The 65,211-nt window shown below is 38.9% G+C and overlaps 5 protein-coding genes across 5 annotated transcripts; 2 read left to right on the top strand and 3 right to left on the bottom strand.

Annotated features, from left to right (window-relative positions):
• Positions 1-5,840: 5,840 nt before the first annotated feature.
• LOC138092419 (olfactory receptor 5J3-like) lies at positions 5,841-6,779 on the bottom strand. The gene has a single exon (XM_068988294.1). It carries the CDS (start codon positions 6,777-6,779, stop codon positions 5,841-5,843), a length of 939 nt encoding a protein of 312 aa, XP_068844395.1.
• Positions 6,780-14,865: 8,086 nt separating this feature from the next.
• Positions 14,866-15,804, bottom strand: LOC138093156 (olfactory receptor 5J3-like). The gene has a single exon (XM_068989266.1). The coding sequence runs from the start codon at positions 15,799-15,801 to the stop codon at positions 14,866-14,868; it is 936 nt and encodes a 311-aa protein (XP_068845367.1). The 5' UTR covers positions 15,802-15,804.
• Positions 15,805-38,236: 22,432 nt separating this feature from the next.
• On the bottom strand, positions 38,237-39,178 carry LOC138093160 (olfactory receptor 5J3-like). Its single transcript, XM_068989273.1, has one exon. The coding sequence runs from the start codon at positions 39,173-39,175 to the stop codon at positions 38,237-38,239; it is 939 nt and encodes a 312-aa protein (XP_068845374.1). The 5' UTR covers positions 39,176-39,178.
• A 16,857-nt stretch (positions 39,179-56,035) lies between these two features.
• Positions 56,036-56,986, top strand: LOC138093083 (olfactory receptor 8H1-like). The gene has a single exon (XM_068989178.1). It carries the CDS (start codon positions 56,036-56,038, stop codon positions 56,984-56,986), a length of 951 nt encoding a protein of 316 aa, XP_068845279.1.
• Positions 56,987-62,670: 5,684 nt separating this feature from the next.
• LOC138093018 (olfactory receptor 8H1-like) lies at positions 62,671-63,594 on the top strand. The gene has a single exon (XM_068989104.1). It carries the CDS (start codon positions 62,671-62,673, stop codon positions 63,592-63,594), a length of 924 nt encoding a protein of 307 aa, XP_068845205.1.
• The last annotated feature ends 1,617 nt before the right edge of the window (positions 63,595-65,211 follow it).

Below are 65,211 nucleotides of genomic sequence, written 5' to 3'. Positions count from 1 at the left end.
GACCTTGATGCATTTTAAAGAAATTGGTCAAATAATTTGAAGAATCTCTCTCAATTTAAGTTAGCCTGGTTTCTTCTCATGACTAACTTGAGATTATTCATTATGGGAAAAAGTACCAAAGGCCCATATATATGCTTTGTTCACATTATCAGAGGATACATTACATGGATAAATATTTCTAGTAATATTAAACTTGGTCACTTAGTTAAGGTAGTGTCTGCCTGAATTCTTTACTGCAAAAATACAATTCCTTACTCTGTAATTTACATAAATTAATATTTCTATGTAATTATATATATGCAATATTAACATTCTTACTTCAATTAATACCATTTACTATGTCTTTTATATAAATTCACATATATGTAAGAAAACAGACTATGTTAGGTTATTTTATTCATACTTTTTGGAATCCATCAATAAGCTACATCTGATGACTATCACAGTGGTGCTTTCATAGTAAATTTCCATTTCCCATATTCTGTCAACGTATTTTAACTGAAAATATCCTCTAAGGGAGAGTTGCTCTTATGTATTTATTTACACCAGCATGCACTTGTTTGTAAGTGTTTTGTCCTTTGACGTTGTTATCCAACACCGTCACCACTTATTTTGTTGTTCAAATTGTTCTAGCTTTGTTAGTGGGAACATCATTGCTCCTCTGCACGTTGCTGTTTGTGCATGCTTGTCATTTCTCTTTGTTTTATTTCTACTTCTTACACCCTGGAAGTGCAAGGGACTGCAGATTTATTTTATATTTTCCTGGGGGAAACGACCACTTTTCCAAGGACGCCTGTTATCTTTTATGAGAGTAGGGTGTTTGGAATCCAGGATATTTTATTTTCACTTGCATTTCATTTTCACGTGCGCATTTATATTGTTCCCTTAAGAATATATAACAAGTTTTTAACCTTTTTAATGTTTTTAAGTTTCAAGTCTTTCTAATCATAATTTTATAAATGAAGACTCTATGCTTTAGTTGTAGATGTTTAGAACTGGGAAACATAATTCTGAGTTTGTGTTCAGAAAAACCAGTTGCTAGCTTTATGACCATGTAAGCATTTCGTATCACTTTGATTCACAGTGTCCTTGTCTGCAAAGTGACAATAGTAGTACCCACCTTACATGTTTGTGAAAATTAAATTAAATTATAAAATATTCTGCATGATATTGAGATTTTTACCAGGTATTCAATCAATACCTGAGTGGCTATTGATATATTCAATCAGTTCCCTGGTGGCTCAGATGGTAAAGAATCTGCTTGCAATGTGGATGACTTGAGTTTCATCCCTGCATTGTGAAGATCCCCCGGAGGAGGACATGGCAGCCTACTCCAGTATTCTTGCCTGGAGAATCCCCAAGGACAGAGGAGAATGGCAGTCTACAGTCCATTGGGTCGCGAAGAATCAGACATGACTGAATGACTAAGCACACGTTCAACCAGCATCTGTCTTGCGTCCTTAATATGAATGCCTTGTACTAGTCTATCACAGCCGTGCGCCCACATTTAGTGAGCTGTTTCCTCTACTGTTTGACTTACACTAATCATGATGTTTTGTTGTTTATTTTATTCATTTTTTAAAAATTTTACTGGAGTATAATTGATGTACAATGTTGTGTTAGTTTCGTCTGTAGGTCGATATGGAACTACAAAATACATATAGGAAATTCTGTTCATGTAAAATGGTAGGAGGACTATATACTAATATATGAACATATGTGTGCTTGAACTCTACTTCTGAAATCTTGATTTTTTTTTATCTTGATCAACTTTTTAAGCCCATTGATCCTTTGTTTCCTCAACTATAAAAGCCATTAGTTCTTCTAGAGTTTAAAAAAGAAGAAAAATTGAGACCACTCTCTGCAACTGATTTTTTTAGGGGGTGCTTTGTATAGAAGCATGAATGTGTGGGTGTTTGTGTGATTATCATCTACTGGATCATTATTATTCAATCAAAACTGCAAATCATATTTTATAACTAAACAACCTGTAGAAGATGGTGTCAGTTTCTTATACAAGAAGTTAGAAGAGATTCAAAATAATAATTTGGGAATTGAAGGAATCCAAAGTGTACAGTGATATAAAATTATTGTATACTGGGCAGGTCATGGTGGAGAGGTCTGACAGAATGTGGCCCACTGGAGAAGGGAATGGCAAACCACTTCAGTATTCTTGCCTCGAGAACCCATGAACAGTATGAAAAGGCAAAATAATAGGATACTGAATGAGGAACTCCCCAGGTCAGTAGGTGCCCAATATGCTACTGGAGATCAGTGGAGAAATAACTCCAGAAAGATAGAAGGGATGGAGCCAAAGTAAAAACAATACCCGGCTGTGGATGTGACTGGTGATAGAAACAAAGTCCGATGCTGTAAAGAGCAATATTGCATACGAACCTGGAATGTCAGGTCCATGAATCAAGGCAAATTGGAAGTGGTCAAACAAGAGATGGCAAGGGTGAACATCGACATTCTAGGAATCAGCGAACTAAAATGGACTGGAATGGGTGAATTTAATCCAGATGACCATTATATCTACTACTGCAGGCAGGAATCCCTCAGAAGAATTGGAGTAGCCATCATGGTCAACAAAAGAGTCTGAAATGCAGTACTTGGATGCAATCTCCAAAACAACAGAAGGATCTCTGTTCGTTTCCAAGGCAAACCATTCAATATCACTGTAATCCAAGTCTATGCCCCAACCAGTAACACTGAAGAAGCTGAAGTTGAACGGTTCTATGAAGACCTACCAGACCTTTTAGAACTAACAACCAAAAAAGATATCCTTTTCATTATGGGGGACTGGAATGCTAAAGTAGGAAGTCAAGAAACACCTGGAGTAACAGGCAAATTTGGCCTTGGAATATGGAATGAAACAGGGCAAAGACTAATAGAGTTTTTCCAAGAAAATGCCCTGGTCATAGCAACACCCTCTCCCAACAACACAAGAGAAGACTCTACACATGGACATCACCAGATGGTCAACACCGAAATCAGATTGATTATATTCTGTGCAGCCAAAGATGGAGAAGCTCTACACAGTCAACAAAAACAAGACCAGGAGCTGACTGTGGCTCAGATCATGAACTCCTTATTACCAAATTCAGACTGAAATTGAAGAAAGTAGGGAAAACTGCTAAACTATTCAGGTACGACCTAAATCAAATCCCTTATGATTATACAGTGAAAGTGAGAAATAGATTTAAGGGCCTAGATCTGATAGATAGAGTGCCTGATGAACTATGGAATGAGGTTCATGACATTGTACAGGAGACAGGGATCAAGACCATCCCCATGGAAAAGAAATGCAAAAAAGCAAAATGGCTGTCTGGGGAGGCCTTACAAATAGCTGTGAAAAGAAGAGAAGTGAAAAGCAAAGGAGAAAAGGAAAGATAAGCATCTGAATGGAGAGTTCCGGAGAATAGCAAGAAGAGATAAGAAAGCCTTCTTCAGCGATCAATGCAAAGAAATAGAGGAAAAAGAACAGAATGAGAAAGACTAGAGATCTCTTTAAGAAAATTAGAGATACCAAGGGAACATTTCATGCAAAGATGGGCTCAATAAAGGAGAGAAATGGTCTGGACCTAACAGAAGCAGAAGACATTAAGAAGAGGTGGCAAGAATACACAGAAGAACTGTACAAAAAAGATCTTCACGACCTGGATTATCACGATGGTGTGATCACTCATCTAGAGCCAGATATCCTGGAATGTGAAGTCAAGTGGGCCTTAGAAAGCATCACTATGAACAAAGCTAGTGGATGTGATGAAATTCCAGTGGAGCTATTTCAAATCCTGAAAGATGATGCTGTGAAAGTGCTGCCCTCAATATGCCAGCAAATTTGGAAAACTCAGCAGTGGCCACAGGACTGGAAAAGGTCAGTTTTCATTCCAATCCCAAAGAAAGGCAATGCCAAAGAATGCTCAAACTACCAAACAATTGCTAGTAAAGTAATATTCAAAATTCTCCAAGACAGCCTTCAGCAATACGTGAACCGCAAACTTCCTGATGTTCAGGCTGGTTTTAGAAAAGGCAGAGGAATGAGAGATCAAATTGCAAACATCCACAGGATCATGGAAAAAGCAAGAGAGTTCCAGGAAAACATCTATTTCTGCTTGATTGACTATGCCAAAGCCTTTGGCTATGTGGATCACAATAAACTGTGGAAAATTCTGAAAGAGATGGGAATACAAGACCACCTGACCTGCCTCTTGAGAAACCTATATGCAGGTCAGGAAGCAACAGTTAGAACTGGACATGGAACAACAGACTGGTTCCAAATAGAAAAAGGAGTACGTCAAGACTGCATATTGTCACCCTGCTTATTTAACTTCTATGCAGAGTACATCATGAGAAATGCTGGACTGGAAGAAACACAAGCTGGAATCAAGATTGCCAGGAGAAATATCAATAACCTCAGATATACAGATGACACCACCCTTATGGCAGAAAGTAAAGAGGAACTAAAAAGCCTCTTGATGAAAGTGAAAGAGGAGAGTGAAAAAGTTGGCTGAAAGCTCAACATTCAGAAAACGAAGATCATGGCATCCGGCCCCATCACTTCATGGGAAATAGATGGGGAAACAGTGGAAACAGTGTCAGACTTTATTTTTTGGGGGCTCTAAAACCACTGCAGATGGTGACTGCAGCCATGAAATTAAAAGGTGCTTACTCCTTGGAAGAAAAGTTATGACCAACCTAGATAGCATAGTCAAAAGCAGAGACATTACTTTGCCGACTAAGGTCCGTCTAGTCAAGGCTATGGTTTTTCCAGTGGTCATGTGTGGATGTGAGAGTTGGACTGTGAAGAAGGCTGAGCGCCAAAGAATTGATGCTTTTGAACTGTGGTGTTGGAAAAGACTCTTGAGAGTCCCTGGGACTGCAAGGAGACCCAACCAGTCCATTCTGAAGGAGATCAGCCCTGGGATTTCTTTGGAAGGAATGATGCTAAAGCTGAAACTCCAGTACTTTGGCCACCTCATGCAAAGAGTTGACTCATTGGCAAATACTTTGATGCTGGGAGGGATTGGGGGCAGGAGGAGAAGGGGACAACAGAGGATGAGATGGCTGGATGGCATCAGTGACTCAATGGACGTGAGTCTGAGTGAACTCTGGGAGTTGTTGATGGACAGGGAGGCCTGGCATGCTGTGATTCATGGGGTCGCAAAGAGTCGGACACGAGTGGGTGACTAAACTGAACTTAACTGAACTGCAGATATTTTGGATTTAATGTAGAGAGACTTCTCAGAGCTTCCTTTATCTGACTGAAGGCAGAACTTCTGAGAGTGAGGCTGCCATAAATCCCCTCTCTTTGGGGCTGCTTTGTCTGCCAGGAAAAGACAGAGAAGCCCCCCTGCCTCTATCATAAATAAATGATGCCCCAGGATTTCTTATCTCCCATCTCTTCCCTTAGAAGCCCATTTGTTTTTCTCACAGAAGCCATTTCTCACTCTCCCTTCCCTCTATGTCAAATTATTGAACAAGTAAATTTTTTTGTACACTTTTATATACATATGAATAAACTTCATCTATTCTCCCATTAATCTACCTTTTGTCAATTTAATCCACAGTCCTTTAATTAATAAACTTAAGAAAGTAAAAGAAAAGGTTTCTTCCTTCATGACAGAAAGTATTGCATGTGTATGTACGTATATGCACACACATAAAATGTAATATAATGTATGAGCATCTGTTTCCAAATGCCAATGAAAAGTATCTTTGTTCATATGCTAATTTAAAACATCATCCTTCTTTTCTCCAAAATTCTCACACATATTTAATAATGTACCCATATGTAGCATCAACTAGTATTCTTAAAAGTTTCTGCCTGAAAATCATAGTCACTGAGCAAATATTTTTCTCATGATAATTCTTCTCATTGCTTCTTTGGCTTCTGTGTTCCTCATGCTGTATATCAGAAGATTTAGTACCGGCAGAAAAAGGGTATAGAACACAGACAAGATTTTGGCTTTCTCGTCTGGGTAGCTAGAGCTGGTCCCCAAATAAGTAAAAATCACTGTTCCATAGAAGAGACTCACTACCGTTAGGTGGGAGGCACATGTGGAGAAGGCTTTGTATCTGCCTCTCAAAGACCGTGTCTTCAGGACCGTAAGAAGGATTCCCAGATAGGAACTAACCACCATCAGAAAGGTAGCCACGGATGTGGTTCCAGAGAAAACAGTAAATAAAGCCTCACTGTAATTGGTGTCAGAACAGGCAAGTTGGAAAAGCAGTGGGATATCACAGAAATAGTGGTTAATGACATTGTGCCCACAGAAGGACAGACTGAGCAAACCAGACAGGTGGGTGAATGAGTTGGCACAACCCAGGAGATGGGAGGCAGTGATGAGGTGGATGCAGAAGGTGGGCGTCATGAGACCTTTATAGTGGAGAGGACGGCGGATGGCAAGGTAGCGATCATAGGCCATGGAGGCCAAGAGGAAGCATTCCGTGGTCAGGAACAAGCTGAGAAAGCAGCACTGGAGGAGGCAACCACGGTAGGAAATAACTTTCCGTCCTGCTACGTAGTTCACCAACAGCTTAGGAATGAAAACTGAGGAATAGCAGAAATCCAGGAAAGCCAACTGGCTAAGGAAAAAGTACTTGGGAGAGTGGAGCTGATCACTAGCCAGGATGATGGTGATAATCCAGACATTGCCCAGGACAGTGATGAGATAGATCAAGAGAAACATCACAAATAGAACTGTATTCAGTTCAGGGTTATCAGTCAGCCCCAGGAGGATGAATTCAGTTATCCCACTGACACTGCTGTCAGCCATTATGTGACTCCTCTAAGACTGATCTGCAGAGGGTAAGAGAAGAAAGAAAATAAACCAAGGAACAACTTGAATATATGAATTCCATTTGCTAGTAGCTTTAGAAAACTGCATGGTTTTAGTTAATAATAATAACCTGAAAGTGAAAGTGAAGTGTTAGGCACTCAGTCTTGTTCAGCTCTTTGTGGCCCCATGAACTGCAAACCTACCAGGCTCCTCTGTTCATGGAGTTCTGCAAGCAGGAATACCGGACTGTGTTGACACTGCTTTCTCCAGAGGACCCTCCTGACCCAGGGATGGAACCTGGGTCTCCTGCATTGTAGGCAGATTATTTACTGTCTGAGCAACCAGGGAAGCCTCAACAATAATAATAATAGTAATCTATAATAATCCAATTCTTTTAAGTATGAAAAATTTACCAGATATAAAACTTTATTTGGTACAAAGTGTCACCAGTGCGTATAATCTGGCAATATGCACCATAAAAGAACCTCTAGAGAAATTAAAGTCCTCATGAAGAGCCCTAAGAGGAGTCTTTAACAAAGGAAATTCAGGAGATAGATCCTGGATAACAGTATAGTCCAAATTCCAGACGTAGACAAGAATTTCATATTTTAAGAAAGTACATCTGTTAACAAAGAGAAAAAAAAATTCAGTATTTAACAGGTAAATTCTTGAGACATCTAGCAAAATTAATCTCTATAACAACTTTTTCACCTAGACAAAAGCATATGTTAAGCAATAAAAACAACAAATGAATAGAATATATATATATGCATATACATATGCAAGTATATAATATCACCTAATAAAATTAATGATTATTCATAAAAATGAAAAATGGCAATTATGGGCATCTAGAATATAGAAAGAAACAGATTTAAAAGTTGTCTATCCCAACATACCTTACTTGTTAAAACTCACTCACTGCAGGAAGTCATTCTTTGCTGCTCCAATAGATATTTATTATTTCATCCTGATTTCCCATTTTATTATCCAAAATGGCTTGAATTAGTCCATATCAGATTTTTTAAATTAAGATAGAAAACTTTCAATATTTTTTAACCCTGGCAGTCAAAAAGCCTCAAATCTAATTTCAAGTATAATGCATATGCTTTTGGCATATTTCATCCCATATCTGAATTTTTGCTGCTGCTGCTAAGTCACTTCAGTTGTGTCCAACTCTGTGTGACCCCATAGACGGCAGCCAACCAGGCTCCGCTGTCCCTGTGATTCTCCAGGCAAGAACACTGGAGTGAATTTTTACTCAGGTATAATAATCCAGGAATAGTTAGATCATTATTTTCTTTTAGGTTTTTATCATATAACTCAAAGTACATAAAAGTCAAGGTTCTTGTAAAGCAATTATCCTTCAATTAAAAATAAATAAATTTTTAAAAGCAAGGTTTTGTATTTAATATATTGGGGAAATACTTGATTAAACAATTTTTAAGGAAGGTTTTCTTTACTGCAGAACTTTTAGTAGTGCATTGCATATAACTATGCTTTGTGAGATCCAACAAATAAATCAACAAAGAAATAAATATAGAACATGTTTCACATCCAATTAACAGTTGAATATATTTTCACTAAAAATTAATGAATATGATGTTCCAAAAATCCATGCTTTGGAAATAATACTTCCTGGTATTGAATGAAGAATGAATGAGTTTGGATCTCTATGCCTTATTATCAATGCGGTGTAAAGTAAGCTATTTAATAACATTAGTGTGATGTAAGTCATTAAAAACAATTCAAATACTGTAAACCATGCTACAAATACCTTTGATTATGTCCATGTTACCAAAGCACAAAATGTAATAAAGAATGACTAGACACTTTTTATTACATTAAACTGTGGTTCCATATCTCTTAGCTTCATTTATAGCCCTTCCTCAGATGTAGTTATAAGAATTAAGTAAGAAAACATGTGAAAGCCATGTTGTATACCATAGGTACTCTCTGAAAGGTTGCTTTATATTCAAAGTAAAACTAATAGGGAAAATAGAGATAAGACTATCTGCTGACATACAGGACAAACAGCTTTTGGCTAAAGTCGGATCATTGCTGTACTGGGTTTCATTTTGTTAGCTTTGCCTTGACTAACTTTGTTTCTTAAAAAATCAATGTGTTTCTTTAATGATGAGTTTCTTATTTCATTGATTTCATATTTACTTTTTACTTGAGTATCAATTTCTCAGTCATGTCTGACTCTTTGCAACCCCATGGACTATAGCCCGCCAGGTTCTTCTGTCCATGAAATTCTCCAGACAGCAATACTGGGGTAGAATCCCCTTCTGCAGGCAATCTTTCTGACCCACGGATCAAACACAAGTCTCCCACATTACAGGCAAATTCTTTACTATCCGAGTCACCAAGGATCACTTAATAAACGGTAATTTTCCTCTATGCTGGCTTATAACAGCAGTTTTCTTTTGCTATAAATTCAGGTATACAAAATAAATTAATCTTCGAGTCTCAGGATAAGCTTTGGTAATAGGACCAAATAAATGACTGTTCTTTCCCTCAGCGTTAACAAAATTCAACAGTTTGCAATAATTAGTTTTAGTTCTTAAATAATTTCTTTGAATATATTATTTCTTTTAATTTATGTAGTTATGAGAAATTTTAAGCACAGCCACTTGAGGAAATATGGACTAAGCCCGCTGATTCTTTCAAGAGAGTTAGTTAACTTGTACTAAGTTCTATTTCCAGTGATCAGAATAGATTTGAGGCAGGTGATTTTTCTTCCTCTTCCATTCACAGCGTGTACCGAGAGTTGCTGTTTTTGAGAAGTGGAAAAGGCATTTATAATTCCTTTGTTAGAACCCATAAATGCAACACCTACCTGGTGCCAAAAGGAAGTCTGTTCCTTTCTCTTAGTTTCCTGACCTGTGTTTATATTTGGCTCTGGGCCTTTGGAGGATGTGATCACCGGGGATTCTGTGAACACTAAGTTTCATCAAAACGGCTAACAAGAGGCATGGGGAAAGTAAGATCCCAGCACTATCTTTCCAAATTACTGCAATTCATGGATTTGGCTTTTTCTCAGTCTTAGGAAAAATTGTTGTCTATGTTCTTGTCTAACTAATAGGAGGCTCTACATGGGAAAGTGCTTCCTTGGTGGTTCAGTGGGAAAAAAATCTGCCTGCAATACAGGAGACATGGGTCCTATCCTTGGGTGAGGAAGATCTTCTAGGGAAGGAAATGACAGCCCACTCCAGTATTCTTGCCTGGGAAATCCCACAGACAGAGGAGCCTGGTGGGCTACAGTCCTTGGTGTCACAAAAGAGTTGGACATGACTTAATAACTAAACAACAACAAGAAGGGAAAACCAAATTATCAAAAATGAACTCCATGGTGTTTATCGTTATGATGTACGTGGTCTAATTATATCTATTTGTGTGTGTGTGTGTGCGTGTGTGTGGTAAAGAATGCTAAGTTCCATTTTTTGATGACCACGTGTCCCTGTTGTGGTAGTTGATGTTCAGCTGCTAGCCATGTTCGACTCTTTGTGGCCCCATGGACTGTAGCCCTCCATGGGATTTCCTAGGCAAGAATACTGGAGTGGATTGTCATTTCCTTTTCTGAGGGATTTTCCTGACCCAGTGATTCTTGGCCAGTGGATTCTTGGCCTCTGAGTCGCAGGAAAATGAGCCATAGTGGCCCTGTGCTTGTGTGCATGCCAAGTCACTTCCACTGTATCCAGCTCCTTGCAACCCTATTGATTGTAGCCCTCCAGCCTCCTCTGTTCATGGGATTCTCCAGGCAAGAATATGAGAGTGGGTGGCCATGATCCTCTTCCAGGGGATCTTCATGACCTAGGGATTGAATCCATGTCCCTTACATCTCCTGCACTGGCAGGTGAGTTCTTTGCACTAGCACCACCTGGGAAGCCCAAAGAAACCTCAAATCTCAGAAACATAAATTGATTGCATTGACTTCAGAGTCTCCTAATAAGTATCAAAGATGACCACAATGCCACTTTGCCATGGCTAGTCCAGATGATGCCAGTAACTTATTTTTGTAAAGGTTTGGACCATTTCCAAACTGCAGACTCTAGGTTTACATGTATGAAATAAAATTAGCACATATTTGGTAGAGGTTCTCTGAGCACTGAAAGAAAATTATGTGATATAAACATCAGCTGAGCCATGATTTCTCTCAATATGGATATTAAACAGTGACCAGTTTTATGTATGAAGTGCAGGGCTTAGAGCTATAAGTGCTCATTCTCAATTTTTTTCCTGATAATTTACATGACAGTTGATAGAGTATTAACCAATATTTCATTGGTGAAGTCCTTATTGATTTCCCATTGACTAATTGCATTTGTCATTTAAAGACATTTAGAATGTGCTTAACTCGGTTTACTTACTTTCAGGATATATACTAATACATATATTTAGTTTGTTACTAATTTTTGTTATATTCCTAATTTTTCAATCTAATAATATTAACTACAAATCTGCAAAAAACTCTCCATTTGTCTGAGAATTCTAAGAGAGATTTATTTTCCTCACTTAAGCAGCCAGTTTATTTTTATAGTATAATATGGTAGCTCTTCACTGGAGAAGAGAATGGCAAACCACTTCAATATTCTTGCTTTGAGAACCCCATGAACAGTATGAAAAGGCAAAAAGAGGAGCTCCCCAAGTTGGTAGGTGTCCAATATGCTACTGGAGATCAGTGGGGAAATGACTCCAGAAAAAAGGAAGGGATGGAGCCAAAGCAAAAACAACACCCAGGTGTGGATGTGACTGGTGATAGAAGCAAGGTCAGATGCTGTAAAGAGCAATATGGTATAGGAACCTAGAATGTTAGGTCCATGAATCAAGGCAAAATGGAAGTGGTCAAACAGGAGATGGCAAGAGTGAACTCCTGCAGACAGTGACTGCAGCCATGAAATTAAAAGACACTTATTCCTTGAAAGGAAAGTTATGGCCAACCTAGACAGCATATTAAAAAGCAGAGGCTTTACTTTGCCAACAAATGTCTGTCTAGTAAATGTTATGGTTTTTTCAGTAGTCATGTATGGATGTGAGAGTTGGACTATAGAGAAAACTGAGCGCTGAAGAATTGATGCTTTTGAACTGTGGTGTTGGAGAAGATTCTTGAGAGTCCCTTGCACTGCAAAGAGATCCAACCAGTCCATCCTAAAGGAAATCAGTCCTAAATATTCACTGGAAGGACTGATGCTGAAGCTGAAATTCCAATACTTTGGCCACCTGATGCGAAGGGCTGACTCATTTGAAAAGACCCTGATGCTTTTCAAAAAGAGAGAGTGAAGGCGAAAGGAGAAGGGGATGACAGAGGATGAGACAGTTGGATGGCATCACTGACTCAATGGACATGAGTTTGATGAGACTCTGGGAGTTGGTGATGGACAGGGAGGCCTGGTGTGCTTCAGTCCATGGGGTCGCAAAGACTCAGACATGACTGAGTGACTGAACTGAACTGATAGGAGCAATTGGGCTACCCAGGTGGTAAAGAATCACCTGCCAGTGCAGGAGATGCAAGAAGGCAGATTCAGTGTAAGTCAGGAAGATCATCTGGAGGAGGAAATGGCAATCCGCTCCAGTATTCTTGCCTGGAGAATCCGTGGGCAGAGGAGCCTGGTGGGCTATAGTCCACAGCGTCGCAAAGAGTCAGGCACAACCGAAGCAAATTAGCACAGCACACAGAACATACTATAACAGGATTTAAAAAATAAAAATTTATTTTTTTTGAATTTAATAATCTTATCTGTAAACCATTCCTTGTGTTCTATACTCTAGGATACAAGATTTTGAATGTTCTTGAGAAATTGTGAAGAATTATATCAAATTAAGCTTGAATACTACCATTATTTTATTTTATTCTGAAAATTGCTTTCTTACAATTGCATTTACATGACATTTCCTACCAAAAAATTTTTTTAATGTAGCCATATAGGAGTCAATATCAAATAATATATTAAATGATTTTGGAAAATTGTCAAGGTCTGTACAAATGGGCTTCCCTGGTGGTTCAGACAGTAAAGCGTCTGCCTACAATGTGGGAAACCTGGGATCAATCCCTGGGTCAGGAAGATCTCCTGGAGAAGGAAATGGCAACCCACTCCAGTGTTCTTGCCTGGATAATCCCATGAGTGGAAGAGCCTGGTAGGCTACAGTCCATGGGATAGCAAAGAGTCGGACACGACTGAATGACTTCACTTTCATACAAATGTTATATGCTCCTTTGATAGTAGTCGTGGTGTTATCTCATTCTAAAAAGTAAACTTTCAAATGAATTTCTCTGCATGAATGGCTAATATAATAAGTATTTCAACTTGCTACGTTCTCAGGTAGTGGAAACATTTACATATTATTTTAATTGAAACTGAGAAAAAATTAAAAACATGATAATATTTATTGAACCTTCAGTTTTCTCACTGAACTGTTAGCCTACTTGCCACTAGTTATTTCAGTATTTAGAAAATTAAATGTGATTTTATTTATAAATGAAAGTGTTTTTAGAACACTGTTTCTGTTTTCCAGATACTCCAATTTATAGCAATTTAGGGAAAGGAGATCACTATGGGACAACCAGTATTTACAGGCCTGATTCTATCATTATGCATCTGTACACAAAATTTGGGGTTTTATTTTTTCTTATTTTGTAAAGTTTTTAACTGAGATTTTACATGTGCTGGGCTCACTTTCTCAGTCGTGTCCGATTTTGTGACTTCATGGATTATAGCCTACCTGGCTCCTCTGTCCATGGGGATTCTCCAGGCAAGAATCCTGGACTGGGTTGCCATTTCCTTCTCCAAGAATTAACATACACAGACACACAGAGAAGCCCATAAATTGTAAGTGAATAGATTTTAATAGAATGAACACACTCATGTAACTACCACACAGATCAAGAAACATAGCGTTACCAACAATCCTGAAGCCTCCCTCAAAATGGGAGAAAATATTTGCAAATGAAGCAATGACAAATAATTAATCTCCAAAATGTAAAAATAATTCGTATAGCTCAGCATGAAAAAAAAAAAAAAGCAATCAAAATATGGGTGGCAGACCTAAACAGGCATTTCTCCAAAGAAGACATACACATGTTCAACAAATATATGAAAAGATGCTCAATATCACTAATTGTTAGAGAAACGCAAACCAAAACTATGATGAGGTATCACCTCACACCAGTCAGAAAGGCCAAGATCAAAAAATGCAAATATAATTTGAGTCAGAAGGAATACAACTGGCTTCACCCATTTTCTCTCCCTAGAATTCACACCTTGTTTTCTCCTATCTAAACTACTGTCAGAGAATTTTTTGTTTAATGTATAAAGAAGATGTTGGAAGATCCTTAAAGGAAACGGGAATAAGTCTGATTATTAATGGCTCCTTAATTAACTTGACAGCACCCTTTCTAAACATTAAGCATACTTTTTCAGGATGTATTTTCTGTGAGTATTGGTGGCCCTTCTGTGTGAAATGGTAAAGAAACTGAGGCATCCTATCTTTCTCAGTTCCATGTGATTTAATAGTAATGGAAACCATGGCGAGAAAAAAAGGAATGGTCTAGACTAACCCCTGTGAGTGGAAAGGTAATCAAGAACCAAGTCCTCTTTCTGACTGTTTTTGCGTGTTTGCATTCATTTTGCAGAATATCGCACTATAAGTATTTCAGGCTAATTCCAGGAACATGTATCTGTCAGTGTTATTGGATAGTTCATATACCAATGCCTTTCGCTTTAAAATTATTTTGCTTTTTGTCTGTGCTCAACAGAGAAAATGAGTTGAGATACTCCATTACTTATGAATTTTATGTTTTTGTCTCTCTATTTGTGGGTGTGTCTGTGTGTCTGAATGTATATATTTATTTCTACCTAAAAACAGGAATAAAAATGTTAACAATTAACCAGAGATAGCTAAACTGGAAACTAATATGGCTTATTAGCTTAGTTTACACAGTAACCAGCCATATGTACTATGACATTCTATTCTTCCAAGCCTTTTCCTTCCATTGCAAAGCAGTTCATAATTTTAATAAATGCATATAAATATCATTATCCAAAGCACTCATTTGTCTACAAACAATTTGGCACATATGACATTAACAAGGAATATGCTTCATTTCTTTGGCCTTTTTCACAGCATCCTTCACTTCCTTGTTTCTTAAGGTATAAATTAATGGGTTTAACATAGGAACAACCAGGGTATAAAACACAGATACCACCTTTTCCTGTTCTAAGGAATACTGGGAGCTTGGTTGAATGTAGTTAAAGTTTACAGAGCCATAGAGTAGAGTCACAACTGTGAGATGTGACACACACGTGGAGAAGGCTTTGTGTCTGCCTGCTGCGGAGCGGATCCTCAGGATAGCGGCAACAATGAAGATGTAGGAGACCACCACAGTCATGAAAGTGATCACGGCAATAACACCAGAGAAGATTAAAAGCAGCAGCTCATTCATGGATGCGTCAGAACAGGACAGCTTCAACAGCGGGGGAAGGTCACAGAAGAAGTGCCTGATGACATTTGGCCCGCAGAAAGACAACTTCAGCAAGCCAATTGTGTGAGTCAACGAGTTGATTACCCCTCCTACACATGATGCAATGACCAGAACAACACAAACTATTCTTGTCATAGCCATGGTATAAAGTAAAGGGTTCACAATGGCCATATAGCGGTCATAAGCCATTGCTGCCAGCAAGAAAGCCTCAGCTGTAATGAGAGATGCGAATGAAAAGAACTGCACAATGCATGCAGAGAACGAGATTGTCTCCCGTTCAACAAAGTTCAGCAGCATTCTCGGTGCAAAGACTGACGAATAGCAGGCATCAGTGAGTGACAGGCAGCTGAGGAAATGATACATGGTCGTTTGGAGTTTGGGAGTTATTTGGATTACAAGGAACATTCCTAGATTCCCCACCAAGGAAACGGTATAGATGAGCAGGAACACCAGAAAGAGGACCACTTTCAGTTCAGCATGATCTGTCAGTCCCAAAAGGATAAACTCGGTCACCAGTGTAAAATTAGCATCAGCCATGGGTTTGTTTATTTTGGTAACTGTCAACAAATAAACTGAGAATGGTCATGCAGCATGATCAAGACTACTCGGAATCTCTAACTAGCAATATGACTTGAGTTACTGACTGCTCTGCTCTGGTAGTTTTAGCTATAAAATTAGGAAAAAATTTAACTAGAAATATCGAGTCTCTTCAAGCAGAAGAGACTATTTGCTTGTCTCATAGAAGATTCCAAGAATTGAAGCAGGAAAACATTAGAGTTTTAGCTTCAGGATACATTCAAAATGCTGTTCTTAGTGTGAAGAAAAAAACTTAAGTGAATTTCATTCTCTGTGTGTGTGAATTGCTCACTTGTCTCCTACTCTTTGTGACCTCATAGACTGTAGCCTTCCAGGTCCCTCTGTCCATGGGATTTTTCCAGGCAAAAATACAGAAGGGGGTAGGCTTTCTCCAGGGCATCTTCCCATGGATCAAACCCAGGTCTCCTGCATTGCAGGCAGATTCTTTACCATCTGAGTCACCAGGGAAGCTTCTAAAATAGGCAAAATCTAGATTATAAAACTTAATTACTTAAATTGGAAATTTAATCTGTGATACCACTGAAGTTCTCTTTTAAGAAATGATACAGGGATGTCCCTTAGAGTCTGGTGGTTAGGACTCCATGCTCCCATTGCAGGGGGGTGTAGGTTTGAGCTCTGATCAGGGAGCTAAGTCCCCCCAGTCAAAAACTGAGAGAAAAAAAAAAAGTTTTAAAAAATGATACAAATGAACTTATTTACAAAATAGAAATGGACTTACACACTTAGGAAACATACTTATGGTCTCCAAAGGGAAGGGGGATGGGGAGATATAAAGAGAAATTTGAGAGTAACATATGCACACGCTATAAATGAGATAGATAAAACCAGGACCTACTGAATTACACAGGGAACTACACTCATTATTTTATAGTAAGTTACATTGGAAAAGAATCTGAAACAAGTCAATATACATTATATGCAAAGAATTTATACCCATTATATACATACATATATATGTGTGTATATATATATACGGGGAGAGAGAGAGAGAATCACGTTGCCATACACCAGAAACTAACACAATATGGTAAATCAACTACACATCAACAACAACAAAAAAACAACTTACCTCAGATATAACTGTGGCTAATGTCATATCTATAAATATCTGAGCATAAACTGTATCATAGCCTTTAAACTTGTTTTCCCACTTATGGTTTCATGTTTAGTGTGTAGTCCACATTTTTTTTAACTTTGATTTGACAAAAGACAAGGTCCCAATATCAAAAATTCTGGGTTCATTCTTAGAAAATAGCCAGAAGTATTGGCTTTTGAGAATAATGTCCACTAGAAATTGAGAGAGAGGGTACTCTGAGCTGAAATGTGATAAATAGAACTTATAATTGGCCTTCTTTGGGAAAACTTCCATTTTTAAAAAAATTTATTGAAATAGTTGGCATGTTTAGGTGGTTCCGATTTTCCAAAATGACAAGCCATGCAACAATATACTCCTACATCCGTATGGCAGTGTGGAAAGTCTTATAGGATAAATGACATAAGAAGCAGGACTGTTACCGACCTACTTTGGATGGTTTGTATTAACAATGCATTTCTAATACAAAGGAAGATTTATGGCATTTGATATCCAATAGAAACACCATACTCAAGAGACTCAGGAAACAATCTTTATACTTTTCTAAGTAAAGCAAGTTTATAAAATAAAGCCAACCTATAAAACATACAGCTACTTCTCTGCAATATTTTTTTCATGATATTGCCACAGGTTTCTTAAAATATGCCATGTCTTTTCCACTTAACCGATACACATCTTCTGAGCACTTGGAAAGTCCAATAGAATAAAACCAACCTATAGAGCATATGGCTACTTCTTTGCAATATTTTTTTCATGATATTACAGCAAGTTTCTTAAAATATGTCATGTCTTTTCCAATGCACATTTATTATTTCTAAATATTGCCCACAAAATGGAACTATTTTTTCACATTTATTTAAAATGAAAACTTTGTAAATAAGTCAAGGTTACTAGTGTAAACTTGGCTCAGATGCTAAAACAATCTGCCTGCATTCTGCCTGGGTTCAGTCTCTGGGTTGGAAAGATCCCCTGGAGAAGGAAATGGCAACCCAATCCACTATTCTAGCCTGGGAAATTCCATATACAGAAGAGCCTGGAAGGACTACAGTCCACTGGGTGGCAAAGAGTCATATACCACTGAACAACTAACACACACACACACACACACACACACACACAGTAACTTTACTTCTACAGAATAAAGGATTAGGTTTTCTTGGATTTATCATCCTTTCACATGGGAGATGCTAGCCCTGTATTCAGTATGTAAAGCCCAATATTTCCTTATTTCCTATTATTTTCATAATCTCACAATATTGTTCTTCTATTATAATACTTTTATAGATCTAGAATATCTCTGGAGACAGGTGAACAGTCTTCATAAGATTACATAGTTATGATTTATATTGAAATTCATTCTTTAGACAATATTCCAAATTGAATCCAAACATTCATTTTTATTACTCCCAAAGAAGTTGCATGACAACTTTGAGGTTAATGTAGAGAAAGAGACTTAAGTGGCGGATATAGAAGGAGATGAGAGCCAAATTACACATCCCTCCTTCCCCTATACCTTGAAGTCTTTATCACATTAAAATATGAATGTGATTTTCTTCTTCGTCTTCTTCTTTGTATTTCAACTTATTCACAGAATGCATATATACCAAGTATCGCATGAATTTTACTTACCAGTGAGTGGAAGAAAAAAAAAAGGACAATAACTTAGCTCATTTATGAGCCTCATCACCACCCATTCTTGTGGCCTATTTTTCTATATTCCCCCCCAAACAAAAACAAGCACACAAAAGAGGTAAATCTGTTGGTTTGCAGTGATGCATGAGTTAAGTCAGTGGCAGAAGTTAACAGGTAGTAGATCTGAAATTTAAAATTTTTTAAATAAAAGAACAAAGAGCACAGAATCCATGCTGTCACTGCAAAAGCAAGATGAACAAAGAACAATCATATCAGAAAACAGATCTAGTTAAAGTTTTCATTTATATAATTACCTCAGTTCAAATGGGAATAGAGTCCCTGGAGTTCACCTTGTGATCAAAGGATAAAATAAATATTTTATTAAAAGTTCCTGTGTGTATCTTGAGGGATTTTGGAAACTCACAAGAATGCAATTTGCCCCTTAAGGCATTTCACTCCCTTACTTACATTGAATAAAGGAGATTTGCCACAAGTAAAGAGAAAAACCTGTGTGTGTGTGTGTGTGTGTGTGTGTGTGTGTCTGTGTGTGTGTGTATACAAACATACTAACAAAAGTCCATCTAGTCAAAACTTTGGTTTTTCCAGTAGTCATGTATGTATTGAGAGTTGGACTATAAAGAAAGTTGAGCACCAAAGAATTGATACTTTTGAACTGTGATATTGAAGAAGACCCTTGAGGGTCCCTTGGACTGTAATATATATATATATATATATAGATATATATATAGATATATATATATAGATATATATATATATAGATATATATATATTGCCATGAAATTAAAAGACACTTACTCCTTGGAAGAAAAGTTATGACCAACCTAGATAGCATATTCAAAAGCAGAGACATTACTTTGCCAACAAAAGTCCTTCTGGTCAAGGCTATGATTTTTCCTGTGGTCATGTATGGATGTGAGAGTTGGACTGTGAAGAAGGCTGAGCACCAAAGAATTGATGCTTTTGAACTGTGGTGTTAGAGAAGACTCTTGAGAGTCCCTTGGACTGCAAGGAGATCCAACCAGTCCATTCTGAAGAAGATGAGCCCTGGGATTTCCTTGGAGGGAATGATGCTAAAGCTGAAACTCCAGTACTTTGGCCACCTCATGCAAAGAGTTGACTCATTGGAAAAGACTCTGATGCTGGGAGGGATTGGGGGCAGGAGGAGAAGGGGACGACAGACGATGAGATGGCTGGATGGCATCACAGACTCGATGGACGTGAGTCTGAGTGAACTCTGGGAGTTGGTGATGGACAGAGAGGCCTGGCGTGCTGCGATTCATTGGGTCGCAAAAAGTCGGACACGACTGAGGGACTGAACTGATATATTTAATAAAAATGCAATCGATAGTGATCCCTGCTTGGTGCTTTAGGAAGAGGAGCTTTTCAGAATGTATTATCTGTGCCTGATGTTGGAAACACACACACACATACACACATATTCCAATAAACACACAAACAGAAGCAAAAGCAAACATCAGTGAGCTTTAAGGTAGCAGAACAAGACCTGATAATTTAAAAATGTATCCCTTTACTTCCTTGGATTGTAAGAATGTCATCAAGAAAATTACAGTTAAAACTACCACATTGTAAATGGCTTCCTTGCAAAGAGCCCAACCATTCATCCAATCTAGCCTGTGTTTGCTGATAAAAACTTGTGGGTTTTTGTCTTTATCTTAAAATGAATCGTGAGTGATTCTGGTAGCAGTATTTCAAATTATTCCATATATATATATATATATATATATATATATATATATATAACTATCCTTTATTATTTATTCTATAATCAATTACAAATTTTCAACCTAAATGCAAATTTCTTAAATGTCTGAATTAACAGCTGATGGGGCAAAAGTTAGGGGTGGGGATTAGTGGATATTCTAAGCTTAAGTTAGGCTAGAAGATGCTCCATTATTTGATGAGACCTAGAGGCAATGGCACCCCACACCAGTACTCTTGCCTGGAAAATCCCGCAGACGGAGGAGCCTGGAAGGCTTCAGTCCATGGGGTCGCTGAGGGTCGGACACGACTGAGCGACTTCACTTTCACTTTTCACTTTCATGCATTGGAGAAGGAAAGGCAGCCCACTCCAGTGTTCTTGCCTGGAGAAACCCAGGGATGGGGGACCCTGGTGGGCCGCCGTCTATGGGGTCGCACAGAGTTTGACATGACTGAAGTGACTTAGTAGCAGTAGCAGCAGAGCATTTTAAGTACGTGATGTGTTCTCTCTTTGCTTGTTTGTTTTTTTAATATATAATCCATTTTCAACCCACATATGACATATTTATATAAGAAATGCACAACTGACTCTTGAGTAATGTGTTGGGGTGCCAGTCCTCTTGGGCAGTTGAAAAATCCACGTATAACTGAGAATCTTCCCTCTGTTTTTATGTTTTTGTGGTTCATCCACTTCTACAAATTCAACTGAGAATCCTTTAGTAAAGTAGCAGCTACAACTGAAACACATTGCTGCATAAATGGACCACTGCAGACAGAAGATGAGGTATTTGGATGGTGTCACAACTCAGGGGTCATGAATTTGAGCAAGCTCTGGCAGTTGCTGATGGACAGGGAAGCCTGGTGTGCTGCAGTCTGGTTCAGTTCAGTTCAGTCACTCAGTCATGTCTGACTCTTTGTGGCCCCATGGACTGCAGCACACCAGGTTTACCGGTTCCTCACCAACTACCGGAGCCTCCTCAAATACATGTCCATTGAGTCAGTGATACCACATAATCAGTTCATCCTCTGTTGCCCCCCTCTCCTCCCGCCTTCAGTCTTTCCCAGCATCAGGGTCTTTTCCAAGGAGTCAGTTCTTCACATCACATGGCCAAAGTATTAGAGATTTTGCTTCAACATCAGTCCTTCAATGAGTATTCAGGACTGGTTTCCTTTAGGATGGACTGGGTGGATCTCCTTGGAGTCCAAGGGACTCTCAAGGGTTTCTCCAACACCGCAGTTCAAAAGCATCAATTCTTCACTACTCAGCTTTCTTCATAATCCAAACCTCACATTCATATATGACTACTCTAAAAATCATTGCTTTTACTAGATGGACCTTTGTTGGCAAAGTAATGTCTCTGCTTTTTAATATGCAGTCTAGGTTGGTCACAGCTTTACTTCCCAGGAGAAAACATCTTTTAATTTCATGGCTGCAGTCACCATCTGCAGTGAGTTTGGAGCCTCAAGAAATAATCTCTCACCATTTCCATTGATTCCCCATCTATTTGCCATGAAATGATGGGACCGGATGCCATGATCTTAGTTTTCTGAATGTTGAATTTTAAGCCAATGTTATGCCCAGAGTCTGAGTCCCCAAAACTGAGAGAATAAGACGTCCACAGCAATGCAAAAGCATAAAGGGGTTTATTACTAGCTCGAGCCAGGGCCCAGGTTTCATCCAGCTCAGTGGAATCTGACAAGGGCCCCAAGTTCCGAATCACATATACTTTTATATAGGCTGTTCTTTGTTTCTGTAACAGCATAGCTGATTGGTTAAACTGTACACACGCACGGGACTTTTAAACCTCGCATCCCTATCTGGATTGGCTCGGGTCTGGCACGGGCGGGGACGGGGTGGCTACAGGAATTTTTCTGATTGGTCTAGCTACACTGCCTGCGGGCCTGCCCCTTAGAGCCTGTTCTGGCTTCAGTTTGGTCCTAACATTACCCCTTGTCTTCAGCTACATAGAGGAATCTTCCTCTTTATTTTGGGGCAGGGCCTGATACTGTTGCCTCAGTACCATCAGTTGGACGGTATTGACGTGGTCTTTTATAAAGGCAACAAGCTTGGTTATTATGCATGGACCAAAAGTAATTATTAATAGTAGCACTATTAGAGGGCCCACCAGGGTAGAAATTAGCGTTGTTAACCACAGGGACTGTTGGAACCAGAACTCAAATTAATTTTGAGACATTTTTTTTCTTTTTTGATTTAGCCCTTTTTTTATCTTGGCCAGGGACTCCCTGATTATCCCTGAGTGATTTACATAAAAACAACGTTTTTTTTTCTTTAACATAGGCGCCCTAAGAGACTTCATACTCAAGATACTTTTTGGGAATTGGGGCGGAGGTCTCTTTCTTCTGTAATTTCTTCCTTCTGTGCATGGGTGTAGGCCTGCCTAGCAGAGCAGAAGTCTCTCTACCTGATCTAAGTTGGGGTTTTTCACATCTGAAACAGGTTTTACTCTTGTAGTTGCAGGAATTTAGTTGGTCCCTCTCAGAGATGAAATGGACAAGGGCCAAACAAGAGACCTAACAGGATGGTCATCTCTGGTCCCTGGAAACAGAAGGCAACATTTGGGGTGAGGGTTACAGGGTTTGTGACCCCTTCTGATTGGTTGGCGGTGAGGCAACAGAGCAGTGCCCCAAGAATCTTGTGTTTAGTCTGAAGTCTTTTACCTGGGTGGGGGCTCAAAGACATTGTTATGCATATTTCTTTGAGTAGGAATCAGGACTCTGTCTGGAGGCTGTACCAACCTTTGATAGTTTCTGTTTTTGTATCCCCTCCCTTCCCTGATTAACAATTGTTTGAATCTATGCTTTGGAATTCAGGGAAGGCCAAGGAGGCTGAACAAAGTCTATATCCTACAGATAAGAAATGGAGAACACAGAGCAGATCTGTATCCAGAGCCCCACAGAGTCCCGCTCAGGTTTAATTTTAGGGAACTAGGCAACTATGACTGTGATAACTTTCTGTCAAAATGGGGCATAGGACTGCCCCAGCTTTGAGTATAGATATTGAATTGGAAGTATTTCTGAGTTCCAAGTTTTAGATCTGAGTCTTGTATGATTAAAATCTTAATCTCATTTCTTTTTAGAATAGGTCTGAAACCCAGTCTGGACCTGGCACTTCAGGGAGACTTGTAGCTATGTAGCCAGTTGCCTAGTTTTATAAAAAGTAAGGTTACTAGCTTCCAGCAGACATTGTTTTGAAAATGGTGACATCCAAGCCTGACACGACTCAGAAAACTCAAGTGTTTAGCAACACAAGGTCTAATCTGAAAGTACACCCATAGCATCACCTAGTTATTTTCCAGGATATCTGAAATATAGCTACTTTATTTTGACTTTTAATTGTAAACTATTTTTTAAAAGCCAAAGCAGATTTTACCGTTAATGACAGTGTTTTTCTAGATATGAGAAGATGCAAGAATTGGGACTCATAAAATCTTTTCCTGAAAAGATCTAACTATCTGAAGTCCTGTTCTGCCAGTTTTTCCCAGAGCACAGAGTGCCTCATTCCTGATTTTCACCCTGAACTCCTTTCAGGGGTGTTGAAAGTCAGCAGTTGCAGCGGCCATGATTTAATCTTTGTAGATGCAGATGGCGAGCATCAGTCTTCAGTTGGCAGAGCCCCTTTTTGCTCATAAACTTGACCATGATTATGAGGGGGGCACTTCATGACCATTTTATCCCATGGTGCTGAGAGTGTCCATTTTCAGGTAAACAGGCCACTCAATGTGCTGTTACTGGACTAGGTCATGAACCAGTAAATTTTCTTGTTTCTTACCGGTCAGGGCACTCTGGCCAGTTGTCTGCGTCAGGAGACCAGGGACAAAAGGGTCCCAGTTGCGGCCGCTGGGTCTGGTCCATTGGCAGGCAAGCTGGCCCCTGAGTACCCCGAGTGGTCAGGATGTCAGTCTCGGTGAAGAAGAATCCCACCAGAGTCACCATTTGTTGCAGGAAGAGGGACCCTTTCTAGGGCCCGAAACTGGGCTCTTGCCTAACACTCGGAAATGAATTGTCCTAGGAGACATATGTGCTGACAAAGCAAGAGATTTTATTGGGAAAGGGCACCAGGGTGGAGAGCAGCAGGGTAAGGAAACCCAGGAGAACTTCTCTGCCACGTGGCTCACAATGTACAGGCGGTGTCTCCTTTAAAGCTTTCCCGAACTCTTCCGGTTGGTGGAGGCTTATTAGTTCCGTATTCTTTATCAGGATCTCCTGTCATAAAACAACTCATGCAAATGGTTACTATGGTGCCTGGCCAGGGTGGGGCGGTTTCAATCAGTGTGCTTCCCCTAACAATTCCCCCTGCAAGATGGGGTATATAGCGGCGCCGTTGGTTCAGTCTCCTTGAGATTCTTTGGGTTCTTTCTTACATGTGTCACCAACACCTGAAGGGTAGAAAATCCCCATTGAGGCCGAAAAGGTTTTACCCAAGGAGGGGGGTGGGGGGGAGCTTGGTCAGGGTGTCCGATCCACAGTCGGAAGGTGATATCTCGGACTTGATGTACAGTTCCCAAGTCAAAGGTGCCTTCTGAGGGCCAGCCTACATGGAAGGTTGGCCATTCTGTGCTGCAAAATGTTATTAATTTGTTCTTCTTCACCAGCACCGATAGATTCTGTGCTCTAGACTTAAAATCAGAAAAATGGTCAGAGTGGAAGTCTCTTGCCCCATGATTACAGGATAGAACACAGGAGACAAGACGAACACTCAGAGATCAGTGACAATGCCGGCACACACAAAGATGCGACGAACAGAGGAGACAAACCTCGGCCGAGAACACAGTGCTAGGTCTTCCTGGGCCCCTGAACCCTCCTATCCCTCTAGGTTATCTCACCAACAAGGCGTTCACAGAGCCAGCAGTCTTCCCAGCACGATGCAGGCCTTGGCCTTACGCTGGCTAAGACGACTAAATCGCCCCTGATTAAGCCTGACAAGAGCTCTCTTCTCACCAGAGCCAGCTGCCTTCCAGCGCATAAGCTGGGCCTCGGTCTTACACTGGCTAACCAAACTTAACACTGGTGTGCAGATAGCTTTCCTCCAAGTGAGGAAACCCCTTCTACCAAGAGAGTGTTATTCTTCCCAGTTAAAGGGATCCCGGATGAGCCCCCAAATGTTATGCCCAGAGTCCGTGTCCCCAAAACTGAGAGAATGAGACGTCCACAGCAATGCAAAAGCATAAAGGGGTTTATTACTAGCTCGAGCCAGGGCCCAGTTATCATCCAGCATAGTGGAATCCGACAAGGGCCCTGAGTTCTGAATCACATATACTTTTATACAGATGGTTCTTTGTTTCTGTAACAGCATAGCTGATTGGTTAAACCGTACGCATGCGTGGGACTTTTAAACCTCACATCCCTATCTGGATTGGCTCGAGTCTGGCGCGGGTGGGGAGGGGGTGGCTACAGGGATTTTTCTGATTGGTCTAGCTACACTGCCTGTGGGCCTGCCCCTTAGAACCTGTCCTGGCTCCAGTTTAGTCCTAACACCAACTTTTTCAAGCCTTAATCAGTTACTGTGTGAATATGCCCTTTGGGACATAGGGAAGCTCTAGGAGGATGAAAATTTTCTTTCTACAAATAAGAAACTGGGGGACAATGGTTTTGTATTTGAAAGGGCCCCAAGGTGTCCTCTGCATTTCAATTGCACTTTTCTTTGATAATCTTCAACCTTGTGGGGAACAAGTGATGGATAAGAAAAGAGATCCCATTTTGTATAGAGATGTTAACCATAAACTCAGCAGGGGAGCTCAGTTTTAAGAGGACCTGGTTTTAACATGACAAAATAAATGGTGAGTCCACTAAAAAAGATGTACAACTTGAGAGTTTTGTTAAGTTCTATTTGGGGCAAAATTAGGACTGCAGCCAGGAGGCAGCATCTCATATAGCTCTGAGAGACTGCTGCAAAGCGGCAGTGGGTTAAAGTTAATATATAAGGTTTTGGTGAAGGGAGTTAATACCATGAAGCACTCATTCTATGAAAGGTTTTTTGTTAGTCATGAGGATCTGAGGTCACCCTGAAGGGATTTAGTGCTTAATCCTTCTCTAGATATGAGGAGATGCAAGGATTGAGATCATAAAATCATCCAACTATCTAAATACCTGTCCCACTGGATTCCCTGGAGCACAGAGTACCTCACTCCACCTTGAACACCCTCAAGGGTTGTTGCAGGTCAACAGCTATAGCAGCATGGGCTTCAGCCTCCACAGAGGCAGATGGCAAAGGCCTTTGTTGTAGAGTTGTTGCCAATGCTCTTGGTAAGTACCAGTCTGCAGTTGACATATGAGACTAGCGTGAAGTCATACCACTAAACATGAGCAAGATGAGTTTCAACTTTGGGACATTATTGAGCATGAAAAACTCGATTTTGGTAATATTGCAATTACCATTGTTACAGAGGTGGTATTTACATTAAAAATTGCCATTAGTTTCTCAATTATTGGTTTAACTCTCACAGTTGCCTGTTGTCAAATAGGTTTACAGTGCTTTTTTTTTTTTTTTTCTAAAGAGGCTTGTCTTATCAAAACTCAATTTGTTGAGTAGAATCACCCTTCAATAGCACATACAAAAGTAGCTCATTTATTGACACCAATAAATTATCACCTGAAAGTCTGCAGTATGAGCAGCCTTCTCTGTAAGAGTCACTTTTAAATCTATATTAACATGGATTTAACTGTCACAAATCAGCAGAAACTTTATAATAACATTGAAATCTATTCTTAGTCTGTTCCTTTTTAAACCTTTCCTTTCTTTCTTCATCTTGATAACTTTTCTTCAGTGAAATACTTCCCTGGTCCAGGAACAGGTTGGAAAAGGATTTCCAGACAATAGACAGAATGAGAGGGAACTAAAGTTTATTAGAGTGGGAGATGCTGCTGGAACAGCAGGCCAGCTCAAGGGAGAACCGACACTGAACGGGGGTCCTTAGTCTGCTTTTATCCCCAGGGCACAAGGAGTGGGATGGAGGTCTTGAGGGTCATGTGCTGATTGGATGAGACATGTATACTGGGTGGGAGGAGAGAGTAAGGCAAATGCCTTCTCCCCTCCTACGGGGTAGTGGGGGAGACAGGTTATACTGCTCAGGAGGACCTGGAATCCATTAATAGTTACAACATGGGGGAGGGAAGGTCCATAAGGGTCTGTTTTTTCTGTTCCTGCATACCAAGACCCTCCTTGGTTTTATCTGCTCTTTCGTCCTTGGATCACCACATTCCTCACTCTCTTTATTTTCAGGGCCAATTCTTTGGCTCCTTTTGATACGCTGCTCATGTCTAACTATCTACCTATTTCCCTTCTCAGACACTTGAGAACCCAGTCTCAAAGGAAAAGGGGCTTGGACTGCTCTGACTTCTTAAGCTGTACAGGGGCGTCATGGAGCTCTGGGTCCCCTTTGCCTGATCTCTGTCAGAGTGCATTTAGGAGAGAGATGAAAAAGTGACTTGTTTCAGCATTGTCTAGGTTTTGGTCAGGGAAATTCTTGTCGTACTTGGAGACTTTCTGTATTCTAGAAGAAACAAGCTTAACAAGAAAGTTAAAGGTATGTGGCCCAAAGATGAAAAGAAGAGCTGCTGGTGGGCTACCAGGAGAAGCAGGACCAGACCTTGGTTCATGGCATCAGTGTTTCTCTGTGTACGAGAAGAGGCAAGGGTTTGGGCTCACAAAATCTACCTGAAAACATCTGACTGTCTGAGGCCAGTTCCGGGTTTTTCCCAGAGCACAGGGTGCTGCTGGGGTCCAGCCCTTGTGGATCCAGAGTAATTCGAAACAGGGATGGTGTGGCAAGGAAAAACTTATTAATTTAGAAATATAAGGAGAGATTAGGAAGAAATATATAGTAGGAAAATTTAGTGGAGAAAAGAGGCTGAATAACCGGTTTACATGGAGAACTAATAAAGTCTCAAGACAAGAGATTTGTACCATCTATGTTAGGCCACCGGTGCCCATTTGAACAGAGAAGGGTGCCACATCTTCGGCTCCCTCTCTCACGGGTCTTAGAAGCCAGAGCAAGTAAGTAGACATGGCGAGCCTCCATGCCCCAGATGGGAATTCAGCCTGAAAATAGAGTAAGAAAAGAAGACACAGGGGAAACCAGTCTTTCCAGTGACTGGCCATCCTCTGTTGTCCAGAAAGGCCTTATATACTTTTGATTTTACATAGAGATCAATGGATAATACAAAATTATGCAGTGTCAGCAGCCCTGACTCTTATGGAGACCAGGCTTTTTCTCTCTGCATACTTAGTTGTATACATAATCTTAGGTGATTTACATCATCTTCTGGCCGGAAGGCCAATTAACATTTTAGGGCCCTTTTCTGATAAGGGTTTGTCAACCAGAAGACTTATTTGTGTTGTTCTTACCAAAGTCTGATGCCACTGTCAGAAAGCACTAAATAAAGTTATATTCTTACATAGCAAGGACACAAAAATTTATAACAATGAAAAGGAATACAGTGGTTTATAACAAAGAGAAAAGTAATTAACTCAAAAGTCTAGTGTTGCTAACATCAAAACTACTATATTCCTTTTTCTATATCCCAAGTACATTGATTAATATCCTTCAGGTGCCTAAAAGATAAAGAATATGGAGGCCTGGCAGCAGTCATTGACTCAACAGTGAAACCTGTCACCAATATAATTTTTAGCTCTTTAGAAAAGGCTCTGTATCTTTAATATGCTTTAAGCTTTGTGCCTCTCGCGGTTGGGAGGCTGTAAACAATTCACAGGTTGTAAAAGTCCGGGCAGGCCGGTCAGGTAAGTTAGAAAGCTATCAGAGGGGTTTAAGCCAAGACATTCTTTTTATACGCAGGAGACTGTTAACTGGAGCCCTAACTTAATTCCTATTAGAGGCAGAAGAGTGGAAAGCACAGTGCAGTAAGGCAGGCAGACTCTGCTTTTGGACGGTAGATGTTCAGGAAAAGCCAGGGGGAACCCCTGAAGCCACATCACGCCTTTGCATATCTCTGGCTTCCTTCCTCATGACCTTTGCCACGGGCAGGATTCCTCATGCTGGCTCCCGGCAGGGTGCCTTATATCTGAATTCCACCCTGAACTCCTTTCAGGGAGTGTTGAGGGTTAACAGCTTGCAGTGGTCATGATGTAATATTTGTAGGGACAGCTGGCAAGTGCCAACTTCCAGTCAGCCGGGTCCCTTCAAAGCCACTATTTGACTGTTAGGGGGGCATTTTATGGCCATTGTGTTCCACGGGGCTGGGAAAACTCATTCCCACGTCTACGGAAGATTCCATTGACAGGACCCTCAGTGTGCTGCTAAGGACCAGGCCCTGCGAGAGCAAACGTTTCTGTATCATATCTGTCTTACTAGTCTCTTGGTCCAGGGAAATATTCCCTCTTGTTGCCCCTTTCCATATCTAGAGATACGTTAGCACAATCATTGATCTCATATGGAACTGCATATTAGCATTTTATCACAGGCTCAGTCACATACTTGGTAAGGTAAGAATCTTCTGAAGCAAGTGACATAGAGAATAATAGAGCTATAGCTAGAAGTTATTAGTAAGATCATAAGTAAGAATTGTAAGTCAAGACCTTTCACTAGGTAGAGCCCAGTATACCCCAGGTCATCTGACTTCATTTGATAAATGACTATAGCTTGGTGTTAATCTCCTGATTGTACATCATGGAGCATCTGAGTTTATCTGAAGGTTGGTTACTGAGATAAGCTTGAGAAACAAACTTAGAGTGTCCTTTTTAATAATTTAATTAAATTTTTGAGCAATATAACATAACAAAGTACTATCTCAGGATTCTTAGTAAACAAAACTAGAAACTTAATTTCACAATTAGTAAAACTTAATATTCAGTGAAACATGATTTTTTTCATATGAGGGCATTAACCCTGGAGCCAGGGAAGGCTTTAACCCATCAAATGAAGATGAGGTTTGTCAGGGAGCCGGGTAAAGCCAAGGAGCCATCTTGGATTTCCCATAGCCCTGACTCTTTGATTTACAGCTATTGTTCACCCATTTTTATTTCCCTGATTTAGGATTAGACTATGCCCATTAGACAAATGTCCATGTTTTAAGGACATTAGGATAGCAAAAGTCTAACAGTGAGGGGTTAGTTATTCTGGAAGCAGAATGAGCTTTTACATGTACCATAATTTTAAATAATGCTTATTTACTTTACCAAAGTCACAGAAGATTTTAAAAACAAATATAAATCACTTAAAGGTAAAGAAATTCATAATCTGTTATTGAAAGCTTCATTCTAAGGAAACTTGCTCTCAACATAGAGAAGAGACTAAATTCCAGTCTGTTACCAGTTTACCAGATAACAAACAAAAGTTGTTTATCAGTTAATCTTAGAAAAGTCTTTTCCATACACCTTAAAAACTAGCAGTATTTTTCTAAAGGCATGAGACTGAAACCATAGACGGCATGTTTACAATCTAATTAAAGTGCAATTGACAAAGTAGCCTGGTCATTGCTGTGACTTGTAATACTTTAACATAACTAGTATTATAAATGAAGACACTACCAGGGCATATCAGATTTTCATGAATTTCACATAATTTCCAGGATAACTATATAAGTAACATCAATATACAATATAAACTGTGAAGATTCCATCACTCCTCCAACAATACTTTCCATGTAATTTAAAATGTCAAATGAACTCAGGTAGTTTAATCGCTCTTTTGGATGTCTCAGGGGCCCTCTAAAGCATCCCAAAGTTAGCTAGAAGTCAAGTTATTTAAGACGTTTTGTCGATAAATATCAAAAGGGTTTATAACACTCAATCAGATAGAATCATATATATTACTGTGAAACAATATATTCACTTAGCAAAAGTCACAAAGAAGATTTCAAAGATAAACATAGAACAGATCACTTCAGAGGTCAAGAAACTTAAAATCCATTATCAAAGGCAGTTCAATATTTCAAGAACACTTGTATTTATGCACAAAACTCTTCCCTTGGGGTCCACTTTCCATAAAACCTCCTTATCACTTTCTGCACCCATTTGTTCTCCTATCCTGAAACAGCCACCTGTAAGTCAGGCCTACTTCCTTTTCCCTTCATAGATATAATTTCTTTCCTCAAACCTTCTTTACTGAAAACACACATCCTACTTTCCTTAAGCAACCAAGAACTGACTTTTATATTAGCATTCTATAGATTGGTGAACATAAAAACCAGTGATAATTTCTTTAAAAATTTGCTTTCTTATAGAGAACATCTCAGGGTGGCACCAAACATTATTCATTCAGAGTCCAAGATCTCTTTAGTTTCGAGTAAGAGGAAGTTAGTGTTAAGTTATGACTATTTCAGAGTCTTATTTTATTTGGAAAATGACCTAGCGATTCAATAAACTTCTGTCTCTTAGTTTAGCACAACCCTAGAAATTCAGGTTACCAAAATCTAGACAGACTGCTTTAGACAGAATTTTTTTAAGTATAATTATTCTTAAGAGAGTTTATCTAAAAGCTCATATCTCAAGTTTCTTCACTTGAGGTACTTTCCCTTCTGACAAACTTGCAAATATTTAATTTATAGTAAACTTAGGGACAATGAAAATATTATGCTTAATGTTAATGGCTCTTAGACCTGTCTATATTAGATTGCCAACAAACATTAATGCTAGATGTTTAATATTGAATATTTTTTAGTTCATATGAATCTGAAATTCATTTAGGTTAATTCCTCTTATATTTAAATTGTCTGATTTGTAAACACTTACTTTTCTTTAGGTCAATTAAATTAGAACTCACTTACATATTCAGCAATATTATAAAAAAAAAAGACACACACTGAGATATACATAAACACAGACAGACAGACAGAGATCTCATAGTTTTCCACTTGATATTTAAAATGTCTGTTTGACCCCACTTTCCTTTTTTTTTTTTTTTTTTAAGTTCTAATTTGCCCAAAGCTGAGAAGGCAATGGGAACCCAGTCCAGTAGTCTTGTCTGGAAAATCCCATGGAAGGAGAAGCCGGGCAGGCTGCAGTCCATGGGGTCGCTAAGAATCAGATATGACGTAGCAACTTCACTTTCACTTTCATGCATTGGAGAAGGAAATGGCAACCCACTCCAGGGTTCTTGCCTGGAGAATCCCAGGGACAGGGGAGCCTGGTGGGCTGCCATCTATGGGGTTGTGCAGAGTCGAAGTCGCACACGACTAAAGTGATTTAGCAGCAGTAGTAGAAGTCTGAGGCAAAGTGGGCTGTGTATTTCAGGGACACGGAATGGGTTAACTTCAAGCTTTTCCTTAGGCAGGTTTTTTTAACAAACTAGTTGTTTTTAATTGCATATGCAAAAAGAAAGGGTTTTGAAGTGCAGAGGAGAGTTTTTGATCCTTCAGGCTTTTGAATATAGAAGAAAGACCTGGACAAAAGGGAACCTCAGAATCCTTTCCTAGAGGTCATGTGCATACGACAGATCCAGCTAGGGTAGTCTAGGAAATCTGATGGAGAGACAGAGGGCAAAAGGAGGTGAGGAGGCAACAGAAAGACACATGCGGCAGGAGTCCCTCAAATCTGGGGATTCTGACTGAGGGTCATGAAGGACTGAAAGGAAGGAAATTCTGAGTCCTTTCTCTGCTTTTGGCAAAAGCTAGCCTTTGACTGTGTGGATCACATGAAACTGTGGAAAATTCGGAAAGAGATGACCTGCCTCTCTGAAAGGGAGACCACCTGACCTGCCTCTTGAGAAACCTATACGCAGGTCAGGAAGCAACAGTTAGAACTGGACATGGAACAACAGACTGGTTGCAAATAGGAAAACGAGTGTGTCAAGTCTGTATATTGTCACCCTGCTTATTTAACTTATATGCAGGGTGCATCGTGAGAAACCCTGGACTGGAAGAAACACAAGCTGGAATCAAGATTGCCAGGAGAAATGTCAATAACCTCAGATATGCAGAGGATATTACCCATATGGCAGAAAGTGAAGAGGAACTAAAAAGCCTCTTGATGAAAGTGAAAGAGGACAGTGAAAAAGTTGGCTTAAAGCTCAACATTCAGAAAACGAAGATCATGGCATCTGGTCCCATCCCTTCATGGGAAATAGATGGGGAAACAGTGGAAACAGTAGCAGACTTTATTTTTGGGGTACTCCAAAATCACTGCAGATGGCAATTGCAGCCATGAAATTAAAGACATTTATTCCTTGGAAGGAAACTTATGAGCAACCTAGATAGCATATTCAAAAGCAGAGACATTACTTTGCCAACAAAGGTCTGTCTAGTCAAGGCTATGGTTTTTCCAGTAGTCATGTATGGATGTGACAGTTGGACTGTGAAGAAAGCTGTGCACCGAAGAATAGATGCTTTTGAACTGTGGTGTTGGAGATGACTCTTGAGAGTCCCCTGGACTGCAAGGAGATCCAATCAGTCCATTCTAAAGGAGATCAGTTCTGGGTGTTCTTTGGAAGGACTGATGATGAGGCTGAAACTCCAATACTATGGCCACCTGATGCGAACAGTGACACATTGGAAAAGACTCTGATGCTGGGAGGGATTTGGGGCAGGAGGAGAAGGGGACGACAGAGGATGAGATGGCTGGATGGTATCACTGACTCATTGGACATGAGTCCGAGTGAACTCCAGGAGTTGGTGATGGACAGGGAGACCTGGCATGCTTCAGTCCGTGGGGTCACAAAGAGTCGGACGTGACTGAGTGACTGAACTGAAGTGATAGGACCTCTCGGGCTACCCAGGTGGTAAAGAATCACCTGCCAGTGCAGGAGATGCAAGAAGGCAGATTCAGTGTAAGTCAGGAAAATCATCTGGAGGAGGAAATGGCAATCCGCTCCAGTATTCTTGCCTGGAGAATCCATGGGCAGAGGAGCCTGGTAGGCTGTAGTCCACAGCGTGGCAAAGAGTCAGACACAACTGAAGCAAGTTAGTACAGCACACAGAACATACTATAACAGAATTTTTAAAGTAAAAAAAATAAAAATTTATTTTTCTGAGTTTAATAATCTTATGTGTATACCATTCCTTGTGTTCTATACTCTAGGATACAAGATTTTGAATGTTCTTGAGAAATTGTGAAGAATCATATAAAATTAGGCTTAAATATTACCACTATTTTATTTTGTTCTGAAAATTACTTTCATACATATGCATTTACATGACGTCTCATACCCCAAAAAAATTTTTTTAATGTAGTCATATAGGAGTCTATATCAAATAATATATTAAATGATTTTGGAAAATTGTCAAGGTCTATACAAATGGACTTCCTTGCTAGCTCAGATGGTAGGGCGTCTGCTTACAATGAAGGAGACCTGGGTTCAGTTCCTGGGTCAGGAAGATATCCTGGAGAAGGTAATGGCAACCCTCTCCAGTGTTCTTGCCTGGATAATCCCATGAGTGGAAGAGCCTTGTAGGCCACAGTCCATGGGATAGCAAAGAGTTGGACATGACTGAACGACTTCACTGTCATACAAATGTTATATGCTCTTTTGATAGTAGTCGTGGTGTTATCTCATTCTAAAAAGTAAACTTTCAAATGAATTTCTTTGCATGAATGGCTAATATAATAAGTATTTCAAATTGCTACCTTCTCAGGCAGTGGAACCATTTACAAATTATTTTAATTGAAACTGAGAAAAAAAAATAAAAACATGACAATATTCATTGAGCCTTCAGCTTTCTCACTGAACTGTTAGCCCACTTGCCACTAGTTATTTCAGTGCCAGGAGCCAGCACAGGAGATCCCACCCATGACAAGGTCATGCAGAGAGGCCTGATGGGCAAGGCGAGTCAGGCTTCAGGGGTTCCCCCTGGGTTTTCCTGAACATCTACCCCAAAAAACCAGAGTCTGCCTGCCTTATTGTACTGTGCTTCCCACACACCACCACCTTTCCCTGGAAAACGTTAACTTAGAGCTCCAATTAGTCTCCTGCATATGAAAAGAATGTTTCGGCTCAAACCCCTTTGATGGCTCTCTAACTTGCCTAACAGTTGGGAACTTTTACAAACTTGTGAATTGCTTACAGGCCCCCAACCACGAGAGGCATGAAGCTTAAAGCATCTTAAAAATATGGAGCCTTTTCTAAAAAGCAAAAAATCATATTGGTGACGAGTTTCACTGTAGAGTCAATGACTGCTGCCAGGCCTCCATGTTCTTTATCTTTTAGGCAACTGGAGGATATTAATCAATGTAATCGGGATGCAGAAATAGGAATATAGTTGTTTTGATGTTAGCAACACTAGACTTTTGAGTTAATTAACTTCCTCTTTGTTATAAATCACTGTACTTCTTTCATTGTTATAAATTGTTACATCTTTGCTACGTAAGAATGTAACTTTATTTAGTGCGTTCTGAGAGTGGCACCAGACTTTGGGAAGAACAACACTGCTAAGGCAAATAAGTCTTCTAGTTGACAAACCCTTATGAGAAAAGGGCTGTAACATGTTAATTGACCTTCTGGCCAGATGATGATGTAAATCACCTAAGACTTGTGTATACAACTAGGTATGCAGAGAGAAAGCCTGGTCTCAATAAGAGTCAGGGCCGCTGAGGCTGCATAATTTTATATTATCCATTAATCTCTATGTACCAAAAATAAAAGGTATAAAAGGCCTTTACAATAGAGGATGGGCCAGTCACTGGACTGGTTTCCCTGTGTTTTCTTTTATTACTCTATTTTCTGGCTGAATTCCCATCCTGGGTGTGGAGGCTCACCATGTCTACTTACTTGCCCCGGCTTTTAAGACACACATGAGAGGGAGCCCAAGGTGGGGCAACCCCGCTATTCAAGAGGATGCTGGTGGCCTAACGTAGATTGTGTAAACTTCTTGTCCTGAAGTTTTATTGGCTTTCCCCGTAAACCAAGTTATTCAGCATATTTTCTCCACTAATGTTCCTACTACACTATTTCTTTCTAATCTCTTTTTATATTTCTAAATAAATAAGTTTTCCTCACCATGCCATCCCTGCTTCAAATTACCCTGGATCCACTGGGGCTGGACCTCGGCATTTCAGTATTTAGAAAATTATGATTTTATTTATACATGAAAGTATTCTTTAGAAAACTGTTTCTGATTTCCAGATACTCCAATTTATAGCAATTTAGGGAAAGGAGATCACTATGGGACAATCAGTATTTACAGGCCTGATTTTATCATTATGCATCTGTACATGAAATTTGGGTTTCTTTTTTCCTTATTCTGTAAAGTTTTTAAATGAGATTTAACATGTGCTGTGCTCACTTGCTCAGTCGTGTCTGACTCTGCAACTTCATGGACTATAGCCTGCCAGGCTCCTCTGTCCATGGGGATTCTCCAGGCAAGAATACTGAAGTGGGTTGCCACTTCTTTCTACAAAAATTAACATACACATACACACAGAGAAGCCCATAAATTGTAAGTGAATAGATTTTAATAGAATGAACACACTCATGTAGCTACCACTCAGATCAAGACACAGCATTACCAGCAATCCAGAAGCCTTCCTCAAAATGGGAGAAAACATTTGCCAATGAAGTAACTGACAAAGAATTTATCTTCAAAATGTAAAAATAATTCATATAGCTCAGCTTGAAAAAACAAACAAACAATGCAATCAAAATATGGGTGGCAGACCTAAACAGGCATTTCTCCAAAGAAGACATACATATGTTCATCAAATATATGAAAAGATGCTCAACATCACTAATTATTAGAGAAATGCAAACCAAAACTATGATGAGGTATCACCTCACACCAGTCAGATGGCCACGATCAAATAATGCACATATAATTTGAGTCAGAAGGAAAGCAACTGGCTTCACTGATTTTCTCTCCCTAGAATTCACAGTATGTTTTCTCCTATCTAAACTACTTCAAAGAATCTGCTGTTTAATGTCTAAAGAAGATGCTGGAAGATCCTTAAAGGAAAGGGGAATACATCTGATTATTAATGGCTCCTTAATTAACTTGACAGCACCCTTTCTAAACATTAAGATCCAACCAGTCCATTCTGAAGGTGATAAACCCTGGGATTTCTTTGGAAGGAATGATGCTAAAGCTGAAACTCCAGTACTTTGGCCACCTCATATGAAGAGTTGACTCATTGGAAAAGACTCTGATGCTGGGAGGGATTGGGGGCAGGAGGAGAAGGGGACGACCGAGGATGAGATGGCTGGATGGCATCACTGACTCATTGGACATGAGTCTGAGTGAACTCCAGGAGTTGGTGATGGACAGGGAGGCCTGGCGTGCTGGGATTCCTGGGGTCGCAAAAAGTCAGACACGACTGAGTGACTGAACTGAACTTAACTGAAACTTTTTCAGCATATATTTTCTGTGAGTATTAGTGGCCTTTCTGTGTGAAATGGTAAAGAAACCGAGGCATCCTATCTCAGTTTCACGTGATTTAATAGTAATAGAAACCATGGTGAGAAAAATAGGAATGGTCTAGACTAACCCCTGTGAGTGGAAAGGTAATCAAGAACCAAGTCCTCTTTCTGACTGTTTTTGCGTGTTTGCATTCATTTTGCAGAATATCGCACTAGAAGTATTTCAGGCTAACTCCAGGAACATGTATCTGTCCGTTTTATTGGATAGTTCAAATGCCAATGCGTTTTGCTAAAAATTAATTTGCTTTTTGTCTGTGCTCAATAGAGAAAATGAGTTAAGGGATACTTCATTACTTAGAAATTTTATGTTTGTGTCTCCCTATTTGTGGGTGTGTCTGTGTGTCTGCATGTATATATTTATTTATACCTAAACACAGGAATAAAAATGTTAACAATTAACCAGAGATAGCTAAACTGGAATCCAGTATGGCTTATTAGCTTAGTTTGCACAATAACCAGCCATATGTACTGTAACGCTATTCTTCTAAGCCTTTTCCTTCCAGTGCAAAACAGTTCATAATTTTAATAATGCATATAAATACCATTATCCAAAGCAATCCTTTGTCTACAATTTGGCACATATGGTATGACATTAACAAGGAATATGCTTCATTTCTTTGGCCTTTTTCACAGCACCCTTCACTTCCTTGTTTCTTAAGGTATAAATTAATGGGTTTAACATAGGAATAACCAGAGTATAAAACACAGATACCACCTTTTCCTGTTCTAAGGAATACTGGGAGCTTGGTTGAATGTAGTTAAAGCTTACAGAGCCATAGAATAGAGTCACAACTGTGAGATGTGACGCACACGTGGAGAAGGCTTTGTGTCTGCCTGCTGCGGAGCGGATCCTCAGGATAGTGGCAACAATGAAGATGTAGGAGACCACCACAGTCATGAAAGTGATCACGGCAATAACACCAGAGAAGATTAAAAGCAGCAGCTCATTCATGGATGCGTCAGAACAGGACAGCTTCAACAGCGGGGGAAGGTCACAGAAGAAGTGCCTGATGACATTTGGCCCGCAGAAAGACAACTTCAGCAAGCCAATTGTGTGAGTCAATGAGTTGATTATGCCTCCTACACATGATGCAATGACCAGAACAACACAAACTATTCTTGTCATAGCCATGGTATAAAGTAAAGGGTTCACAATGGCCATATAGCAGTCATATGCCATTGCTGCCAGCAAGAAGGCCTCAGCGGTAAGGAGAGACACGAATGAAAAGTACTGCACAATGCATGCAGAGAACGAGATTGTCGCCCATTCAACAAAGAAGTTCAGCAGCATTCTCGGTGCAAAGACTGACGAATAGCAGGCATCAGTGAGTGACAGGCAGCTGAGGAAATGATACATGGGCGTTTGGAGTTTGGGAGTTATTTGGATTAGAAGGAACATTCCTAGATTCCCCACCAAGGAAACGGTATAGATGAGCAGGAACACCAGGAAGAGGACCACTTTCAGTTCAGCATGATCTGTCAGTCCCAAAAGGATAAACTCGGTCACCAGTGTAAAATTAGCATCAGCCATGGGTTTGTTTATCTTGGTAACTGTCAACAAATAAACAGAATGGTCATGCAGCATGATCAAGACTACTCGGAATCTCTAACTAGCAATATGACTTGAGTTACTGACTGCTCTGCTCTGGTTGTTTTAGCTATAAAATTAGGAAAAAATTTAACTAGAAATATCTAGTCTCTTCAAGCACTGTCTATTTGCTTGTCTCATAGAAGATTCCAAGAATTGAAGCAGGAAAACATTAGAGTTTTAGCTTCAGGATACATTCAAAATGCTGTTCTAGTGTGAAGAAAAAAACTTAAGTGAATTTCATTCTCTGTGTGTGTGAATTGCTCACTTGTCTCCTACTCTTTGTGACCTCATAGACTGTAGCCTTCCAGGTCCCTCTGTCCATGGGATTTTTCCAGGCAAAAATACAGGAGTGGGTAGGCTTTCTCCAGGGATCTTCCCATGGATCAAACCCAGGTCTCCTGCATTGCAGGCAGATTCCTTACCCTCTGAGCCACCAGGGAAGCTTCTAAAACAGGCAATACTAAATTATAAAGCATAATTACTTAAATTAGAAATTTAATCTGTGATACCACTGAAGTTCTCATTGAAGAAATAATATAGGTATCTCCCTTAGAGTCTGGTGGTTAGGACTCCACGCTTCCATTGCAGCGGGGTGTAGGTTTGAGCTCTGATCAGGGAGCTAAGTCCCCACAGTCAAAAACTGAAAGAAAAAAAAGTTTTAAAAAACAATACAAATGAACTTATTTACAAAATAGGAATGGACTTACAGACTTAGGAAACAAACTTATGGTCTCCAAAGGGAAGGGGGATGGGGAGATATAAAGAGAAATTTGAGAGTAACATATGCACACGCTATAAATGAAATAGATAAAACCAGGAGCTACTGAATGACACAAGGAACTACACTCATGAGGGACTTGGGGCAGGAGGAGAACGCGATGACCGAGGATGAGACGGCTGGGTGGCATCACCGACTCGATGGACATGAGTCTGAGTGAACTCCGGGAGATGGTGATGGACAGGGAGGCCTGGTGTGCTGCAATTCATGGGGTTACAAAGAGTGGGACACGACTGAGCGACTGAACTGAACTGACATGAGAAAAGAATCTGAAAACAATTCCATATACATTATATACAAAAAAATTGTATGCATTATATACATACATATATATGTGTATATATATATATATATATAGAGAGAGAGAGAGAGAGAGAGAATCACTTTGCCATACACCAGAAACTAACACAATATTGTAAATCAACTACACACCAACAACAACAAAAAAATAAACTTACATCTGGTTTAATTGTGGCAGATGTCATATCTATAAATATCTGAGCATAAACTGTATCATAGCCTTTTTTAAAAAATATTTATTTATTTATTTTAATTGGAGGTTAATTACTTTACAATATTGTATTGGTTTTGCCGTACATCGACATGTATCTGCCACAGGTATACACGTGTTCCCCATCCTGAATCCCCCCTCCCTTGTTTTCCCACTTATGTTTTCATGTTTAGTGTGTAGTCCACATATTTTTACTTTGATTTGACAAAAGGCATGCCCCAATATCAAAAATTCTGGATTCATTCTTAGAAAATAGCCAGAAGCATTGACTTTTGAGAATAATGTCCACTAGAAATTGAGGGAGGGGGTACTCTGAGCTGAAATATGATAAATAGAACTTATAATTGGCCTTCTTTGGGGAAACTTTCTCTTTAAAAAAAAAAATTACTGAAATAGTTGGCATGTTTAGGTGGTTCCCATTTTCCAAAATGACAAGCCATGCAACAATATACTCCTACATCCGTATGGTAGTGTGGAAAGTCTTATAGGATAAATGACATAAGAAGCAGGACTGTTACTGACTTACTTCGGATGGTTTGTATTAACAATGCATTTCTAATACAAAGGACAATTTATGGCCTTTGATATCCAGTAGAAACACCATACTCAAGAGATTCAGGAAACAATCTTTATACTTTTCTAAGTAAAGCAAGTTTATAAAATAAAGCCAACCTATAAAACATACAGCTACTTCTCTGCAATATTTTTTTCATGATATTGCCACAGGTTTCTTAAAATATGCCATGTCTTTTCCACTTAACCGATAGACATCTTCTGAGCACTTGGAAAGTCCCATAAATTGAAACCAACCTATAGAGCATATGGCTACTTCTTTGCAATATCTTTTTCATGATATTACAGCAAGTTTCTTAAAATATATCATGTCTTTTCCAATGCACATTTATTATTTCTATATATTGCCCACAAAATGGAACTCTTTTTTTCACATTTATATTAAAAATGAAAACATTGTAAATAAGTCAGGATTACTAGTGCAACTTTGGCTCAGATGTTGAAATAATCTTTCTGCATTCTGCCTGGGTTCGGTCTCTGGGTTGGAAAGATCCCCTGGAGAAGGAAATGGCAACCCAATCCGCTATTCTAGCCTGGGAAATTCCATGGACAGAAGAGCCTGGAAGGGCTACAGTCCACTGGGTGGCAGAGTCATATACCACTGAACAACTAACACACACACGCACACACACACAGTAACTTTACTTCTACAGAATAAAGGATTAGGTTTTCTTGGATTTAACATCCTTTCACATGGGAGGTGCTAGCCCTGTTGTTCACTATGTAAAGCCCAATATTTCCTTTCTTCTTATTATTTTCATAATCTCACAATATTGTTCTTCTATTATAATACTTTTATAGATTTAGAATATCTGTGGAGACAGGTGAATAATCTTCATAAGATTACATAGTTCTGATTCATATTGAAATTCATTCTTTAGACAATATTTCAAATTGAATCCAAATATTAATTTTTATTACTCCCAAAGAAGTTGCATGACAACTTTGAGGTTAATGTAGAGAAAGAGACCTAAGTGGCGGATATAGAAGGAGATGAGAGCCAAATTACAAATCCCTCCTTCCCCTATACCTTGAAGTCTTTACCACATTAAAATCTGAATATGATTTTCTTCTTCTTCTTCTTCTTTCTATTTCAACTTATTCACAGAATGCATACATACTGAGTGTTGCATGAATTTTACTTACCAGTGAGTGGAAGAAAAAAAAAAAAGTACAGTAACTTAGCTCATTTATGAGCCTCATCACCACCCATTCTTGTGGTCTATGTTTCTATATTTCCCCCCAAACAAAAACAAGCACACAAAAGAGCTAAATCTGTTGGTTTGCAGTGATGCATGAATTAAGTCAGTGGCAGAAGTTAACAGATAGTAGATTTTAAATTTTAAATTTTTTAAATAAAAGAACAAAAAGCACAGATTCCATGCTGTCAATGCAAGAGCAAGATGAACAAAGAACAATCATATCAGAAAACGGATTTAGTTAAAAAGTTCATTTATACAATTACCTCAGTTCAAATGGGAATAGAGTCCCTGGAGTTCATCTTGTGATCAAAGATCATATAATAAATATGTTATTAAAAGTTCCTCTGTGTATCTTGAGGGATTTTGGAAACTCACAAGAATGCAATTTGCCCCTTAAGGCATTTCACTTCCTTACTTTACAATGAATAAAGGAAATTTGCGACAAGTAAAGAGAAAAATCGTGTGTGTGTGTGTGTGTGTGTGTGTGTGTGTGTGTGTATACATACCAACAAAGGTTCGTCTAGTTAAAACTTTGGTTTTTCAAGTAGTCATGTATGTATTGAGAGTTGGGCTCTAAAGAAAGCGGAGCGCTGAAGAATTGATACTTCTGAACTGTGGTGTTGGAGAAGACTCTTGAGTGTCCCTTGGACTGCAAGGAGATCCAACCAGTCCATCCAAAAGGAGATCAGTCCTGAGGGTTTACTGGAAGGACTGATGCTGAAGCTGAAATTCCAATACTTTGGCCACCTCATGCACAGAGCTGACTCATTGGAAAAGACCCTGATGCTTGGAAAGATTGAAGGCAGGAGGAGAAATGGACGACAGAGGATGAGATGGTTGCAAGGCATCACCGACTCAATGGACGTGAGTTTGAGTAAACTCTGGGTGTTGGTGATTGACAGGGAGGCCTGGTGTGCTGCGATCCATGGGGTCAAAAAGAGTCGAACACGACTAAGTGACTGAACTGAACTGAACTGAAAAATATATATATATATATATATATATATATATATATATATATATATAAAAGTGCAATAGATAGTGGTCCCTGCTTGGTGCTTTAGGAAGAGGAGCTTTTCAGAATGTATTATCTGTGCCTAATGTCGGAAACACACACAGACACACACATATTCCAATAAACACACAAACAGAAGCAAAAGCAAACATCAGTGAACTTTAAGGTAGTAGAACAAGACCTGATATTTACAAAATCTATCCCTTTACTTCCTTGGATTGTAAGAATGCCATCAAGAAAATTACAGTTAAAACTACTACATCATAAAAGGCTTCCTTGCAAAGAACCCCACCATTCATCCAATCTAGCCTGTGTTTGCTGATAAAAATTTGGGGTTTTTTATATTTATCTTAAAATGAATTGTGAGTGATTCTGGTAGCAGTATTTCAAACTATTCCATATTATATATATATATATATATATATATATATATATATAAACTGTCCTTTATTATTTATTATAAAATCAATTACAATTTTTCAACATAAATGCAAATTTCTTAAATCTCTGAATTAACAGCTGATGGGGAAAAAGTTAGGAGTGGGGGTTAGTTGATATTCTAAGATTGAGTTAGGCCAGAAGATACTCAACTATTTGATGAGATCTACAGCATTTTAAGTATTTGATGTGTTCTCTCTTTGCTTGTTTGTTTTTACTATATAACCCATTTTCAGTCCATATATGACATATTTATATAAGAAATACACAACTGACTCTTGAGTAATGTGTTGCAGTGCCAGTCCTCTTGAGCAGTTGAAAAATCCATGTATAATTGGGAGTCTTCCCTCTGTTTTTGTGTTTTTGTGGTTCATCCAGTTCCACAAATTCAACTGAGGATCCTTTAGTAATGTAGTAGCTACAATGGAAACAAATTAATGCATAAATGGACCACTGCAGACAGAAGATGAGGTAATCACAACTCAATGGACATGAATTTGAGCAAGCTTTGGCAGTTGGTGATGGACAGGGAAGCCTGGCGTGCTGCAGTCCGGTTCAGTTCAGTTCAGTCACTCAGTCATTTTTGACTCTTTGCGACCCCATGGACTGCAGCACACCAGATTTCCCTGTCCATCACTAACTATGACAGCTTGCTCAAATTCACGTCCATTGAGTCAGTGATACTATCTAATCATCTCATCCTCTGCTGTCCCCTTGCCCTCCCACCTTCAATCTTTCCCAGCATCAGGGTCTTTCCAATGAGTCAGTTCTTCATGTCACATGACCAAAGTATTGGAGTTTCTGCTTCAACATCAGTCCTTCAGTGAATATTCAGGACTGGTTTCCTTTAGGATGGACTGGTTGGGTCTCGTTGCAGTCCAGGGGACTCTCAAGTGTCTTCTCCAACACTACTTCACCACTCAGCTTTCTTCAGAATCCAAACCTCACATCCATACATGACTACTGGAAAAATCATTGCTTTGACTAGATGGACCTTTGTTGGCAAAGTGATGTCTATGCTTTTTAATATGCTGTCTAGGTCAGTCACAGCTTTTCTTCCCAGGAGAAAACAACTTTTAATTTATGCCTGCAGTCATCATCTGCAGTGAGTTTGGAGCCTCAAAAAGTAGTCTCTCACCATATACATTGTTTCCCCATCTATTTGCCATGAAGTGATGGGACCGGACGCCATGATCTTAATTTTCTGAATGTTGAGTTTTAAGTCAACTTTCTCAAGCCTTAATTAGTTACTGTGTGAATATGCCCTTTGGGACATAGGGAAGGTCTAGGAGGGTGAAAGCTTTCTTTCTACAAATAAGAAACTGGAGGACAATGTTTTCGTATTTGAAAGGGCCCCAGGGTGTCCTCTGCATTTCAATTCGACTTTTCTTTGATAACTTTCAACCTTGTGGGGAACAAGTGATGGATAAGAAAGGGGATCTTATTTTGCATAAAGATGTTAATCATAAACTCAGCAGGGTAGTTCAATTTTAAGAGGACCTGGTCCATAAGGGTCTGTTTTTTCTGTTCCTACATACCAAGACCCTCCTTGGTTTTATCTGCTCTTTCGTCCTTGGATCAACACATTCCTCATTCTCTTTATTTTCAGGGCTAATTCTTTGGCCCCTTTTGATACCCTGCTCATGTCTAACTATCTACCTATTTGCCTTCTCAGACACTTGAAAACCCAGTCTCAAAGGAAAAGGGGTGATGACCACTCTGACTTCTTCAGGCTGTAGAGGGGCATCATGGAGCTCTGGGTCCCCTTTGCCTGCTGTCTGTCAGGGTGCATTTAGAAGAGAGCTGAAAAGGTGACTTGTTTCATCATTGTCTAGGTGTTGGTCAGGGAAATTCTTGTCGTACCTGGAGACTTGTGGTATTCTAGAAGAAACAAGCTTAACAAGAAAGTTAAAGGTATGTGGCCCAAAGATGAATAGAAGTAGAAAAGCTGCTGGGGGGCTACCAGGAGAACCAGGCCCAGACATTAGTTCATGGCATCAGTGTTTCTCTGGGTACGAGTAGAGGCAAGGATTTGGGCTCATAAAATCTTTACCTGAAAACATCTGACTATCTGAAGGCCAGTCCTGGGTTTTTCCCAGAGCGCAGGGTGCCTTATTTCTGAATTCCACCCTGAACTCCTTTCAGGGAATGTTGAGGGTTAGCAGCTTGCAGTGGTCATGATGTAATCTTTGTAGGGGCAGCTGGCAAGTGCCAACTTCCAGTCAGCAGGGTCCCTTCAAAGCCACTATTTGACTATTTTTGGGGGGCATTTTAAGGCCATTGTGTCCCATGGGGCTGGGAAAACTCATTTCCATGTCTAGGGAAGATTCGATTGACAGGCCCCTCACTGTGCTATTATTGGACCAGGGATTGGGGGCAGGAGGAGAAGGAGATGACAGAGGATGTGATGGCTGGATGGCATCACTGACTCGATGGATGTGAATCTGAGTGAACTCCAGGAGTTGGTGATGGACAGGGAGGCCTGGCGTGCTACGATTCGGGGTCGCAAAGAGTCAGACACGACTGAGCAACTGAACTGAACTGAACATGTGAGAGCAAACGTTTCAGGATTATATCTATCTTACTAGCCTCTTGGTCCAGGAAAATATTCCTCTTGTTTCTATTTTCCATATCTAGAGTTACATTAGTACAATCGTAGACCTCATAGGGAACTGCACATCAACATTTTATCACAGGCTCAATCACACAATTGTGACTAAGGTAAGGATCTTTTGAAACAAGTGACATAGAAAATAAAATAGCTATAGCTAAAAGTTATTAGTGAAGTCATAAGTAAGAATTATAAGTCAAGAACTTTCATTAGGTAGAGCCCAGTATACCTCAGATCATCTGACTTCATTTGTTAAATGACTATAGCCTGGTATTAATCTCCTGATTGTACATCATGGATCATCTGATCTTTTTTTTAATATTATAAATTTATTTATTTTAATTGGAGGTTAATTACTTTACAATATCTGAAGGCTGGTTACTGAGATAAGCTTTAGAAACAAACTTAGAATGTCCTTTTTAATAATTTAATTAAATTTTTGAGCAATATAATATAACAAGGAACTATCTCAGGAGTCTTAGTAAACAAAACTAGAAACTTGGTTTAACAATTAGCAAAACTTAATATTCAGTGAAACTTGATTTTTTCATTATGAGGGCATTAACCCCGGTGCCAGAGAAGGCTTTAACCCATCAAATGAAAATGAGGTTTGTCAGGGAGCTGGGTAAAGCCAAGGAGCCATCTTGGGTTTCCCATAGCCCTGACTCTTTGATTTACAGCTATCATTCACCCATTTTTAATTGCCCAATTTAGGAGTAGACTGTTGCCATGTTTTAAGGACATCAGGATAGCAAAAGTCTAACAGTGAGGGGTTAGTTTTTATAGAAGCAGAATGACCTTTTACATGTACCATAATCTTAAATATGCTTATTTACTTTACCAAAGTCACAAAAGATTTTAAAAACAAGTATAAATCACTTAAAGGCAAAAAAATTCGTAATTTGTTATTGAAAGCTTCATTCTAAGAAAATTTCCTCTCTTAACATAGAGAGTAGACTAAATTCCAGTCTGTTACCAGTTTACCAGATAACAAACAAAAGTTGTTTATCAGTTAACCTTAGAAAAGTCTTTTCCACACACCTTGAAAAATGAGCAGCATTTTTCTAAAGGCATGAGACTGAAACCATAGAAGACATATTTGCAATCTAATTAAAGAGAAATTGACAAAGTAGCCTGGTCATTGCTGTGACTTGTGACACTTTAACATGTTAACTAGAATTATAAATGAAAACATTTTACCAGGACATATCAGATTTTCATGAATTTCACATAATTTCCAGGATATCTATATAAGTAACATCAATATACAATATAAAATATAACCTGAGAAGATTCAATCCCTCCTCCAACAATACTTCCTATGTAATTTAACGTGTCAAATGAACTCAGGTAGTTTAATAGCTCTTTTGGATGTCTCAGGGGCCCTCTGAAGCATCCCAAAGTCAGCTAGAAGTCAAACTCACATCCCTGGAGTCGGCAATGCCATCCAGCCATCTCATCCTCTGTCGTCCCCTTCTCCTCCTTCACCCAATCCCTCTCAGCATCAGAGTGTTTTCCAATGAGTCAACACTTCACATGAGGTGGCCAAAGTGCTGGAGTTTCAGCTTTAGCATCATTCCTTCCAAAGAACACCCAGGGCTGATCTCCTTCAGAATGGACTGGTTGAGTCTCCTTGAAGTCCAAGGGACTCTCAAGAGTTTTCTCCAACACCACAGTTCAAAAGCATCAATTCTTTGGCACTCAACTTTCTTCACAATCCAACTCTCAGATCCATATATGACCACTGGAAAAACCATAGCCTTGACTAAACATACTTTTGTTGGCAAAATAATGTCCCTGCTTTTCAACATGCTATCTAGGTTCTTAGACATGTCTATATTAGATTAGCAAACAAACATTATTGCTAGATATTTAGTACTGAATATCTCCCAGTTCATATGAATCTGAAATTCACTTAGGTTAATTTCTCTTGTATTTAGAATTATCTGATTTGTAAGCACTTACTTTTCTTTCATTTCAATTCAGTTCAGTCTCTCAGTCGTATCCGACTCTTTGCGACCCCATGAATCGCAGCACACCAGGCCTCCCTGTCCATCACCAACTCCTAGAATTCACTCAGACTCACGTCCATCGAGTCAGTGATGCATTCCAGCCATCTCATCCTCGGTCGTCCCCTTCTCCTCCTGACCCCAATCCCTCCCAGCATCAGAGTCTTTTCCAATGAGTCAACACTTCTCATGAGGTGGCCAAAGTACTAGAGTTTCAGCTTTAGCATCATTCCTTCCAAAGAAATCCCAGGGCTGATCTCCTTCAGAATGGACTGGTTGGATCTCCTTGGAGTCCAAGGGACTCTCAAGAGTCTTCTCCAACACCACAGTTCAAAAGCATCAATTCTTCGGCGCTCAGCCTTCTTCACAGTCCAACTCTCACATCCATACATGACCACTGGGAAAACCATAGCCTTGACTCGACAGACCTTAGTCAGCAAAGTAATGTCTCTGCTTTTGAATATGCTGTCTAGGTTGGTCATAACTTTTCTACCAAGGAGTAAGCATCTTTTAATTTCATGGTTGCAATCACCATCTACAGTGATTTTGGAGCCCCCCCAAAATAAAGTCTGACACTGTTTTCACTGTTTCCCCATCTATTTCCCACGGGAAAGTGATGGGACCAGATGCCATGATCTTCGTTTTATGAATGTTGACCTTTAAGCCAACTGTTTCACTCTCCTCTTTCAGTTTCATCAACAGACTTTTTAGCTCCTCTTCACTTTCTGCCACAAGGGTGGTGTCATCTGCATATCTGAGGTTATTGATATTTCTCTGGCAACCAATCTGATGTTCCATATCCAGTTCTAACTTTTCTTTTTTTTTTTTTTCTAACTTTTCTTTAAGCCAATTAAATTAGAACTCACTTACAAGTTCAGCAATATTATAGATTAAAAAAAAAAAAGAGAGAGAGAGAGACACTGAGATATACATAAACCTGGACAGACAGACAGAGATCTAATAGTTTTCCACTTGATATTTAAAATCTCTCTTTGAACCGCCCTCCTTTTTTTTCCTTTTTTCCTGAAGTTCTAATTTGCCCAAGGCTGAGAAGGAAATGGCAATGCACTCCAGTACTCTTGCCTGGCAAATCCCATGGATGGAGGAGCCTGGTAGGCTGCAGTCTATGGGGTCGCTAAGAGTGGGACATGACTGAGAAACTTCACTTTCAATTTTCACTTTCTTGCATTGGAGAAGGAAATGGCAACCCACTCCAGTGTTCTTGCCTGGAGAATCCCAGGAACAGGGGAGCCTGGTGGGCTGCCATCTATGGGGTTGCACAGAGTCAGACACTACTGAAGTGACTCAGCAGCAGTAGCAGAGGCCTCAGGCAAAGTGGGCTGTGTATTTCAGGGATATGGAATGGGTTAATTTTCTCTTAGGCTGCCTTTTTAACAAACTAGTTGCTTTTAATTGCATATGCAAAAAGAATGGGTTTTGAAGCATAGAGGAGAGTTTTTGATCCTTCAGGCTTTTGAATATAGATGAAAGACCTGGACCAAAGGAAACCTCAGAATCCTTTCCTAGAGATCATGTGGATATGACAGATCGAGCTAGGGTAGTCTAGGAAATCTGATGGAGAGACAGACAGAGGGCAAAAGGAGGTGGGGAGGCAACAGAAAGACACATGTGGCAGGAGTCCCTCAAATCTGGGGATTCTGACTGAGGGTCATGAAGGACTGAAAGGAAGGAAATTCTGAGTCCTTTCCCCACTTTTGGCAAAAGCTAGCCTTTGACTCTGTGGATCACAATAAACTGTGGAAAATTCTGAAAGAGACAGGAATACCACACCACCTGACCTGCCTCTTGAGAAACCTATATGCAGATCAGGAAGCAACAGTTAGAACTGGACATGAAACAACAGACTGGTTCCAAATAGGAAAAGGAGTATGTCAAGGCTGTGTATTGTCACCCTGCTTATTTAACTTCTATGCAGAGTACATCATGAGAAACACTGGGCTGGAGAAAGCACAAACTGGAATCAAGATTGCTGGGAGAAATATCAATAACCTCAGATATGCAGATGACACCATCCTTATGGTGGAAAGTGAAGAGGAACTAAAACGCCTCTTGATAAATTGAAAGAGGAGAGTGAAAAAGTTGGCTGAAAGCTCAACATTCAGAAAATGAAGATCATGGCATCTGGTGCCATCACTTCATGGGAAATAGATGGGGAAAGAGTGGAAACAGTGTCAGACTTTATTTTGGGGGACTCCAAAATCACTGCAGATGGTGATTGAAGCCATGAAATTAAAAGACACTTACTCCTTGGAAGAAAAGTTATGATCACCTAGATAGCATATTGAAAAGCAGAGACATTACTTTGCCAACAAAGGTCCATCTGGTCAAGGCTATGGTTTTTCCAGTCGTCGTATATGGATGTGAGGGTTGGACTGTGAAGAAAGCTGAGCACCGAATAATTGATGCTTTTGAACTGTGGTGTTGGAGAAGACTCTTCAGAGTCTCTTGGATTGCAAGGAGATCCAACCAGTCCATTCTAAAGATCAATCCTGGGTGTTCTTTGGAAGGACTGATGATGAGGCTGATGGTACAATACTTTGGCCAGCTCATGCGAAGAGTTGACTCATTGGAAAAGACTCTGATGCTGGGAGGAATTGGGGGCAGGAGGAGAAGGGGACGACAGAGGATGAGATGGCTGGATTGCATATCCAACTCAATGGACATGAGTTTGTGTGAACTCCGGGAGTTGGTGATGGACCGGGAGGCCTGCCGTGCTGCAATTCATGCGTTTACAAAGAGTCAGAGATGACTGAGTGACTGAACTGAACTGAACTGAATGTGCCATTCAGAGGAGATATATATATGTATATGTTGGCCCCTCAGTTTGTATTGGAGCCAGGCCTTTTGCAGGGTCAAAATTTTCCAGTTTCTGAGATTATAGCCAAGGGGTGAGTCTGAGAGAGGCTCCCAGAACATACTAGAACACACTCTTAGCCTATGTACCGTGGAATGCAGGTACTGAGAGTCACTGGCTCACAAAAAGGTGTCCCTTTTGTCTCAGTGACCTCTGCATAAGACTAGTGGCACAAAAATGGCCGACCGTTCAGCAGTCTCATGCACAGGGATGACACCTGAGAATGGTGCGGCTAAGGCACCTTGTGACCTGGGCAGAGAAAGACAGAGATTCCCGGGAGCAACCAGGTGTCTCACTGGCGATTTTCTGAAACATGGAAGGCACCCTTGGGATGGCTCAGAGGCTACACCTAGGCTCCTGTAAATCAATCTGGACAGAAAGGAAATGAAGTGAAAATGATAGGGAAGAAGGATGAGGAATCAGCCTTACAATCCTCTTGGGAAGGTGTCGGCCAGGGGACAATGGTCTCTGTTCTGCTTCAGCCACTGTGTACCTGACATGGTGCACGGAAGTTGTCTTGCTGGGGGCGGATGCCCTTGTGGCCTGATCGGTTTTATGTCCCCCTCATCCTCGCACAGGCATCTTTATGTGGCAGGAACCCTGATGGCTTTTAAGTGCCTAACCCATGCACACAATATTGGTTGGTCTAGTCTTCAGTTGGAGAGAAGAAAAAGGAGAGACCCCTAACCATTCTGGGGGCAGCTACCAGGGCTCTGTGAGCAGTGGGGGCTTTGGAACACACCAGAGGGAAATCCTGGCCAGAGTTCCTCAGTTGCTTCCACAGCACTCGCCTGTTCTTAGAGGGTGCCTGTGAGAAAGGAGAAGCGAGGAGGTGGGGGAAAAGACCCCAAGTCCCCGTATGGGCCACAAAATCCGTCATGGTGTGGGCGCAAGTAGGAAAAGAATTTCCAGACAATAGACAGAGTGAGAGGGAAATAAAGTTTATTAGAGTGGGAGATGCTGTTAGAACAGCGGGCCACCTCAAGGGAGAACCGACGCTGAACAGGGGTCCTTAGTCCACTTTTATACCCAGGATACAAGGAGTGGGAAATAGGACTTGTGGGTCATTTGCTGATTGGATGAGGCAGGTATACTGAGTGGGGGGAAGAGTAAGGCAAATGCCTGCTCCCCTCCTAGGAAGGGATACAGGTTATACTTCTCATGAGGACCTGAAATCCATTAATAGTTACAACATGGGGAAGGGAAGGACGGTAAGGGTCTGGTTTTTCTGTTCCTGCATTCCAGGACCCTCCTTGGTTTTATCTGCTCTTTCGTCCTTGGTTCACCACAGTGCAATATTTGATGAACATTTCTGAGGAAAGTTGGTCATGGGCTATATCACTCAGTGCATAATGCATGAAATTATGGGTTTTAGGAAAGGACAGCATAACATCGGTCATAGTATGTTGTGAAATTTTAGTTATAAAATGCAGATGGATACTAAATATACAGTATGATAAAAAGTATGCAAATCTAGAGGCACCCAAATAGGTGTTTATGAACCAGAAAAACTGGGAAAACTTTATCAAATATTACAAGGTTGATATTTTCCTATCATTTTTGAATTTTATTATATTCTCATTTTGTATCTTCATTTTTCCTGATATGTTTTAGTATGCAACAGTTATTTTAGAAAAATCAGTTATCATAAATTATACATATTCAAAAAAGAACACAAGGACATTTTTGGAGATTTTTGGATAGATTTAGATTTTTGATTGTGGTGGTGGCATCATGGATATATACAGAAGTCCAAACTCATTAATATGTACCTAGTAAATGAGTGCAAATCTTCCTGTTTCAATTATATTTCAATGAAACTTAAAAAAATTAGTTCTTACCTCACCTAGAATTCCCTTCACATTTTCAGATTTCATTTTGTTCCTAATGAACATAATAACTCCTATAATCATGTTACACATTTAAATATAAAAGTTTCACTGTGAAAAATGTATCATTTTGTCCCTAACAGTTCCAGTCATAAAGTAATCAAGCATTTGTTTAGAAATAGTTTCTCTATCACCACATGCATAAATCTAAAACATCACAAAGGAAAATTAAACCATCATGCTCTTCACTGTCTGATTCCTAAGGGAAAAGATAACTAGCTTTTGAAAACCTTAGCATAGCTACATTTAGTTTAAGAAATCTTGTCCTTGGAGACATACAAAATAATATTCCTTGAAACTAGTCCACAGGGATGATGAAATTTTGCATTAACATAAATCCCCAGTAGGTGAGGTACCTTGAAATTGTTAATATAAGAGGTAAGCCATACTCTGCTCTGTTTACTTACACGGTAGAGCCCTGATGTTCTTTTTAGACACAACGTCCAGGCAAAATTTACACATGATCAGCAGCTGAACAGAATTTATATGTTGATTAACTTTTCTCTCAGAATAAAGCAAAATGAACACACTAAGAAGTCAAAAGAACTTATCTCAAAGAAAACAAGTATTATATTACAAAAATTTTTGACTGAAAAGATCATATTTCATTTGTCAGCAAAATTTGAGGTTGACATACTTATAGACAGATAATATTAGAAGAAAATGATTTTTCACTAAATTTGCCTCCTGGTAAGTACTATTCTCAAAATTAGAGGACTTTCATTAGGTTCAGATATAATATAATCAGAAGTCTCTGCATACAGGTACCATTTTTTAAATGATATCTGTATCATTTCTTACAGATTCATTTAAATGATTTCTGTATCATTTCTTAATGAAAGTGAAAGAAGAGAGTGAAAAATTGGCTTAAAGCTCAACATTCAGAAAATGAAGATCATGGCATCTGGTCCCATCACTTCATGGGAAATAGATGGGGAAACAGTGGAACAGTGTCAGACTTTATTTTTGGGGGGGCTCCAAAATCACCGTAGATGGTGATTGAAGCCATGAAATTAAAAGACGTTTGCTCCTTGGTAGAAAAGTTATGACCAACCTAGACAGCATATTAAAAAGCAGACATTACTTTGCAAACAAAGGTCCATCTAGTCAAGGCTATGATTTTTCCAGTGGTCCTGTATGGATGTGAGAGTTGGACTGTGAAGAAGGCTGAGTGCCAAAGAATTGATGCTTTTGAACTGTGGTGTTGGAGAAGACTCTTGAGAGTCCCTTAGACTGCAAGGAGATCCAACCAGGCCATTCTGAAGGAGATCAACCCTGGAATTTCTTTGGAGGGAATGATGCTAAAGCTGAAACTCCAGTACTTTGGCCACCTCATGTGAAGAGTTGACTCATTGGAAAAGACCCTAATGTTGGGAAAGATTGAGGGCAGGAGGAGAAGGGGACGACCGAGGATGAGATGGCTGGATGGCATCACTGACTCGATGGACATGAGTCTGAGTGAACTCCGGGAGTTGGTGATGGACAAAGAGCCCTGGCAAGCTGCAATTCATGGGGTCGCTAAGAGTCGGAGATGACTGAGCAACTGAACTGAACTGAACTGATATCGTGTCTTACAGATATTATTTGAATGATTATTTACTCTATCATTTCTTCTTCTTACCCTAAGAAGTCCCAGGACTTGTGGATCCTAAAATATAAAATTGATGCAATCAAGGTGTGTAAGGAAATTGTTAATTTTATTTATTTATTTATTTATTACTTTACAATACTGTATTGGTTTTGCCATACATTGACATGAATCCACTATGCGTGTACATGAGTTCCCAAACATGAACCCCCCTCCCACCTCCCACCCCATATCATCTCTCTGGATCATCCCCATGTACCAGCCCCAAGCATCCTGTATCCTGCATCAAACATAGACTGGAGATTCGTTTCTTACCTGATAGTATACATGTTTCAATGCCATTCTCCCAAATCATCCCACCCTCTCCCTCAGAGTCCAAAAGTCCGCTCTACACATCTGTGTCTCTTTTGCTGTCTCGCATAAAGGGTCATCATTACCATCTTTCTAAATTCCGTATATATGTGTTAGTATACTGTATTGGTGTTTTTCTTTCTGGCTTACCTCACTCTGTATAATTGGCTCCAGTTTCATCCATCTCATTAGAGCTGATTCAAATGTATTCTTTTTAATGGCTGAGTAATACTCCATTGTGTATATGTTGTTAATTTTAGAAGAAATTTGATTTTTAATAGTCAAATTAGGAAAATGCATATTTTTGAAATTAATATGAATATGCAGCTATAATTTTAATACTCTTTACAACTAAAAAGTCAAGACGTTGATATTTTTTTTCATTAGTATTAAAGAATATTTGAATATAGTGCACAGTACATGATACATTAAAATAATTCTACCACTGTTCCTTTTATATCTAGCATTTATTTTCAGGTTTGCTGAAATTAATTATAAATAGGGATAGAGTATCGTGAGCATACTCTCTTGAATCAATCTATATTGGTAGAATTACAGAGAAAACATGAAATAGCCCTGACTGAAAAAATTACCTAAATTCTCTGCACACTTTTTCTTTCCTAAAACCTGTGGGTAATAGTAATACCTATGATGCAAACTTCTAATGAGAATTAAATATTTTAACAAAGGGAAATGGTGTTAGGGTTATCCCAATTGTTTTTGATATATTAGCATTTATTATATTATATTCAAATGTCAGTTTATACCTGTTTCTGTATTTATATATTTGGCAATCAAATTAAGATGTTTCTCTTCACACTCTGTACACAATTATTATCACATCCTAGAAACACTAAGCTAACTTAAATCTGTCATGTCATTAATGAAAATGCAAACTTTTTGAAAAAATTTTTCCTGAGTGTCAACTTTGATCTCAACAGTTTGGAGCACTTGAACACTATGGGCAGAAGGAATATCACACAGGTGTCTGACTTCATCCTCATGGGACTGACAGACTCTGAAGAGATCCGGCTGGCCCTCTTCACCCTCTTCCTCCTGATATACCTGATCACTGTGCTGGGGAGTGTGGGGATGATCCTGATAATCTACCTGGATTCCCGGCTTCACACCCCCATGTACTTTTTCCTCAGTCACTTCTCATTTCTTGACCTCAGTTACTCAAGTGTCATCACCCCTAAAACCTTAGACAACCTACTGACTTCCAACAAGTATGTTTCATACCTGAATTGCTTCATCCAGATGAATTGCTTTGTCTTCTTGGCCGTCACTCAATGCTTCCTTCTCTCCTCCATGGCCTACGATAGCTGTGAAGCCATCTGCAGTCCTCTATGTTACCTGGTGGTTATGTCCACCAGACACTGCTGCTCCCTACTTTTTGGATCCTATTTGATTGGTTTTATGGACTCCTTTGTCAATATGCTTTGCATGAGCAGATTGCATTTCTGTGACTCCAATGTAATCTATCACTTTTTCTGCGAAGCACCCCCAGTTTTAGCCCTGTCCTGCACTGACACACACGACATTGAAATGATAATATCCATTTTTTGCTGGCTCCAGTCTACTGGCATCTCTTATCATGGTGTGTGTGTGTCCTATGTGGCCATACTCTCTACTATCCTGAAAATTACTTCCACTTCAGGGAAACGAAAAGCCTTCTCTACTTGTGCCTCCCACCTCCTGGCAGTCACCATCTTTTATGGTACTGCAATTTTTACTTACATAAAACCAAGTAAGTCCTACTATTTGGGAAAGGATCACATGGCTTCTGTGTTTTATACTATTGTCATCCACATGCTGAATCCACTCATATATAGTCTTCAAAACAAAGAAGTGAAAAATGCTCTCAGAAGAGTCATGCAGAAGAGAAAAGGCCCCAAACAATTAAAATAACAGTGATGATAAATTTTAAAGCTCATTGTTTTTCCATCCCTATAGTGTATTTCCTTGCTTTCTCTACAAAAACAAATAGAATTATTTATATTTATTTATTTACATATTTATGTTGTTGTTGAACCATCCTGCTTGACCAAATATAATTTCAAATATTTTAAGAATATGTCTTTAAAAATCTACATTGTAATTGAAAATCTTGAACCATGTTAAATCATGGTCGATATATATTCATTTTTAAAGGCACCTGGTTTGCAAAATGAAAGATTATAGTTTTCATCTTTTAATTATATCATACAAGTTCACATGCATAATCCAACTTCCCAGAATTTCATGATGGAAAATAGCTCAGTTTGGGGAATAATAGATTATTTTGGAAATTATTTCCTTTACCTTGTGGAGAATCAACATAGCAGAGTGATTATGAGCACTTGCCCAGACCCAACCAACCATTCCAGAATTTTAGATTCTAGGTCTGCTGCACTTTTGCTTATATAAGCCTTTAAAGCATTGCTGAAAGTTTAAGTTTAAAGTTTCCTCAAGAAAAAAAGGAATTTATCTTGCTCAAGATAAATAATAATTCCAGGTCCATAAATATTCTGTAAAGATTAAATCAGATAATGATGGCATTTAAGGACATACTAATAAACGCTGGCCATTATTGTTTGAAAACTCATAACCCTGCAGTATTTTATATGTACAATGGCTTTTTCTTATCAAATGTTCATTTTTTATGAATTAATTTTGATTGATTTGGTTATTTTCTACATTACAACGAACTGAAAGATGAGCACCAAAGAAATGATGTTTTCAAACTGTGTGCTGGAGAAGACTCTTGAGAGTCCCCTGGGCAGCAAGGAGATCAAACCAGTCACTCCTAAAAGAAATCGACACTGAATATTCATTGGAAGGACTGATGGTGAAGCTGAAGCTCCAACACTTTGGCCACCTGATGTGAAGAACCAACTCATTAGAAAAGACCCTTATTCTGGGAAAGATTGAAGACGAGAAGAAGGTGAAAGAGGATGAGATGGTCGGATGGCATCACCAATTCAGTGGACTTGAGTTTGAGCAAACTCCAGGAGATAGTGAAGACAGGGAAGCTGTTTTATTGCCATCCACACAGTTGCAAAGAGTCGGACACGACTTAGCAACTGAACAACAACGATGTGCATGTTTGTGAGTATGTGTACAATCATGACGTACTAGGTATAAAATATCACTGTGACATTTGTGAGGTATATTTAGCGACTCTCAGTTCTCCAGATTGGGAAGAAAAATTTCATTAAATCTATAGTATTAAAAAGAGAAACTGGGTTTTCCTTTTATTTTTCCTTGACAAGACACTTGAACATAAACCCTGTTTAACGTACTCTCTTCAGCATTGATACAAAATGATCCCTGGAAAAGATGAAATCTTCAGTACTGCCTTCACTGTGCATGAATCATTTAGAAGTAATGGAAGTTGGATAATCTTATTTAAATGTTTATTGAAAAGAACTGAAGATTAATCCATAAAGTACTTTTAGGAGAAAATATGTGGGCTTATATTTCTCTTTTTCAGACAAGATTATAAGCTTTTTGAGAGAAGAGTCTGTCTAGTCATAGTTTGACTATTCCTCTCCACAGCATGGAACAAACACATATGTAATATTTATGATATTTACAATAAGTAAATGTTTTCTTTGCTCTTTTTAGCTTGTGGAAAAAAAGTAATGAATTTATTAAGATCAGTGATTCTTCCTTAATCACGTTTATAACTTCCCTTGGAATTTGGACCATCCTGTGCATATTAGCACTCCAAAACATTAGTTCAGTTGAAAATTCTATCTAGAATTCTTTCAAAAACATTGCTTGCTGGTATATTAAAAGTGGCAGAGATTAATAGACTTTTTAAAATGATTTTTTCCTTTAGGGGTTAGGGTATGGAAATGAATGTACAGAGATCTGCATTTGTTCGTACTTTTTTAAAACATTGGAGTCCAGTTTTTAGGACTTCTTTTGCATCATACATCAAAAAGAAACTTCCTGTAGTGATAATTGCTCTTCAGTTTTAGGATAATTGAAGACAATTCATGTGAAGGGATCTGTGAGTGCACATATATATGTTTGGTTTAAATGTTTAATTTTCTTCTCAGATATGTATTACTGGTGCCTGATGCCAGCAAACTTCATTTTATAATAAAATATTTTACATTATAAAGTATTGTAGGTGATAATTGATGAACCATACTATATATTACTTTAGGGACTTATTGAGGATACTGTCTTAACTCATCATTCATTCCCTTTATTAATTTAACATCAATTTTTTTCTCCTAAGCACAGTGTCTGAGTCAGATTAGTTTCCTTCAAGATATTTCATTACCATTATTGAAAATTGGTGAACTGGTTATATTTCCCTTTCTTTCTTGACCAGGGATTTTCATCCATGCATCATAACTACAATGCTCAGATTTTAATAATTGTATAAAACTTCCTCACTGTGGAAACTTCTTTATATTTACTGTGGCTCTAATTGTATATATGTTTTAATTTTCACTTGTATTGAACATATATTGTTCTGTAGATAATTTCAAGATTTGTATTTATTTAATACTAATAAAATCAGGTATCTAACTTTTATTTCTGTGCTTTAATATTACCTTGCTATTCTCTTTCTAAGAGAAAACATGCCATGCTTTTCTTGTTAAGGATAAGAAACAAATATATTTTATTTGTTCAGAGTTATGATTAAATGTCCATATATATTTTTTCAAAATGTCCTTGCATTTATCCCTGATGTACTTTCTATCATTCTAGATTAAAGGAAAAAGGAATATATATGTGTGTGTGTGTGTGTGTGTGTGTGTGTGTGCGTGTGTGTGTGTATGTGTATATATATATATATGCATATACACATATATAATCTATCTATCTATCTGTATACATATAGAAGTGACAGTGTTAGGCACTCAGTCATGTCTGACTTTTTGCAACACCATGGAATGTAGCCCTCCAGCCTCCCTGTCCATTGAATTCTCCAAGCAAGAAGGCTGGCGTGGATAGCCATTCCCTTCTCCAGGAAATCTTCCCACCTCAGGGATCAAACCCTATTCTCCAGCTTTTCAGACAGATTCTTTACCATCTGAGCCGCCAGGGAAGCCCATATGTGTATGTGTATATAGATTAGATAGATAGATAGATAGATAGATAGATAGATAGATAGATAGATAGATAGATAGATAGATAAGACTATAATGAATTAGGGAATGAAGATACACCATCATCAAATTAAGAGAGATCTTAAAAATCTCTGATCATGCTTTGGCTTCTGACATGACGCAATGAATGGTACAAGAATAGTTTGAAGTCAGGAAAACCCCTAAAGTGAACAAAATGAGTCTCAGTGTCAGAAAATGTTAAGTAAGGAAAGCTTTCTCCTCATAGTTTTGCATTTATCATGGTTTTTGAGGAGGCTGTAGGGCTTCCCTGGTGGCTAAGCAGTTAAAGCATCTGCCTGCAATGCAGGAGACCTGGGTTCAGTCCCTGGGTCGGGAAGACCCCCTGGAGAAGGAAATGGCACCCCACTCCAGTACTCTTGCCTGGAGAATCCCATGGACGGAGGAGCCTGGTGGGCTACAGTCCATGGGGTCGCAAAGAGTCAGACACAATTGAGCAACTTCACTTTGACTTTCACTTAGTTATAAAATGAGAGTGGATACTAAATATACAGTATGATAGTGATTATGCAAATCTAGAGGTATACAGATAAGTACTCCATGACAAAACTAATTGGGAGCAATTCATTAAATTATTGCAACAGTGTTTTTTTCCATATCATTCTTTGAATTTTGTTATATTCTAGTTTTCTTTTTAACAAACATATTTACTCCCTAAATAGTATAACATATTTAAATATAAAACTTTTATTGTCAAAAATGTATCATTCTGCCCCTGATGATTTTAGTCATTGAGTAGATATTTCTCTAGAAATAGTTTCTCTACCACCCTGGGCATAACTTAGAGCATCACAAAGGTGGACCAACCCATTAGGCTCTTCATTTTGTGGCTCCTAAGGGAAAAGACAGCTAGCTTCTCAAACCGTATCGTAGCTGCTTTTGGTCGTTGCACTTTTGTCCCTGGAGACAGGCAGAGCAATCTTTCTTGATAACTGGTCCACAGGGATGAGCAAACGTTTCATTATCAACAATTCCCAGTATATGAACTACCCTGAAAATATTAGGATGAGATGAAAAGCACGCTCTTCTCTGCTGATGTACCTATAGAGTGGAGCCCTGAAATTCTTTTCAGGTATAAGTTCCTGGCAAATTTTACATTTGATCAGGAGCTGAATGAAGTTTCTAGTTTGATTTACTTTTCCCTACTGAAGAAAACAAAATGACTGCATTAAAATTAAAAAATAATTTATCTCAAAAAAGAACCATGTTTATTACAGAAATTTTCAACATACATGATCTTCATGCTTTATTTGTGAGCAAAAATTGTGGCCAACATACTTCATAGATAGATAATATTAAAAGAAGTGTATTTTACCAACCTTGGCCTCTGGTAAGTATTATTCTCAAAGGTAGAAGGTTTTAGGTAGAATCAAATAAAATGGAGATATTTTCAGAATATGTACACTGATATGGACTGTAGCCTACCAGGCTCCTCCCTCCATGGGTTTCTCCAGGCAAGAGTACTGGAGTGGGTTGCCATTTCCTTCTCCAGGGGATCTTCCCAACAAAGGGATAGAATCTGGTCTCCCACATTCCAGGAAGACGCTTTAACCTCTGAGCCACCAGGGAAGCCCATATCATTTAAACCTTTCCCTAAGTAATGCCAAGATTTGTAGAACCAGAAATACAGAGTTGATAAAATCAGGGTCTGCAATCAATGTGCATATTTAGAAACATAATTTTGGAAGAAATATAATTTTGAATTATCAAGTTGTACAAGCATCCTATTGTTTGAAGATTAATACTAATATATGGTCTATAATTTAGCATATGCTACTGAAGTTCACTAAAGTTGAAATGAGTGTTTATTAGTATAATAGTAAATATATTGGGAAAGAAATAACAGTGCATGATGCACTAAACTATATATATCAAACAATTATATGTATATCAACTTATATATATTATATATCAAATTGCCAATTATATATACCTGAAACAATTTTTGTTATTATATATCTAAAAATTTTGAAGGTTTGCTGAAATCAATCATAAATAAGAATATAGTATTATGGGTATTCCTTTTGAAGTCAATCTACCTTGGCAGAATATCAGATCCAATATTTAATAGCTCTGACTCTGGCTGGGTAAACTAAATTCACAGTGCTTTTTTCTCATATGAAGAATGTGTCAAATGGTACTAACTATGGTATAATAATCTCATGGTAATTAAATGCATTAATAATGACAAGCCTTAAAACAGTATCAGTCATTCTAACTATTCAATTGTACTAGGTTTTGCTACATTATATCCCAATATATAGGTATACTTCCTTCTATATTTTATAGTCAAATTAAGAGTTTTCTTTCATACTCTCTACAACCCTCTTCTCACTTTCTAGAAACATCAAACTATAACATCGAATATGAATGTATCATGTTGTTTATAAAAACCCAAACTTTTTGAAGTAATTCATGTCAAGTATCAACTTTGATCTCAACAGTTTGGAGCACTTGAACACTATGGGCAGAAGGAATATCACACAGGTGTCTGACTTCATCCTCATGGGACTGACAGACTCTGAAGAGATCCAGCTGGTCCTCTTCACCCTCTTCCTCCTGATATACGTGATCACTGTGCTGGGGAATGTGGGGATGATCCTGATAATCCGCCTGGACCCCCAGCTTCACACCCCCATGTACTTTTTCCTCAGTCACTTGTCACTTCTTGACCTCAGTTACTCAAGTGTCATCACCCCTAAAACCTTAGGCAACTTACTGACTTCCAAGCAGAATATTTCGTACCTGAACTGCTTCACTCAGATGTATTTCTTTGTCTTCTTGGGCGCCACTGAATGTTTCCTTCTCTCCTCCATGGCCTATGATCGTTATGCAGCCATCTGCAGCCCTCTGCGTTACCAGGTGGTTATGTCCACCAGGCGATGCTGCTCTCTCGTCTTTGGATCCTATTTGATTGGCTTTATGGACACCTCTGTCAATGTTCTGTGCTTGAGTAGACTGCATTTCTGCAACTCAAAGATAATTTATCACTTCTTCTGTGATGGACCAGCAATTTTAGCCCTGTCCTGCACTGACACACATGACATTGAAATCATCATATTCATTTCTGCCGGTTCCACCCTACTGGTGTCTCTTATCACAATATCCGTGTCCTATGTGTCCATCCTGTCCACTATCCTGAAAATCACTTCCACTTCAGGGAAGCAGAAAGCTTTCTCTACCTGTGCCTCGCATCTCCTGGGAGTAACCATCTTTTACAGCACTATGATTTTCACTTACTTAAAACCAAGTAAGTCCTACTCCTTGGGAAAGGATCAAGTAGCTTCTGTTTTTTATACTATTGTCATCCCCATGCTGAACCCACTTATATACAGTTTTAGAAACAAAGAAGTAAAAAATGCACTCAATAGGGTCATAAAGAAGTGAAAGGACTCCAAATAATTAAAATAACAGTGATGTTAAGTTTCAAAGCTCTTTTTTTTTTTTCATTCCTGTAGTGTATTTCTTTGCTGTCTCTTCAGAGACAAATAGAATTGTTTGTTTGTTTATTTATTGTGTTGAGCCATCATTTGCCTAACTAAATATAATCTTGGGTATTTTTTAGAATATGCCTTCGGAAATCTACATTATAATTGGAAACCAGAACCATGTTAAACCATGGTCTAACTATATACATTTTTAAGTGAAACTGATTTCCTAAATGAGAAAGTATAGTTGTCAGCTTTTAAAATATGTTGTATATATTCCAAAACATAATCCAACTTCAGAGAGTGTTATGATGAAAAAAAGGTCAGTTATAGGAACAATGATACCAATTTAAGAAATCATTTCCTTTACTTTATAGAGAAGCGTTATAGCAGAGTGATTATGAGCACTTGCTTGGGAACCAAACATTCCAAAATTTAGATTCTAGGTCTGTTCTCTATTACTTATATAACCCATAAATCTCTGAAAATTCAAGCCTCAAGTTTCCTCAACTTCGCTAGATAAATAATAATTCAGGTCCATATAGTTACTATAAGGGGCTTCCCAGGCGCTCAGTGGTAAACAATCCATCGTCAATGCAAGAGACATGTGTTTGATCCCTGGGTCTGGAAGATCCCTGGAGAAGGAAATGACAACCCACTCCAGTGTTCTAGAAAATTCCATGGACAGAGAGGCCTGGTGGGCTACAGTCCATGGATCTGCAAAGAGTCTGACAGGACTGAGTGACTGAGCATGCATGCACTCACACACATAGTTACTATAAAGATTAAATCAATTCAGGTATGCAAAGTGTTTAAGGCAGCACTAATAAATGTTGGCCAGTATCATAGAATATTGATATCCTGCCAGTATTTTCAACACACAGTAACTTCTTCGTAATGAATATTTCGTTGTGCTTTATGAGTTATTTTAGGTTGATTTAAAAGGCAAACACACATTCTTCTTTCTCAAGATTGCTTTGGCTATTCGAGGTTTTTTGTATTTCCATACAAATTGTGAAATTATTTGTTCTAGCTCTGTGAATATTGTTAAGTAATTAACCTCCAATTTAAAAAAATAAATAAAAATTTAAAAATAATACAATAAAAATAAAATAAAAGGCAAACACACAAACAGCTAAGGAAACACTCACCGTCTCATAATTTTGGATTTTGAATGGAATATGTTAATATTGTAAAAATTTGAAAAATATTGAAAATTTAAGGAAATAGAAATGTGCTAGAAGTTATGATGTGTTTAGTATGTGTTCTTCTAGATTGATAATTATGTAGGTTTTGTGTGTATATATTAACATGTGTGATATTTCTGACATTTCCTATATTTTTTGAGACTTTCTGCATACACTTACATGTATAAACTTGAATATTCTTTTTATTATTGAAATCTAAGATGACTGCATTTGTAGGTAGGAAAATGCTCATTTTGCAATTCTTTGGACATGAAATGTTACTGAATTCATCAAGTTAACATTCTGAATGAAATGTTTTAATTTTGATGACTCCCTGAAAATACTGATTCTATTTTTTAAATTTTTTATTTACTGTTTATTTATTTTGG

This window comes from Capricornis sumatraensis, chromosome 16 (assembly GCF_032405125.1).
Source record: "Capricornis sumatraensis isolate serow.1 chromosome 16, serow.2, whole genome shotgun sequence".
In the NCBI taxonomy this organism is placed as follows: Eukaryota; Metazoa; Chordata; class Mammalia; order Artiodactyla; family Bovidae; genus Capricornis; species Capricornis sumatraensis.
This window is presented reverse-complemented; position numbering and strand designations above follow the sequence as displayed.

Excerpts from the sequence above, each read along its gene's own strand:
- LOC138092419 (XM_068988294.1), bottom strand. The coding sequence starts at position 6,779 with ATGGCTGACAGCAGTGTCAGTGGGATAACTGAATTCATCCTCCTGGGG.
- LOC138093156 (XM_068989266.1), bottom strand. The coding sequence starts at position 15,801 with ATGGCTGATGCTAATTTTACACTGGTGACCGAGTTTATCCTTTTGGGA.
- LOC138093160 (XM_068989273.1), bottom strand. The coding sequence starts at position 39,175 with ATGGCTGATGCTAATTTTACACTGGTGACCGAGTTTATCCTTTTGGGA.
- LOC138093083 (XM_068989178.1), top strand. The coding sequence starts at position 56,036 with ATGGGCAGAAGGAATATCACACAGGTGTCTGACTTCATCCTCATGGGA.
- LOC138093018 (XM_068989104.1), top strand. The coding sequence starts at position 62,671 with ATGGGCAGAAGGAATATCACACAGGTGTCTGACTTCATCCTCATGGGA.